Source organism: Monodelphis domestica, chromosome 4 (genome assembly GCF_027887165.1).
Source record: "Monodelphis domestica isolate mMonDom1 chromosome 4, mMonDom1.pri, whole genome shotgun sequence".
NCBI lineage: Eukaryota > Metazoa > Chordata > Mammalia > Didelphimorphia > Didelphidae > Monodelphis > Monodelphis domestica.
Window position 1 is genome coordinate 195157401 of NC_077230.1, and position 72089 is coordinate 195229489.

The window sequence follows — 72089 nt, forward strand, 5'->3', positions numbered from 1 at the left end:
TCCTTCCTTCCTTCCTTCCTTCCTTCCTTCCTTCCTTCCTTCCTTCCTTCCTTCCTTCCTTCCTTCCTTCCTTCCTTCCTTCCTTCCTTCCTTCCTTCCTTCCTCCCTTCCTCCCTTCCTCCCTTCCTCCCTTCCTTCCTTCCTCCCTTCCTCCCTTCCTTCCTTCCTATCTTCTTTCCTTCCTTCCTTCCTATCTTCTTTCCTTCCTTCTTTCCCTTCTTCCTTCCTTTGGAGGTAGAGCTGGGAAGAAAAGAAGGTCAAATAGTGAGCCATCCAGTCGGTATTTGATGTAGACGCCCAGGTCTAGATTCATCACAGCATGTCGTAATACTTGGGTGAAGTATAGGTTGAATAGCACTGGAGCAAGGACGCAGCCTGGTTTCATGCCATTGGAGATGTTGAAGCGATCAGAAGTCTTTCCACCAGATAGGACTTCCCCTGTCATATCGACATGAAAGAGCTGGATCAGTTTGACGAATTTTGCTGGGCAACCAAGCTTGCTGAGGATCACCCATGATGCATCCCTGTTCACTGTGTCAAACGCCTTAGTCAGGTCTATGAAGACAATGTAGAGATTCAAGTTCTGCTCAAGGCATTTTTCCTGCATTTGCCTCACCTTGAAGACCATGTCGATGGTGCTACAATCTGGTCGGAAGCCACATTGTGATTCAGGTAGGTTCTGCTCTGAGACAGATGACAGGAGTCTGTTGAGTATAACACGGATGAGGATCTTTCCAGTAGTGGAGAGTAGTGAGATGCCTCTGTAGTTGTCACAGGCTGCTTGTGCACATTTGTTCTTGTATAGGACTACAATAGAGGCATCTCTGAGTTCTGGGGGCATGTCTTCCTCTTCCCATATGCTGGTCAGCACTATATGGAATGCCTGAAGCACCTTTCCCTTTAAGGCCTTGTACACCTCGGTTGGGATCCTGTCTTTACCGGGTGCTTTGCCTGCACTCATTTGTTTAATGGATTTTGGGTCTTCTTCTAATGAAGGAGGGACGTCAAGTTGCTCCATGATGCAGTTTTCGGGGATCTGGTCAAGGGCCCTTTGGTCGACTGAGGAGGGTAGGTTGAAGAGCTGGCTGAAGTGTTCTTTCCACCTGTTGCTGATGCCTTTTTTATCTTTTATGAGAGTGTCACCATCAGAGGATAGCAAGTGGCAGACTTTAATGGCCCATAGACAGTCTTGAGGGCACTGAAAAATTGTTTATAGTTTTTCGTGTCAGCAAAGTGTTGTATTTCTTTTGCCTTTTTTCCCCACCTTCGGTCTTGCATTTTCCTGATCTCACACTGTGCCGTGGCTTGGAGGGACTTGAATCTGTCATTTTTAGGATCAGAGTTTGGGTTATTTTGCCACTCCATAAAGGCTTTGTTCTTTTTGTTCAACAGGTCTTCAATAGCACTGTTGTTCTCGTTGAACCAGTCCTAGTGGTTGCATTGTTTGGGGCCTAGGACTGCCTTTGATGTTTCCATCACCACGTCTCTGAACTGGTTCCATTTCTCAGTTGGGCTTCCGATGAGTGGTCCCTTGGCAGACAGCTTGTCGTCCAGACAGGACTGGAATGTTTGCAGATAGAATGGATCTCTGAGATGACTCACGTTGCAAGATGCGTGAACTGTCTGGGCACGTTTTGGATGGCGAGGCACAATGTGTATTTGAAGAGTCGCTCTAACTAATCAGTGGCCTGTCCAGCATTCAGATCCTCTCATGGCTCTGGTGATCTGTACATCCTGGAAGTCTCACCAGTGTACAATGATGTAGTCAATGAGATGCCACTGTTTTGATTGTGGATGCATCCACGTTGTTTTATATTTGTTCGCCATTCTGAACACAGTGTTCATGATGGTGAGTTCGGACTCTGAGCATTTGCTAAGTAACAGTAGGCCGTTGTTGTTCATTTTGCTCACGCCGTGTTTGCCGAGCACTTCTTTCCATCTTTCATGGTCCTGGCCAACACGGGCGTTAAAGTCTCCCAGTAGTATCAGCTTGTCATTGGTGGGCATGAGTGCAGGACGGCACTCAGGTCAGAGTAGAACTGCTCGATGGTCTCCTCTGTGCTGGTCAGTGTTGGGGCATATGCACTGATGATTGTGGCATACTGGTCTTTGCTGAGAGGTAGGCGGATCTTCATGAGCCTCTCGTTGATGCCCACAGGTAAGTCTGGCAGCTGTTTAAGCAAGTTGGTCTTGATGGCCAGTCCAACACTGTGGATTTTTTCTTCACTTGTAGCTCTACCTTTCCAGAAGAAGGTGTATCCAGTGGTGGGTTCGCTGAGTGATCCCTCTTCTGGTAAGCATGTTTCGTTTAAGGCTGCGATGTCGATGTTATATCGCACCAGTTCTTTACCGATCAAAGCTGCTCTTCTCTCAGGTCTTGGGGTATTCTCTCTGTCAAGTAATGTTCTGATGTTCCATGATCCTAGTAGGAGTTTCTTTGTGTTTTGTTTTCTTTGGTTTAGACCGCTTAAAGGGATGATCCACCAGCCGCGGTATGCTGACTGGGTGTTTGTAGGGCAGGCAATGTTTGAGACACCTTTTCTAGTCCCCTCCATTGATTAGGGTGAGCAGTGCTGTCCTAAGGAGGCCTGCTCAGTCGCCCAGGATGCTGCCGAATGTCTCTGCTGCCTGGGTACAGGGCCGAACGACCACTGGTCCGTGGGCCGCCTACATGCAGGATTGTGACTACAACTGCCAGTGGTCACCTCCACCTGTTGTGTCACCACTCCCCCATCGTCGCAGGTCTTGAAAAGGGTAGGCAGGGTTGGAATAGATGAGCGTGCACAAAGATGCTTGTGCGTGAAAGAAACTTAAGTGGAAAAATCAATGCACAGACAGTCCCACTCCCTCGGTGTTGGAAGCCTGGGTCCAGTGGCACAAAAAATTGTTACACCTGGAGACTTCCTCAGCTGCATTGGATGGCCATGTTGTCTTTTGTGCTCCAACATGCCCTGAGCACTCCACAGTGCCTTGCTGCATCGCCATCTCAGCCGTTGAACCTTCTTGTTGGTTTCTTCTGCCTGTTCCACCATAGCAGTCTTCACATGCTGGGTGAGGAAAGCCTACTTCACCAGAGGCAGTGGCAGAGGTCACACCCCGGGCAACGGCTTTGACAGGCCGGCCAAACCTTGTGAAGTTACCCATTGGGTTGTAGACCCCTGGTGAAGAAGGGCATTGCTCACCCAGCATGTGAAGACTTCTACAGCAAAACAGGTGGAAGAAAACAACAAGGAGGTTAAAAGGCTGAGATGGCGATGCAACAAGGCACTGTGGAGTACTCAGGGCATGTTGGAGCACAAAAGAGAAGGAAATAGTGAAAGAAGAAAAGGCAGGAACAGGAATAGAAATCAGAATGCTGGGTAATACAGAGCTAGTAATCATAACTCTGAATATGAATGGAATGATCTCACCCATAAAATGCAAGCGAATAGCAGAGTGGATTAAAATCCAAAACCCTGACATATGCTGTCTACAAGAAACACACACGAGGAAGGTAGATACACATAGGGTGAAAGTAAGAGGATGGAGTCAAATCTATTGGGCATCAACTGATAAAAAAGAAGGCAGGAGTTGCAATCATGATATCTGACAAAGCCAAAGTAAAAATAAATCTAGTTAAAAGAGATAGGGAAGGTAATTACATCCTGATAAAAGGCAGTATAAACAATGAGGAAATATCTGTACTCAACATGTGTGCACCAAATGGCATAGCATCCAAATTTCTAAAGGATAAACTAGAGGAGATCAAGGTTGAAATAGATAGAAGAACTATACTAATGGGAGACCTGAACCTTCCTCTATCCAAACTAGATAAATCAAACCAAAAAGTAAATAATAAAGTGGTAAGAGAAATGAAAGAAATCTTAGAAAAATTAGAGTTAGTAGATGGAGAAAAATAAATAGGGACAAAAAGGAATACATGTTCTTTTCAGCAGCACATGGTGCATTCACAAAAATTGACCATGTTTTAGGGTATAAAAACATTACAGAATGCAAAAGAGCAGAAATAATAAATGCAACCTTCTCAGATCACAATGCAATGAGAATAATAATTAGCAAGGGTACAAGGAGAGGTAAATAAATAATTAATTGAAAATTAAAGAATACAATTCTCTAAAACCTGTCAGTCAAAGAAGAAACCATAAAAACAATTAATAATTTCATTGAAGAAAATGACAATGATGAGACATCCTTTCAAAACCTATGGTAGGCAGCTAAAGCAGCACTTCGGGGGAAATTTATATCCTTGAGTTCATATATTAACTAATTCGGGAGAGCAGAGGTCAATGAATTGGGCATGCAAATTTAAAAAACTAAAAAGTAAACAAATTAAAAATCATCAGATGAAGACGAAATTAGAGATCCTAAAAAACAAAGGAGAAATTAATAAAATCGAAAGTCAAAGAACTATTGATTTACTGAATAAGACTAAAAGCTGGTACTTTGAAAAAACAAATAAACTAGACAATGTACTGGTCAGTTTAATTAAAAAAAGGAAAGAAGAAAAACAAATTGACAGTATCCAAGATGAAAAGGGAAACCTCATCTCTAATGAAGAGGAAATTAAGGCAATCATTAAAAACTACTGTCCAATTATATGGCAAAAAATATGGCAATCTAAGTAATATGGATGAATACTTACAAAAATATAATTTGCCTAGACTAACAGAGGAAGAAATAGATTACCTAAGCAACCCCATATCAGAAAAAGAAATCGAACAAGCCATCAAAGAACTCCCTAAGAAAAAATCCCCAGGTCCAGATGTATTCACAAATGAATTCTATCAAACATTCAAAGAACAACTAATGCCAATGTTATACAAATTATTTGACAGAATAAGCAAAGAAGGAGTTCTACCAAATTCATTTCACGACACAAATATAGTATTGAAGCCAAAACCAGGCATGTCAAAAACAGAGAAAGAAACTATAGACCAATCTCGCTAATGAATATAGATGCAAAAATATTAAACAGGATACTAGCAAAAAGACTCCAGCAAGTCATTACAAGGGTTATTCACTATGACCAGGTAGGATTCATACTAGGAATATAAGGATGGTTTAATATTAGGAAAACCATCCACATAATTGACCATATTAACAAGCAAACCGACAAAAATCACATGATTATCTCAATAGATGCAGAAAAATCCTTTGATAAAATATAATATCCATTCCTATTGAAAACACTAGAAAGCATAGGAATAGAAGGGCCTTTCCTAAAAATAATAAACAGTATATATCTAAAACCATCAGCAAACATCATCTGCAATGGGGATAAACTAGAAGCCTTCCCAATAAAATCAGGATTGAAACAAGGATACCCATTATCACCTCTATTGTTTAACATTGTACTAGAATCAGTAGCAGTAGCAATTAGAAAAGAAAAAGAAATTGATGCTATTAAAATTGGCAATGAGGAGACCAAGCTATCACTCTTTGCAGATGATATGATGATATACTTAAAGAATCCTAGAGAATCAACCAAAAAGCTAGTCAAAATAATCAACAACTTTAGCAAAGTTGCAGGATACAAAATAAACACGCATAAGTTGTCAACAATTCTAAAAATCTCCATCCCATTTCAGCAGCAAGAATTAGAAAGAGAAATTCCATTTAAAATCACCCTAAACAATATAAAATACTTAGGAATCTATCTTCCAAGACAAACACAGGAACTAAATGAACTACAAAACACTCTCCACACAATTAAAACTAGATCTAAACAATTGGAGGAACATTGATTGCTTATGGGTAGGGTAAGCTAACATAATAAAAATGACAATCCTGCCCAAATTAATTTACTTATTTAGTGCCATACCCACTGAACTACCAAAAACTTTTTTACTGAATTAGAAAAAATCATAACAAATTTCATTTGGAAGAACAAAAGATCAAGGGTATCCAGGGAAATCATGGGAAAAAAATGCAAAGGAAGGTGGACTTGCAGTCCCAGATCTCAAACTATACTATAAAGTAGTGGTCATCAAAACCATTTGGTACTGGGTAAGAGACAGAAAGGAGAATCAGTGGAATAGACTAGGGGTAAATGTCCTCGGCAAGATAGTCTATGATGAGTTGAAAGATCCCAGTTTTGGGGACCAAAACCCACTATTTGATAAAAACTGCTGGGAAAATTGGAAGACAGTATGGGAGAAATTAGGTTTGGATCAACATCTTACACCCTACACCAAGATAAACTCAAAATTGGTGAATGACCTGAATATAAAGAAGGAAACTATAAGCAAATTAGGTGAACACAGAATAGTATACTTGTCAGATCTTTGGGAAAGGAAAGACTTTAAAACCAAGCAGAAGTTAGAAAAAAATCACAAAATATAAAATCAATAATTTTGATTACATCTAATTAAATAGATTTGTACAAACAAAACTAATGCATCCAAAATTAGAAGGAAAGCTGCAATTTTGGAAATGATCTTCATTACAAAAACCTCTGACAAAGGTCTAATTACTCAAATTCATAAAGAAATAAACCAATTGTACCAAAAAATCAAACCATTCTCCAACTGATAAATGGAAAAGGGACATGACTAGGCAATTTTCAGTTAATGAAATCAAAACTATTAATAAGCACATGAAAAATTGCTCTAAATCTCTAATCATCAGAGACATGCAAATCAAAACAACTCTGAGGTATCACCTCACACCTAGCAGATTGACTAACATGACAGCATAAGAAAGTAATGAATGCTGGAGGGGGTGTGGTAAAGTTGGGACATTAATTCATTGCTGGTGGAGTTGTGAATTGATACAACCATTCTGGAAGGCAATTTGGAACTATGCCCAAAGGGCACTAAAAGTCTGTCTTCCCTTTGACCCAGCCATAGCCCTGCTGGGTTTGTACCCCAAAGGGGAAATAAGAAAAAAGGTCTGTACAAAAATATTCATAGTTGTGCTCTTTGTGGTGGCAAAAAATTGGAAAATGAGGGGATGCTCTTCAATTGGGGAATGGCTGAACAAATTGTGGTATATGTTGGTGATGGAATACTATTGTGCTCAAAGGAATAATAAAGTGGAGGAATTCCATGGGGACTGGAACAACCTCCAGGAATTGATGCAAAGAATAGCAGAACCAGGAGAACCATGTAATGGACTTCTCCATTAGTAGCAATGCAGTGATCCTTAACAACTTGGAGGAACCTACGAGGAAAACCACTATCCACATTCAGAGGAAACACTGTGGGAGTAAAAACACCAAAGAAAAACGACTGCTTGACTACATGGATTGAAGGGATATGGTTGGGGATGTAGACTCTAAATGAACATTCTAATGCAAACATCAACAACATGGAAATAGTTTCTGATCAAGGACACAAGTAATACCCAATGAAATTGTGCTTTGGCTGAGGGAAGGATGGGTGGAAGAGAGGGAGGGAAATAAAGTGTGTATTTTAACCCCCCCAAAATAAAATTAAATAAAAATTTTAAAAAAGAAAGTAAAAAAAATTCTGAATTTAGTCTCTCAGTACCAAAAGCAAAGAACAAGTTTTGAACAAAAATTAGACATCTCGTCCATAATTTCAGGGAACTTCCTTTTTTTGCAACTCATATATTCCATTTTCTTCAGACTCCCAAAGGAACAGCTGCATATTTTCTAAGCAAAAATAAATGGGTTGACACATGAGACTGAAAGCAGCACCAGGCTCCTACTTCTGGCTTCATCAATAAAAGTCTGTACCAGTGAAGAGAAAAATGGAAAACTGGACCTCTGCACAATTTCCAAGTTACTTATTGATGATGCAAAAGAGAGGATTTTAGAATCTGTCTCTACCCCTCCCACCTAGATATGTCCCATGTTGTTTTTCAACATTTTTCTGAAGTATAAACCCAAATAAGTAAATAATGCGTTGGTTTTAAAAATTATTTATCTTTTGTTTTATGTCATCCACATTTGTCAAGACATTTTTCCCTGTTTCTTTCAGAGGAACAGCCTTTTTAATAAAGATTTTTTTAAAAGCTTATTCCTTTGACTTTCTATTGATGTTTTTGCTCCTTTTAAGTTCCCTTATTTTGACTCGGTATGGTTGTATTGGATAGGGTTTTGTCCAAAGTAGCTTTGTAGCCAAAAAGGCCTGGCACATTAAAATTTGGGTCATCTCTTTTCTGCTTATTAATTCTGACACATCAGAGGTGTCTCCTAAAATTACAGACTTTCAGGACTCATATGTGTAAGGAAGCCAGAAGTTAAAGCATTTTATAATAATAGAATGATGTTGGATTCATTAAGGAGTTACTATGAGACCAATTCTTTCTTTTTCCTTCCTAATTTAACACCTTGTGTTTTAACACATATGGGTTTCTTTTCTTGTGGTGTCTAGCATTATTTTGCATAGAGGATTGTACTTTCAGGAATGTTTTATCACATGTGAGTAAGTTTAAAGTTACAATTATAATGGTGCTGAAGCACAATCATGCAGTAATTATGAAGAGATGAAATAACTGGTGGCAGATGAAATATGTGGAACCAGCTGACCCACAAAAGGTCTTTATTTAAACACTCATCTTTATAAAACTCAACTGGGAATCTTCTAAATTAGGGCATATTCATTAGATGTGGGGTGAGCATTCTTTCAGATTGAACAAGGAATATTTAGCTTTCTTTATAGTTTAGTACAACTATTTTGCCTTAACTGGAGTTCTAATTTGAAGAAGAAAAAAAAAAGAGAAAGGAAAATTCAACCGAAACTTTAAATTCTCTCCTTAGATGAAAGCCCATTTAAAATTAAGGGAATAATTCTTGCCTTTTCTAATCCAATGAGTCATAGAATGTTACAGTTTGAAGGGTCATCGAGTCTGACCCTTTCATTTTATAGATGGAAATGATTTCATCCATCGTTTTAGGATTATCCTAGTCACTAATGAGTTTTATTTTTTACTTAACAGGTGTGTGGTTGTGGGTTTACAAATATTCTTTAGCTGTATTTTGAGAATAAAAATAGCAAGATTTAAAAATATCAGTCTTTGGAGCTTTTGTTGGGGGGAGGGACGGTGAAACATGTGCTGAACAGATGTTCCCCTCAAATGCATGCCAGAACAAATTAAAAATCAGACCCCAGCTTACTAGTGATTTAGATGATAAACTCATCTCTATAGTTATATGAAGGCTTGGTGGGGGGTGGGGAAATGATGCTTCTCCATGGGAAGCTCAGAGTTTTGTAAATTATGAGAATCAGCTTTCCAAATTAAACCCAGGCTCAATTACTTAAGCAGAAATGTCTTCCTTGGTTAGAAGCTGTCTAAAATCAGGAAACCCTGATATGAAACCAGCAGTACCTGGAAACTTGGGAATGAAATAAAGGCAAGCTATGGACACCAAACTGAAAGTTATGAGTAGCAGTTTTGAGAAAAATTCTTCAAAAGTATGATGAATTATCCAAATAACACTCAGGCTGAGGCTGTGGAGATCTGTTTAAGAAGTGACACATGGGCTTTTCTGGAGATATTTTGCTATCACTTTCATGCAAAAATCCATTTTAGTCCCTGTGAGCTTTGCAGGCAATCTTGTAAGCATCTCTCTTTTTAGGAAATGTCAACTGCAATGGCCCCTTTGCAGTATCATCTGGGCAACATTTAAAACAGATATTTCCTCTGACAGTAGGAGACAGACCCTTCATCTTATAAGTTAAGTAAACTGTGAGACCCACTAACACACAACAAATGTCCAGAAGGAAAAACAAAGGAAGTGTAACACTGATATTTCCAAACAGAGGTAATGCAACCAGTTGGGTAGCATAAAATGTTTTTTCACCTCCCTCAATTGAAAATAAAGACTATTCCAGAGCCATTCGTTCATGAAATCCATTTTAGAAAAATCTGAACAATGTAAGGGGCCGTGGGAAAGATCCCAGTAATGCTCCATCTTGTATATGATGGGATGGGAAGCAGAAATAAAGAGTAACCATTTAGTTCCATATGATGATTTAATAGGTAGTGAAGAAAATTACCCACTGGGCTAGAATTGAGAGACTCAGGTTTGAATTCAGGGTAGAAGAGGAGAAAGCCAAAATTAGGGAATCAATTGTATAATCACTTTTCACTTCCTTTGATCCTGAGACCTAGTTAAATCAGGGTGGTCCTGATTTGGGCTCCTGAGATTAAGAAAAGTGTTAGGGAGTAACGAAAGCAATAAAATTTGAGTGAGAGAAGATTTTTAATCTAGTGGGGTTATTTTATGAGGCAAAAACATTGGATTTTGAGTTTCAAAATCTATGTAGCTTAATTTTTCTGTACAATAATAAACCAAATTACAAGACAAAATAATGTGTATGTGAGTGCTTGTGCTTATATAAATTAATAGATCATTTGAACTGAAAATGACTTTATAGATAATCTAGTTTAAGCTCCTCATTATACTGATGAGAAAATGGAGACTAAAAGGGGCTATGTGACTTGCTTAGCATTACACAGTAAGACAGATTGGGTTTGAATCCAAGTCTTAAGACTTAGATGCCGGTGCTCTTTACACTATGAAAGACAAAACTCTCTTGTGCCAATTGCACTTGTCAATGGTTTTGGACCCTCATTCATAATGTATACTTTATACCAATGTCTGTCAAGAGAAAATGAATGAAGTTTATTCAGACTTTAGGAAGAGTACTAAAAAGTCATGGCTTGATATGCTTTTATTCCCCAAAGGTACCTGGGTTCCTTTTTCCAAAGAAATTCTAGCTGCTGAAATATGGTTGATTCAGCATTATTTAAAAGACTGGATATGGATAACTTTCTTAATAGAGAGCTCCATTGTGCTCTCTAGTTAGCAAAGATAAGTAGGAGTTTTAGATAGATACCAGATGGGTTATGTTAAAAGGACTTCTAAAGAAGAGGATGCTCTATATTGGGCTAATGTAAGCAATACTGATTGCTGAAAAGCAACCTAATTTAATGAGTACTAGTAAAGTAGTGGTCCAGAAATTGATCAAATCACAAAAATAAAGTTTACTACAATCTTATGGGGTAGGTAGGGCACATATTGTTATCCTCATTTTACAAATGAAGAACTTATGACTAGAGAAATGCTGAACTAGGTAATAGTTTAAGAAAATGAAAATTCTGCTTCTCATCTCATCATTCCTAGTTGCCCCCACTAAATATCTAAATTTTATTGTCAAGCCAGGAAATAACTGGTTCAATAAGAAAATCTTAGGTTGAGGCTGAGAGGGAAATCACTAAGTTTATTTCATTATTTTTGCCCAAAATGTTATATTTATTTTTAACTATTAAATTTAGAATTAGTTTTTAAAAATTTGAAGTAAATTACCAATTTTGTATGTTTGTATGGATTACCAAGTTTATATGGAAAATTTATCACATTTAAAATTCTAATAATAGCACAGTGATGCGTGTTCAAAATTTTACAAATGTATACATCATTTTTGGTCATCACAAGAGTCCTGTGAGCTAACAAATGAAATATAATGACTATCAACAATCATATGAAGAAATTAAGGCTCAGATAAGTTAATTGATTTTCTCAAGGACACAAAAATTAAGATGCTTAAATTTTTTCAGAAGCAAGGCTGACAGTCATTGATTTTAAGGCATCTGCAAAGAGATTTGAAAGAATGATTTTGATCTCTGTTTCCTCAATTTACTGGCATTGAAGGCTATAATCAAGAGCATTTAAGATCCTATAATAAGCCAAACTTGGAAGTCTAAGCTACTTTGGGATGGTAAGGATTTAAGAATACTGTCAGAGAAAAATGTTGATTTGAACTTGAAAGAGAAAATACTGTCCATGTGTGTTTATGTGTGTGTGTGTGTGTATGTATGAGAGAGAGAGAGAGAGAGAGAGAGAAAGAGAGAAACAGTAAAATATGATAGGCCTAAGCATAAGAACAATATAAGATGTTGTATTTGACTTTGATTCCTCCAAAAATTCTAGAATGGATCCTAGAATTTGATCATGATTGTTGAATCATCAGCATTTCTATATATTACCAATGATGTCTACAGGAATAGAACTTTTCTCCCAGAAATACCACTTTAGGTTTACTTCCCAAGGTGAACAAGGAAAAAGGAAAAGAACCTCTATGTCCTAAAATATTGATAGTAGCTCTTACTCTGGTGGCAAAGAACTGGAAATTGAAGGGATGTCCTTCAATTGGAGAATGGCTGAAAAAGTTGAGGTTTCTGTTTGTAATGGAATACAATTGTGTCATGAGAAATGACAAATAGGAACCTCCCCAACTGGAAAGACTTACATGAAATGATGCAAAGGGAAGAGTTGACCCTTAACTGGGCAATGGCTAAACAAGTTGTAGCATATGAGTATGATGGAATACTATTGCACCATAAAAAGAGATGAGAAAATTGAAGCTGGTGGAGATGAAAGTCACATGGGTCAAATAGGTATTCAGTATTAGAAAAGGCATTTGAACCCAGGTCCCCTCATTTCAGAGCAAGTACTCTTTCTACTGTTACAGCATAGACTATTTTCTTATTAGAAACTTTAAAAATATTCAAGAGAAAGGTTTATGTGTATTTTTATGACCTACTGCTTTCATTTCGTTGATTTTATGATTTATTCAATGCCATGCCATATCCTATGAGAGCCTGACTATATAAATAAAACTAGTTTAAAATTTGTTTTTGTTGTGATTTAGAGAATGAAAAATTATCAATGACAAGAAGGATCGTGGTAAGGGCAGCACTCTGTGTGGTACCCAAACATTGCTCTAAGGACTCACTTGAAAGGGAGTCATTAGACTAAAATCTCCTAGTCTGAAAGCTGATTTGACATAACTCCCATGAATAAAGCTGTTCCTAGTTAATAGTCAGCCAAATTGTAGAAAGGAATATATGATGACTAGGAACTCAGACAAATCACTACCTTATTCTCCTCCTGCTTTCACTTGTGATTTTACAGGGGCCAGGAACTCTCAATTTGCAAATTACTTCCATGAAAGCAAATTGGAAGTTCATATAACTTTTTTTTTCACCAGACTATTGATTTAATCAGGGTAAGGAGCTCTAGGTAAAGAACTTCTCCCAATATACGCTGACTTCTTCTTTGTAACTTTCATTTTTAAAAAAAATATCTTGGCACTAAAAAGTTAAGTAACTTGCTAAGGTTAGAGAAACATCATGTATCAGAAGTAGAACTCGAACCAAAATTTTCCCAATTTCCAAGCCAGCTCTCTAGCTACCATGTCATGGCTGTTTCTCACAATTTCTAAAGCTGATTTAATACTGTTCAGTGCATTTACTGACATGCCCCTCCACATAGATGTCAAGATGGAAATCCACTTTTCTCTATATATGGACATGGCAGAGAGGGCACTATCAAAGCACTTGAGGTCAGAGATAGTATAAATGATGAGGTAATTTGTGTAGGAAGAGGAGTGGGAGTCAAATTGGTAGAAAGTTGTCTCATCACTTGACAATTCATTCCTCTCTATATATAGTCAATTGTCCATTAAGATCAACTGTAGTTAAGTTTTAGAACTTTTGATGTCACCTAATTTCTCATATATATGAATAGCATTTCTTAAATTTATAATTGTATTGCATTAACATGGTGGAGTCTTCAAGAGCAATAAAAAACTTTGCAAACCAGGTACTTCTATGCCAGATGTGTCAGTACATGTGATTCAGAGAACTGAACCATTTGGGTCTGGATCCTGAACACCATAATTTGAGTCTATAGTTTGTAGGAAAGAAGTGATTCTGGGACATGATGTCACTTTTCTATGTTTTTCCCTGGAGAAGTGGAGGTATCTGATGAGTTAATATAATTTGATTCTTGAGTATATTAATAAAGAGTATATTTTACTCTTTTCTGACAGCCCAAAGGATGTTTGTTTATGTGGGTTATCTCTATCAATATTGATCATATTAGAAATTAAAATTCATAAAATTCAAACATTAATTTGAAATAACAAAATCTATTATGTCAATATGAATGGCATCTTAAATTAAGAATAAATATATTTTCTGACATGAAAATATTAGTGAGAAGAGTGCCATTGTTTTGTATAGTTTTACACATCCCTTTACTATTTGGCTTAATAGAAGGCAGATGAATTCTCATCTCTGTTTCTGTATTTAATCTATTGTGATATGTTGTTTTGTCTGATGTGTATAAAAAAATCTGGCTACTCACAGATATGTAGCTAAAAAAGAAAGGAAAATTTTAATAGGCAAATAACATCTTGGGATAATTATGAAAATACTTTTGCTCTTGCAGATCCCTTGAAAGGTTTTCTGGGTAGACCACAATTTTTGAGAACTGCTATCCTACACTAATCAAATTGTGGGTCTGGATAAAAAAGTTTAAAGTGTTTTGTATACACAGAGGGAAAAGAGTTCTTAACTATTTAAGTATATAGCTTTCATACAAAGGTTCATGGTAATGGTTTATTGGAGCTGGGACTTGAGAAATGAATAGAATTATGATAATTAGAGTTCAAAGGTAGAAGAAGGGATAGTCTAAGCAAAGAACTGGCTAGGGAACCATTAAGTACTTGGTATAACATAACTAGTTAACTAATTAATAAGTATTTATTAAGTACTAGGGAAATAAAAACAAAAGAGATTTTGCCTCACACATGTACTACTAGGAAAAGCAAGTATATGGATAAAGGCAAAAATATATAAAAAGTAAACATAAGGTAATTTGGAGTGTAGGAAACATTAGCAGCTAGTGGGGGGGGGCTGTATGAGATACTTGAGTGGAGCTTTAAAGGAAACAACTCTATTTAAAAACATTTTTTTGATAATGCATGTTTTAATTTTTCCCAGATTACATGTAGATTGAATTTTAATAACCATTTTCTGACATTTTACAATCCATGTTCTCTCCCTCACTCTCACCCTTCCCTCCTCTCCAAGATAACAGGTAATATGATATAGGTTGTATATGTGCTATCACACAATACATAATTCCATGTTCATCATGTTGTGAAAAAAGATGCATATAGCTTCTACTAGAGAAAAATTCATGGAAACAATAAAGTGAAATATGGCATACTTCAGCCTGTATTTAGACTCCATCAGTTCATTCTTTGGCAATGGGTAGTCTTTTTTGTCATGAGTCCCTTGGAGTTACCCTGGATGAATCTTCGTATTGCTGAGAATAATTAAGTCATTCACTGTTGATCATCGAACGTTATTACCATCATTGTGTACAGCGTTCTTTTTATTCTGCTCTCTCACTTTACTTTCTAATCACTTCAAATAAGTTTTTGCAGGTTTTTTGTGGTCTTCTTGTTCATCATCTCTTATGGAACAACAGTATTCCATTACAATCGTACCACAACTTCTTCTGAGGAAACTGATCTCTAAGAAGAGATGAAGAGGTTACATATTCTAGGCTGGGAGGAGAGCCTGAACAAAGACTGGAATACTTTACAGTGTGTGAACAGTTTAGAGGAATCATAAAGTGCATGAAGGGGAATAATGCATAATTTCAATTATATTATAATCCCAATAACATTGTTAGAGCAGCTGAAGACATATTGTGAATGACTTTAGATGCTAAATCAAGAAGCTTGTATTTTATCCTAGAAATAATAGGGAACCACCAGAACTTTATGAGTGGAGGAGTTACAGTGTTCAACTTCTTCATTAAGAATACCACTCTGGCAGCACAGCAAAGAGTAGGTTGGAATACAGAAATATATAAATGAAGACAGCCAATTAGGAGTATTTCAAAAGAGTTCAGGCAGGGAAACACGATGGTGATCTGAACTAGCATAGCAGCTATGTGGTGCGAGACCAACAAATATGTTGGAGAGTCATTATAAAGATAGAATAGCTATTGTTTGGATATGGGCAGTGCAGGTCAGTCAAGAACTAAAAAACTCTTGATAGGCTGAATCAAATAAGCTGAAATTCATTAAGGATAAAAGTAAAGTACAAATAAAATTAACTTCAAAAGTACAAGATGGTGGAAGCACAGTTAGACAGGAATTGTTCTGAATAAGAATCAGGGCTTTGGGGGTACTGTAAGTTCAACATATTGCCAACAGGATGATGTAAATGGCCAAAAAACTAATGTGATCTCAGTCTGCATTAAAAGAGGAATAGGTTCCAAGAATAGGGAAGTGATGGCCCCACTATACTTTACTCTTACTGTAAATCTTCTAAAGCAGAAGGATCAAATTTATCTCGCTTCAAATTGTTGGCAAAACTACTGAGTGCAGCCTGAACCATATTAAAATATAATTGATGAATGTTTTACAAAATAAATACAATATAGATAGTGCTAATTAGCAATTTTCTAAGTCAATATGTGGCTATGCATATACATGTATGGGTACACATGTTTAATGTACATATTTAATTGAAATGCATATATTTTAGATGTGGATATACATCTATATCTGTTCTATGTATCTATGTGTAAGCACATATTTATATCATCTGTAATATTCTCATTTATAAAAAAATGCAGAGGATGGATAAGATAATGTGCATTCTGATTTCAAATATATGACTATGATAATTGTAGTCATTTTGTTTTGTTCTCATCATTTTACTTAATCACTCTAGACCTATTTTTACAAACTTTTCTATGTTCCTCTGATTTCCTAATGTACCGGGGAAGGAAGAGGGGATTAGGACACCTCCAATCAACTGATTTCTTTCCCAAGACAGTTGACATAATCACAGAAAAATGGCAAGTAACAAGAGACATCAAGGTGATAATATCTTATCAAAGAAGGGCATTCACTTTGTCACTCCTTTACAAAGTATGAATATGTTTTCCTGATGGAACTAAATGGACACTAGCTATTGTTTCCAATGCTTGTGATCCTTTATAGTTTTTCTAGGCAGTAACTCCATTGAAACAGCTTTGAGGAATGCCAACTCCTCCTTCTCTCCTGTCATCTTTTCTGGTGGCAGAAAAAAAAAGCCTACTCTAGAATCAGCAGAGAGCCCTGCCAGTTGGGATTTGAGCTGTAGGGAGCCCAAATGAGCTATCTTCCTTGTAGAGACATTGGGATCAAGCCTCTCCATAATTGTACTCCATTTATTTGCTCTCTCCTTGGATATTCTGTGTTATCATGGAGAAATGTATCTTAGGTTTATGGGCAGAATTTTTTGTGACTGTGGTTTCTACAACTCCATCTCAGCAAAATGCCTTCCCTTTGAGCTAATTATCTACTAGCTAATTGACAAAGGTAAGAACTCTGGTAGAAGGTTTTGTGAATTATTTTTTTAGAATGTAGTGCCATGAACCCGAGAGTAGTTGCTTCACTAGACAACCATTTTGTACCTAGATCTTGCCTAGCACAAATATGCTATGACTATTTGGGCATATGTTGATTGTACCTTTCTTTGTGTCTTTGACTTCCTTAGGACAAACACCTGCATTCCATTGTGACTGTATAAATTTAGTCTCATAGAAAACACTGGACAAGGTTTTATACTTTCTATATCTAAGACAACATAAACTAGTTGATAGACTAAGAAAAGTAGAAATCCAATATTTGACACGAAATTTCAAATTGTTCAGTGTACAATGACTTGATCAAGGTTTAAAATTTGTGTCAAGCACATGACTTACTAGAGCCAATGTTATTCTGTTCTGCCCACTTCACAGAATAGTTTTTTGTCTTTCAGTTTCATTACTTCCTGTTGAAATTGGCAATTTCTACACTGAAGCTTGAGGAAATTAAATCAAAGAGTTATCTGAAAACACTAGATAAACAACCAGTTCAAATTCCTCCAATCCTTAAAGCTAGGAATGCTAAAGAGTAAATCCCTCAACTTTCCCTCCTCTCCAAACATATGGATACTTGAATTAGGCTAATATCTGGAATCTCTAGTCATGCATTTTATGTCATCTATCACTGGAACTTCTCAGCACTTAGAAATGTAGGACTTGAATATAAATGAGCAGGCTGTTCCAAGTGGTAGAGGACCACCTGTCTAAAAATGGCATCAGTCCAGAAACCCAGAGCTTAATTTATGCTTTGCCACTGATGTGAAAACTGTGGAAGCCTTCCCTCAAATGGTCATTCCTAGAACTATTTGTCAAAAAAACAGCATTGTGGAGAAAAAAAAGAAAAACAACTTGCCTTCATGATAAGTCTAAAATGGCAAAACCCACTTCCTGCACTTGGCAATTTAGAAGTAGGTGTTAGCATCTGAGGAAGCAGTTGGGGAAGCAGTTAAATTTGTCTCATAATTTGCAAATTTTGACAACCCCTCCAGCCTTTTGACATTAATTTCTAAGCCAGAATCTACTTGTTTAAGAAAATTTAATTTGATTATTTAAGTCTTACTATTTGCATGTCACTGCACCTTTCCTGATCCCTTTTGATGTCTATATGACTACCCTTGAAATTTGCTTTTATTTTAACCTGTTTTAATTTTATTTGTACATCATTGCATATTAATTTTCCCCATTAGACTAGGCACTCCTTGAAAGTAGGAACTGCCTTTGTATTCCTAGCATGTAGAATAGTAAGGGCTAAATAAATATTAGTTGATTAACTGTTGACTGGCTGTCATTGCTAGGTACTGGGGATGCAGAAATGAAAACCCAATCTCTAACAAGAAGGAACAGTCCAGTAAGGCAGTGAGATATATAAATAAATAACTGTAATACAAGTTAGAAAATGATTAAATACAAAGGAGAGGCTAATGGGAATGGCCTGAAAGCCTGGTGTGAGGTGGAGGTTGCTTCTAATTAATTAGGGAGATCAGAGAAGGTATCATGAAGGAATTGACATCTAAACTGGATCTCAAAGGAGGGGAAATGTTGATAGACAGAGATACAGCGTAATAATCCACTCCAAGTTTGGAAGTGCCAAAGACTCAGAGGGGAAGGGACAGGATGAAAACAGAAAACAGTAGATGAGTTTGGCTAGAGTGCAGCATGTGTGAAGGAGAGTACTGTGAAATAAAGTGGAATCATTATATTCGTGTCTTAAATTCCAAGTTAAGAAGGTTTTTATTCTGTGGACAATAGGGAGTCAGGGAAACATTTAATTTTTTTTAAAGGGGACTCATATGGTCAAGCCCAGTAAGAGCATTCTGCAATAATTCAGTAGATTTGGAACTCTAGACTTTATTCTATAGGCATACCACTGCTAATAGAAATAACTGACATTTATACAGTTATTTAAGATTTGCAAAGTGCTTTAGCTTCATTATTCATTTAAATCTCACAACTCTGCAAGTTTTACACATGTAAAATCTGAGGCTCAGTGATTTGGCCAAGGTGACATAACTAAGAAGTATTAGAGGCAGGATTCAAACTCATTTCTCAACTGGTTCCAAGTCTACTGTTCTTCCTACTACAGCTTGCTACTAGCAAAGAGATTTGAAACAGTACTCATCATCTTTCAAATACTGAACCCACCCCTAAGAGTTAGGACTTAAAATATTTGTATATTTGCTTCTCTATTCTTTTATTTTGTCTCATAACATATATGAATGTATGGGTATGCATATACACAGATATTTATATATGTATACATGCATATTTATAAATATATGCATACACACATGTATCAATTGGACCCTGTCTCTTTAATAATAATTATAATAGTAGGTAACTTTATATAGTACCGATAAAATGCCAGACATTGTGTTAAGTGCTTCATAAATAGCATAATATTTGATCTCATAACAACCCTGAGAAATAGTTGCTATTTATTATCTCCATTTTTAAAATGAGGAAACGGAGGAAAAAACAGTTTTGTGACTTGCCCAGGGTCACACATAAAGTTAAATAGCTAAATTTGAATTCTGATCTTCTTGACTCCAGGGCAAGCACTGATTATCAATTTCACTATTGCACATTCATGGTACCATCTAGCTATAAATTATTGGGTTCAACTTAGTAGTCTTTCAATAATCATTTCTATTGCTCTTTTTGCCTCTGTCCAGGATTTTCCTGAAACATCAGAATTTGATTTGTACCCGTCCCAAAATGCCTGTCTCTAAAAAAAACTCTCAACATTCTTAAAAATATTCAGGCTAACAAGATATTGGATTGAGGACAGAATTTATACAATCCAAGAAAATGCAAGCCCCATTACATTTTGGAAGATTCTTCCTTTTCTGGAATGTTTTAAGTCACTGCCACCTCTGGTGGCCCACTTTCCCTTGGCCCAATACAGTATATATGACCTATGCACTGATGAAGGGATTGTACCAGTTTGATTTTCTCTATATGTGTTCTCTGCTGGGCACTTTGTCTTGGTAGAGTTTGCCCAAATCAAATCGATGCATTATTCCAAAGCATTAGACCAATAGCCCCATCACAAAATCTAAAAATTTGACAATTTGGAGTGATTTCAAGGACTATTTAGACTAATCTGTCCCTGGCCAAGAATTCCTTCTACATTATTTATAATTATTTAGTTGGGCAGCCTTTGTTTAAAGACCTCCAATGAGAGGGAATCCACATCTTTGGAAGCAACTCATTTAATCTATTTCTCCTCCTTTTTCCTTTTGGAGAAGGGTAAATGAACCCTAATCTTCCAAAGCAGTTCAATCCTTCAAACATTTAAAGACAGCTACTATAATTCCTCTGTTCCTTCTCTTTCATACTTGTCATGTTTCTTCAGTTATATGACACACTCCCCAATGCTCTCATCATCCAGGGAACCCTCTCCTGCAAAGGTCATTTCTAAAATGTAAGATCTCAACCTGAACACAGGATTCCATATGTAGCCTAACAAAAGCAGAATAAGATGAATGAATGGAAGAATGAAAAAGCATTTATTAAGCACTTACAAAGAACTATGTTAAGTGCAGGGAATACTATTATTTTCAGTATAGTGCAGGAGAGTTTTAAGTCTTTTTTGCTGCCCTATCAAGCTATTAATTTGTATTGAGAATTTGTTCCACTAAAATCACCATATTCTTTTGTTTTCACTATTGTATAACAAATATTTATTCACAGAATCACAGTCTCAGGAATCTAAGAGACCTAAGAATTAATCTACTCCCACCTATCAATTAAAAAATAATTCCCTCTACACTGTTAGAAAGAAATGGCTATCAAGGTACCTCTGGAAGATATCCAATGAAAGAGAAGTCCAATATCTCCCATGGCATCTCATTTCATATTTTGATTTATCTGATTGCTAGGATATTTTTCCTAGGTTTTACTTTTTTAATTAAAAATTTTTACAATTGATACAATTTTTAGTAACCATTTTCTAACATTTTCCAATTCATTTTCTCTCCCTCCCTTCTACCCTACCCCATCCCCAAAATAGCAAGTAATATGATATGTTTTACATGTTATCATACAAGACATATTTTCCTGAGTATAATGACCAAATTATTTTTACAAGAATTTTGTTTAGCTATACCTTTCCCTTTGTGAATTAAAAATCTGAATATAAATCTTTATCTTAAATTCTATATGATTGAACAACATACAGTTCAGAACATTATTCTAGACTATTAAGATCCTTTTAGACCCAGACTATCATTTATTGTATTAACTATTCCTCAAAATTTTAGCCCAACATCAAATTTGATAAGCATTCCACTTAGACTTTAATTCATCTTTGATAAAAATATTGTACAATACAGGGCTAAGGATAAATGTTCAGGGAATTCTAGCATTTATATTAACTACTTTGGGAGTCTGATTTTTCAACCTGTTCCAAATTCATTTGCCTTTATTATCATCTTTCCCATATAATTTCATAAGCATTGTGTGAGACTGTCAAACACTTTTCTTAAGTCTAAATATACTATATCTACAAAAATCCCCTGGTTAACTAGTCTAGATACCCTATGAAAAAAGGAAATGAAATTAGTTTCACAAAGATCTGCTCTTAGTACTCTCATTCAGTAATCATTGTTTCCCTTTCTAAGAGCTCAGAAACCATCTCTTTAATAGCATGTACTAGAATTCTATCCAATAAAAAGTCAAGCCCACTTGTCTATTGTTTGAAGACTCATTTTAATTATCTTTAAAAATATAGGGATTTTTGTTCTTTTCCAGTCTGGCAGCATCTTTCCTGCTTCCATTATATTTCAAAGGTCATTGACAAGAGCTCATTAATCATCACCTTTCTTCTTTCAGTTTCCTAAGATATAAGTTGTCTGGGCTTGGTAATTTGAACTCATTGAGGGCAACTAGATGCTATCTGTCATAGTCCATAGAGCGTGGGTTTCTTTACTGCCTAAGCATTTTCTTTCTATCCTCTTTAGTCCAGAGATTATGTACTTTAGTTAGGAAAACAGAAATAAAATAATAATTAAGTGGCCTAGCCTTCTTGCCATCATTTGTGATGATTATTCCACATACTCCACATAAGGATTTTAGCCCTATCTTGATCCTCTTTTTGCCCCCAACTTAACTAGCATTACACATTTGAGTATTCACTTCTTATTCTGGATTTGTGTACTCTTGGCAGAGTTCTTGTAGGACTAAGCTAATTTTTCACAATCATAATGCTTTTATGAATCTGAGCTGGGCAATAAGTTCTTCATTCGTCTATTTTTTCTCATCAGAATCTTTTCTGCTTTAATCTTTAAAAAACTTTACTATATCATATTCTATTAATTACTTTATAATTAATAGAATATATTATATTATATATAATTATAAATATATAAATATAAACATAAATATATATTTATATACATAAATATATATGAATATAAATATATATTATATATAATATATTATATTGTAATTATTATAATAATTCTATTAATCATTTATTCTTTCCTAGTCCTCTCTTTTAAAAAGAAAAGAAACTCATATAACAAGTATGCAGAGCTATGCAAAACAAATCCCCACATTGACCATGTAAAAATGTATATTTCCTTCTTCATCTTTAGAAATTCATTATTGAGCATTTCATATTCTTTTTATGTTGACTTCCCTATAAAGCCACTTGATCTTACCACTTTCTCCCATAGGATGTTTGTTAAGTTTTGTAGATCTTTTTTTTTAATTTTAATTAATGATATACATGATTTTGGAGTGACCCCTTGCAACCAAGGTTTTTGCCATTTCTTTTTCAGTAAATAGTACTGATTCTGGTCAGAACTGGTTCAGAATTACAATTCCCTTTGTGGTCATTAAAGTACATCATCACAAACTATCAGTTGCTTTGCTTTTGGCAGAGAAAGAAGGCACCAACAGAAATCATAGCCCATCATTACTATATCATTCTCCAGCCGATGTTTTTTCTTGATCTCTTCTCTCTTTTGACCACGTGTCTATTTGTTGTTGGAAGGCAGTATGGTGTAATGGAGATAGTCCTGGCCTAAGAATCAAGAGATCTTGATGCTTCTGCTAACAAGGTGTTAGAAGAACAAATCAAGCAAATTTGTCCACATTTAAAACAAAGGAGTTGAGCCAGATGATCCCTCTGGCCCTTTCTGTACATCTATTAATCTATAAGTCTATGCATTTCCAGAATTGTGTAACCTAAAATCATAAAATATCAGCACTGCAAGGTACCTAAGACCAACCACCTTATTTTATAAGAGTATAAACTGAAGTCTAAAGATTTTGTTCCAAGAGAGGCCCATAAAGTCTTAAACCAGTGATTTCATTAATTTAGAGAACATTCTGATGAGGAATCTCTCTTTAATGATGTCATTTATATGACATAATCACTGTCATTTAGTTTTGGAATTTTGCTTAGAGTAAGGAGAGGTTCAATGACTTTCTCTGCACTACATAGTCAATATATGCCAGAGGGAGGATTTGACCTCAGCTATTTCTGAATCCAAGGCCAGCTCTCTGGCTACTATACCAGTACTAGAAAATCTTCTATAAATTTACAGAACAAAATCCATTGATTTGAGTGACTTGTAAAGAACATGCACGGCAAAGACATAGGGCCATTTTTAGCTTCTTTAGGTTCCATGACATTATTTGATAGACTTGTTACTGTCAGCAGTAGTCCTGATTAGCATCATGTTTATATGTCAATAGTTGACATTACACTCTTTAATATTCACCATTAACATTTCACTACTTGTGATTTTGGCCATTTATTCATTGCATGCTTTGCAGAGCTCATATACCCATTGACTGTAAAAGCTATAACTCATTGTTTATATTACAGAAACTTGTCTACAGAACTCCATTTATCTTTCTTTGCTTTCTCAATGTTTATAGTGCTTGGCACACAGTCAGTATTTAATAAATGCTTTTTGATTTATTAATAAAATGATTGCCATAGTATTTTTCTGTGCTATCTCTTCTCCCACTGTGGTGGGCAGCTGATGCACTACAATGACGGTTTAACTCATTTTTGGAAGTTCAAGAGACAAAGCTCACTCAGTATTAATGTTTCAAAATGCTAGTGCCAGAGGATAAGTAGATTGATTTCACAGACTTACATTTCTACCCTATAACAACCTCTTCTCATGCCTTAAAGTGTATCCAGAAACTGAAGGTTTTTCTTCCACTGCATTAGAAGTAAAAATCAGTCTTTCTCTTCAGGTTTCTAGAGCAATTTAGTGTTGCCCCAAGCATGAAAACTGCCACCACACTCATTGAGACACTTGAGAAACCTTTTTTTTTAGCAGTATGAAGTTAGTTTTTATCGTGGTAACCCACCAGTATTTAATGATAAAGGCTTCTTCCATTTCATGTGATTTCCCCCTCTCTTAATAGAACTCATTTTCTGAACACACATGAACTCAGGCCCATTCTTAGGCATTTTTAGTGGCTCCATTTAGGACTTGAATTAGAGACTCTTCTTTCTGTGAACTTATAACCTTTATGGGAAAAACAACGTGAATGGTCTTTGCAAGCCTAAATCTCCAAACAGTGGGATTCCACCCACTTTACAGCCTCTTTTTAGGTTGTGAAATTACATTGAAAACAACATGATGACCTGATCATAAGTATACACAATTTAATATTACATGATTATTATCTTTGCCCTAAATGGCTTCCCATGCCTCTAAGCTACAATGTGAAATCTTCAAGCTAGCATTTCCCACCCTAGGTATTTTTATAGCCCAGAACTATAACTTTTTTAATCTTTTTTTTAAATTTTATAATATTTTATTTGATCATTTCCATGCATTATTCATTAAAGACAAAGATCATTTTCTTTTCCTCCCCCCCACCCCCCATAGCCGACGCGTGATTCCACTGGGTATTACATGTGTTCTTGATTCGAACCCATTTCCATGTTGTTAATATTTGCATTAGGGTTTCCTTTAGAGTCTCTCCTCTGTCATGTCCCCTCAACCGCTGTAGTCAGGCAGTTGCTTTTCCTCGGTGTTTCTACTACCACAGTTTATCCTCTGCTTATGAATAGTGTTTTTTCTCCTAGATCCCTGCAGATTGTTCAGGGACATTACACCGCCCCTAATGGAGAAGTCCATTACATTCGATTATACCACAGTGTGTTTGTCTCTGTGTACAATGTTCTTCTGGTTCTGCTCCTCTCGCTCTGCATCACTTCCTGGAGGTCGTTCCAGTCTCCATGGAATTCCTCCACTTTATTATTCCTTTTAGCACAGTAGTATTCCATCACCAACATATACCACAATTTGTTCAGCCATTCCCCAATTAATGGGCATCCTCTCGTTTTCCAGTTTTTGACCACCACAAAGAGCACAGCTATGAATATTTTTGTACAAGTCTTTTTGTCCATTATCTCTTTGGGGTACAGACCCAGCAGTGCTATGGCTGGATCAAAGGGTAGATATTCTTTCGTCGCCCTTTGGGCATAGTTCCAAATTGCCCTCCAGAATGGTTGCATCAGTTCACAACTCCACCAGCAATGAATTAATGTCTCAGCTATGCCACATCCTACATTATTCATTCATTCTTTCCTTGGTTATCATGCTAGCCAGTCAGCTTGGTGTGAGGTGATACCTCAGAGTTGTTTTGATTTGCATCTCTCTGATTATAAGAGATTTAGAACACTTCTTCATGTGCTTATTAATATTTTGATTTCTTTATCTGAGAACTGCCTATCCATGTCCCTTGCCCATTTATTAATTGGAGAATGGCTTGATTTTTTGTACAATTGATTTAGCTCTTTATAAATTTGAGTAATTAAACCTTTGTCAGAGGTTTCTATGAAGATTTTTTCCCAATTTGTTGTTTTCCTTCTGATTTTAGTTACATTGGTTTTGTTTGTACTAAATCTTTTTAATTTGATGTAGTCAAAATTATTTATTTTACATTTTGTGATTCTTTCTATGTCTTGCTTGGTTTTAAAGTCTTTGCCCTCCCAAAGGTCTGACATGTATACTATTCTGTGTTTACCCAATTTACTTATGGTTTCCTTCTTTATGTTTAAGTCATTCACCCATTTTGAATTTATCTTGGTGTAGGGTGTGAGGGGTTGATCCAAATCTAATCTCTCCCACACTGTCTTCCAATTTTTCCAGCAGTTTTTATCGAATAGTGGATTTTTGTCCCAAAAGCTGGGATCTTTGGGTTTATTGTATACTGTCTTGCTGAGGTGGCTTGCCCCCAGTCTATTCCACTGATCTTCCATTCTGTCTCTTTACCAGTACCAAACTGTTTTGATGACTGCTGCTTTGTAATATAGTTTAAGGTCTGGGACTGCAAGGCCCCCATCATATGTGTTTTTTTTTTCATTATTTCCCTGGATATCCTTGATCTTTTGTTATTCCAGATGAATTTTGTTATTTTTTTTCTAAATCAGTAAAGAAATATTTTGGGAGTTCAATGGATATGGTACTAAATAGATAAATAAGTTTGGGTAGGATGGTAATTTTCATTATATTGGCTCGTCCTATCCATGAGCAGTTAATGTTTTTCCAATTGCTCAAGTCTAGTTTTAGTTCTGTGGAGAGTGTTTTGTAGTTGTGTTCATATAGTTCCTGTGTTTGTCTCGGGAGATAGATTCCTAGGTATTTTATTTTGTCTAAGGTGATTTTGAATGGGATTTCTCTTTCTAGTTCTTGCTGCTGAGTTGTGTTGGAGATATATAGAAATGCTGATGACTTATGTGGGTTTATTTTGTATCCTGCAACTTTGCTAAAGTTGTTGATTATTTCAATTAGCTTTTTGGTTGAATCTCTAGGATTCTTTAAGTAGACCATCATGTCATCTGCAAAGAGTGATAACTTGGTCTCCTCCTTGCCTATTTTGATTCCTTCAATTTCTTTTTCTTCTCTAATTGCTACTGCTAGTGTTTCTAGTACAATGTCAAATAGTAGAGGTGATAATGGGCATCCTTGTTTCACTCCTGATCTTATTGGAAATGCATATAGTTTATCCCCATTGCAGATGATATTAGCTGATGGTTTTAGATATATACTGTTTATTATTTTTAGGAATGACCCTTCTATTCCTATGCTTTCTAGTGTTTTTAATAGGAATGGGAGTTGTATTTTATCAAAGGCTTTTTCTGCGTCTATTGAGATAATCATGTGGGGTTCTTGTTTGTTTGCTTGTTGATGTGGTCAATTATGTGGATGGTTTTCCTAATATTGAACCATCCCTGCATCCCTGGTATAAATCCTACTTGATCATGGTGGATGATCCTTCTGATCACTTGCTGGAGTCTTTTTGCTAGTATCCTATTTAAGATTTTTGCATTTATATTCATTAGGGAGATTGGTCTATAGTTTTCTTTCTCTGTTTTTGACCTGCCTGGTTTTGGAATCAGTACCATATTTGTGTCGAAAAATGAGTTTGGTAGAACTCCCTCTTTGCTTATTATGTCAAATAGTTTGTATAGTATTGGGATTAACTGTTCTCTGAATGTTTGATAGAATTCACTGGTGAATCCATCAGGCCCTGGGGATTTTTTCTTAGGAAGTTCTTTGATGGCTTGTTGGATTTCATTTTCTGATATGGGATTATTTAAGAATTCTATTTCTTCTTCTGTTAGTCTAGGCAGTTTGTATTTTTGTATATATTCATCCATGTCACCTAAATTGGTGTATTTATTGCCATATAATTGGGCAAAGTAATTTCTAATGATTGCCTTAATTTCCTCTTCATTGGAGGTGCTGCCCCCCTTTTCATCTTTGATGCTGTTAATTTGCTTTTCTTCCTTCCTTTTTTTAATTAGATTGACCAGTACTTTGTCTATTTTGTTTGTTTTTTCAAAGTACCAGCTTCTTGTCTTATTTATTAAATCAATAGTTCTATCACTTTCGATTTTATTAATTTCTCCCTTAATTTTTAGGATTTCTAGTTTGGTTTTCTGCTGGGGGTTTTTAATTTGATTGCTTTCGAGTTTTTTCATTTGCATTTCCAATTGATTGATCTCTGCTCTCCCTAGTTTGTTAATATAAGCATTCAGGGATATGAATTTACCTCTGATTACAGCTTTGGCGGCATCCCAAAAGGTTTGAAAGGATGTCTCGTCATTGTCTTTTTCCTCGATGAACTTATTAATTATTTCTATGATTTCTTCTTTAACTACATTATTTTGGAGTATCATATTGTTTAATTTCCAATTAGTTTTTGATTTGGTTTTCCATGTACCATTACTGATCATTATTTTTATTGCCTTGTGATCTGAGAAGGCTGCATTCATTATTTCTGCTTTTCTGCATTTGTGTGCTATGTTTCTGTGACCTAATGTATGGTCAGTTTTTGTGAATGTGCCATGTGGTGCTGAGAAGAAGGTGTATTCCTTTTTATCCCTATTTATTTTTCTCCATATGTCTATTAATTCTAATTTTTCTAAGATTTCATTCACTTCTTTTACCTCTTTCTTATTTATTTTTTGATTTGATTTATCTAAATTTGATAATGGTTGGTTTAAGTCTCCCACTAATATGGTTTTACTGTCTATTTCTTCCTTCAATTCTCCTAGTTTCTCCATTAGAAATTTGGGTGCTATATTATTTGGTGCATACATGTTGATTAATGATATTTCCTCATTGTCTAGAGTCCCTTTTAACAAAATATAATTACCTTCCCTATCCCTTTTGATCAGGTCTATTTTGCTTTGGCTTTATCAGATATCATGATTACCACTCCTGCCTTCTTTCTATCATTTGAGGCCCAGAAGGTCTTACTCCATCCTTTAATTCTGACCTTGTGGGTGTCAACCCGCCTCATGTGTGTTTCTTGAAGACAACATATGGTAGGGTTTTGGATTCTAATCCATTCTGTTATTCGTCTACGTTTTATGGGTGAGTTCATCCCATTCACCTTCAAAGTTATGATTGTCATTTGTGGACTCCCTGGCATTTTGATAGCCTTCCCTAATTCTAACCTTTTCTTCTTTGGCTCTACCTTTTAGTCCAGTGATTTACTTTGAATCAGTCCCCCTTGTCCCCTCACTTGATGTTTCCCTTTTTAATCCCTCCATTTTTGTTCCCTCCATCTCCCCCCTTTTTTCCCTCCCTTTTTGTTTTCCCTCTCCCCACCCCCTTGGTTTTCCCTTCTCCCTACCCTTGTTGGGTAAGATAGAATTCAAGATCCCAATGGATCTGGATGTTTTTCCCTCTCAGAGTTGATTTCCCTGAGATTAAGGTTTAAGTAAAAACCCTCTCTTCCTCTCCTTCTTATAGGAGTTTTCTTCCCCTCCCATTCCCATGTGAATCTTTGTGTGAGAAAGATTATTCTATTTGGTCTTTCTTTACCCCCTATTTATACATTACATTTTCCCACATGTTAGTATACATAGATTGATAGAAATGTAGTCCTTATAGAAGAGTTTGAATAAAAGAAAAAGGTAACGTTTTTCTCCTTTCCCCTTTCCTTAATATTTACCTTTTCAGGTATTCCTTGCTCTTTGTTTTTTGGTATCAAACTTTCCACAGAGCTCTGGTCTTTTCTTTGCAAAAAGTTGGAAATCATCTATTTTGTTGAATGCCCATACTTTCCCTTGGAAGTATATAGTCAGTTTTGCTGGGTAGCTGATTCTTGGTTGAAGACCCAGCTCTCTTGCCTTTCTGAAGATCATGTTCCTTGCCTTACAATCATTCAGAGTAGAACTTGCAAGGTCTTGTGTGACCCTGATTGGCATTCCTTTATATCTAAATTGTCTTTTTGGCTTCCTGTAGGATTTTTTCTTTTGTTTGAGAACTTTGGAATTTGGCAATTACATTCCTGGGAGTTGTCTTTTGGGGGCTTAGTGTAAAAAGTGTTCTGTGAGCTCTGTCAGTGGCTGTATTACCCCCTTGTTCTAGAATCTCTGGGCAATTTTCTTTGATTATATCTTGTATCACGATGTCGAGTTTGGTGTTTATTTCTGGCTTTTCTGGAAGTCCAATTATTCTTAAATGATCTCTTCTCCCTCTGTTTTCCAGATCTGTCACCTTGTCGGTGAGATATTTTATGTTCTCTTCTAATTTCTTGGTATTTTGGCTTTGCTTTATTAATTCTTGCTCTTTTACACGATCATTGTCTTCCAGTTGCCTGATTCTGACCTTTAAAGTCTGGTTTTCCTTTTCAGTTTGGTCACACTGGTTTTGTAGATGCGTAAATTTCTTTTGCATTATTTCCCACTTTTCCTCCCAGAAGGCTTCCATCTTTTTGGTCATTTCTGATTCAAATCCACAAATGGGTTTGTGGAGAGTTTCCATTTCCTTTGGAAGGTTTTGGAGCATTTTCTTGTGTATCGTCTTCTATCTCCTATGTATTTTGTATTTTGGCTCCATAGAATGTGTCCAAAGTCACCCCTTTCTTCTTATTTTTCTTGGGATTTTGGGGCTTCTGTGTTTCTGTGGAGTTTGCCATCTCTGAATGGGGAGGATTAGCTTTTCTTATCTCTGGTGTTCAGAGGTTTTAGTCCTGGGCAGATTGTCCGTTCTATGAGCTTTCCCTGAGTTGAACTGAGTATGCCTTAAGGCAGTGACTTTCACTGGAACTGGAATGGAAGGATCTGGCCATGGGGTTACACTTGCCCCCGGCTCTCTCTGTTTACCTGCTGTTTGAGTGCCCCCTCGACTGGGTCGGGTTGCTTTCCGGAAGTTGCCTTCAGAATAGCTGGCCGTGAGGCTGTCTTGCTGGCCCTGAGGGTTACTGTTGTTTCAGACGACCCTGCTCTCTGAGGGGGGAGGGGACATGGCTTACTGGAGCTCCGAGGGCAGTGACTTTCACTGAGACTTGGATAGAAGGATCTGGCCCGTGAGGCTGTCTTGCCGGCCCTGAGGGTTACTGTTGTTTCAGACGACCCTGCTCTCTGAGGGGGGAGGGGACATGGCTTCCTGGAGCCTTGGACTCTGTGCTCCTACCCCTTAGGTCTGAGTGATCTCTGGTTCTGGCTTTTGAGGGGGGCCTTACCTTTTGATCCAGGTCCAGGTCCAGGAGGAGGATTCCCAGGGTCTATGCTGTTGATCGTTTTGAATTTCGGCGCCCTAGGAGCATATAGTTTGAGATCGGTAGGGAAGGGTTTCTGGAGATCTGAACTTTAGCTTTCTCTAAGCCGTCAAATTGACCGGAAGTCTCCCACATAAATAATTTCTTAACATTGAAATTAAATCTATCTTAAAATTCCCCTCAATACTTTTCTAGGGTTTCTGATAAAAACAACCATGGTTGATTTAATGATGGAATGGATTAATATTATCAATAAAGTGACCCATGTTCTAATCTCTGATCCTAGCAGTTGATAGAATCATTGAAACATTTTGTGCCTCAGTTTTTCCAGCTGTTAAATGGGAGCAATAATCTCTACCTCACCAGATTTTGTTGTGAGAATAAAATGAGATAATATCTATGGAGTCACTTCCGAAATTTTGCAGTAAGCCAATCAGTCAACAAACATTTATTAAGCACTTACTGTGTTCCAGGCACTATGCTATGTGCTAGAGATACAAAGAAACACAAAAGACAATCTCTGCTTTCAGGAAACTCAAAATCTAATGGAGGAGGCAAAATGTAGACTATTATATAGACATAAATTGTAGACAGGAAAAAATGGGCATAATCAACATGGGAGGGGCACTAGAATTAAGGGGGAAATCAGAAAAGACTTGTTCTAGAATGCAGGACTCCAGCCGAGACTTCAAAGAAACTACAGAATCTAGAAGGTGGAGTTGAGGAGGGAGAATATTTCAGGCATAGAAATTGCCAGAGAAAATATCAGAACCTGAGGGGTGGAATATCTTGTTCCAGGAAGAGCAAAAAGACTAGTGTCACAGGATCAAAGAGAGAGAGGACAAGGGGGAAAATATAAGTTATAAGAATACTAGAAAGTTAATGTGAAGGTCATGAAGGACTTTGAATGTCAAATAGATGTTGTTGTGCTTGATCCTAGAGGTAATGAGTCCACTGAAATGTATTGAGTGGAGAAGAATATGGTCCTTTAGGAAGATCACTTTGATATTTTGCATGGAGAATGGACTTGAGGGGAGAAGCTTGAGGTTGGCAGAATCACCAATGGGCTATTGAAATAACCTAGGCAAGAGGAGATGATGATATATATCATTGAGGTGGTACTATCAGAACTAGGGGTTTTATTTGAGAGATATTGAAAAGGTAAAATCAATAAGCTTTGACAAAAGAATGGATATGGGGCTTGAGAGATAGGAGTCAAGGATGACACAGAGGTTGTATCCTGGTTTCCTGGGAAGCTGGTGGTGCCCTAGACAGTAACAGGGACATTAGGAAATTAGGAGGGTCTAGAGGTAAAGATGAGGAGTTGAGTTTAAGATGTCTACTAGATCCCAGTTTGAGATGTCTGAAAGATGATTAGACTTGAGATGTAACCTCTCAGCAGAGTGGTTAAAGTTGGATAAGGAAATTTGAGAATCATAGAGATGACATTTGAGTCCATGAGAACCAATAAGATCACCAAATGAGACAGTATACAGAAAGAAGAAAAGACAGCCCAGGACAGTTAATGGTTGTGACTTGAATGAGAATCCAGACAAAGAGACTGAGGAATTATCACATATGTAGGAAGGGAAAGTATTGGTATGCCCCACACCTAGAGAAAACAAGAACATCAAGGAGAAGAGAGTGATTGACAATGTCAAAGACTGTAGAAAAGTCAAGAAGGGTGACAATTGAGAAAAAGTCACTGGATTAAGCAAGTTTTTTTTTTTTTTTTGTCTAAAGAAAATATCCCAGAGGTTACATTAGAAGGAGTGGGTAGTATTTAGTTGAGACTTTGGGATAGATAGGTTGAAGGGATAAGAATCAGAAATCAGGCATTTTTTCATTCTATTTTTCAGTTCCTTTGGGGAATGAGAGTTGGACAATGACCTACAGTGGTTCAGCATCACTTGGATATAGGGGGTATTATGAGATTGTAATTTGTTGATTATTAACTGAAAAATATAAAGAGATTTTCAGTCAATAGTATCCATGACCCAAAGGAGAAGCTTTCAGTTCCTTGTACTGATAAGGCAAAAGGGCAAGAACGGAAGAAGGAGTGTTATTTTCCCTTTCCAGGGCAGGAGACCAGGAGAAGCAAACAGTAAAATATAGAACTATTCCAAAGCTGTGAACACAGTAATGTTCAAAGCAAAGAAGAATTCTAAATTTCTATCTCATCCCAGAAGGAGGTCTATGGTAGCAACTAGATTGAAGGTCACAGGTCATCTGAGGTCCTTTTACTCTAGATGGTAAGCTATTCCAGATGTTCCTGTTTATTGGTGATACTATGCTAATTTCACTAAACTCTCAAATACTATAGGACTTGTTCAGTGAGATCCATAATTATCAAAAGGCAGTTGACCTAATTATTCATAAAGGAAAAATTAAATTAATGAAAAATGTTATCCAGACTATAATGGGTTGTTGGAAGACTATTTCATTAATTGGTCAGTGTATTGATCTGGTGTTCCAAGAAATGCAGATAAACAATGATTTGGGCCCAGAAATTAAAGGGAGAAAAGTAGTATGGAGTGCATTTGGGATAATGTGGAGCGGTTTCAGGGATATCAAACTGCTCCTTGGCACACAAAGAATCATTTTCACACAAATGTTCCTTTGACCATTTTGTACGGTTATGAGTCTTGGAACACACTAATATAGACTCTAAAGGGTCTGAGTTTTTAGGTGACCCAGAAGGTATCAGATATATTATGGGAGCAAATAGACTACAGCATATTTTCAATGACATACTATGTGCAAGAAGTATTGTAAGAGATATCATTGAGGAAATGCATGATTAAGGGAAATATATAAAGTATATAAAGCGATTTTCATAAAGCTCAGGTCAAACCATGTCACTCCCTATGCAATAAACTCTAGTATTTCTCTGTCATCTTCATGATCAAATACAAAGTCTTCTGCTTGTTATTCAATGCCCTTCATAATCTATCCTACCTTTCCAGTCTTCTTATGCCTTCCTCACCTCCATTCATTTCACAACATACTTTTCAGTGACACTGGTCTCTTGACTTCACAAAAAAAAAAAAACAAAAAAACAAAAAAAAACCTCAAAACACTCCTCTCTTGGTTTCCATTATTTATTCTGACTGTGCCCCAAGCCAAGAATGCTCTTCCTCCTCATCTCTCCCTCCTAGTTTCCCTAGCTTTCTTTAAACTCATCTCCTACAGGAAACCTTTTTTTAACCCTTCTTCATTCCAGTGTCTTCTTTCTTCTTATTATTTCCTATTTAATTCAATTAAATAAACATTCATTAAGCAAAAATATTTCATGACCTCAAGGAGTTCAGAATCTAAAGGGGGAGATATTATAAATATGTACAAATAAACTATATAGAGGATAAGTAGGGGGCTAGATGATAGAGCACTAAACCCCTCCAAAAACTTTCATTTATAGACAGCAGGACCCAGACTTTAGCAAGCTCACCACTTTCCAACAACAGGTCTTCTTGCATTGAAGATTTGAACTCCAACAAATATGGCAACTCCTTGTGACTGCCCCACTTCACAGTTTCCTCCCCAGTTAGATTGTAAGCTCCCTGAGGGCAGGGACTCTTTTTCTCATTTGTATTCTTAGTGCTTAGCACAGTATAGATATTCATTCATTCATTCATCCATGGACCCTTCTTTAGACAGTCAAGTGTTCCCATGCTCCTAGGGATTCACTATGTTTCCACTGGATTTAATGTGGTCACCAACTTGGCTTATCTCACTGCAGTTTGGAATCCCCAAGTTCAAGTGATCTGCCAGCCTCTCAGCTTCCTTGGTAGCTGGGAAATTCCAGGGATGTATCACCATGCCCAGGTCCTCTTGGAAATTTCTTTCACAGAACACACACCAGGTTTGTACAGAAAGGCACGGATGGATTGTAATTTATACCAAAAGAGGGAATGTTCAAATGAATGATAACAGATCCATTGAAATATTAAATTATAATTGTCAACTCATTATTATTATTATTATTATTATTGCTCCAATAATCCAAATTATCTCTGACTTTTAATACTGCATCTATTCACTTTACCAGTTCAGATCACAATGCTTTTATGCTTTAGTTGATGGTCTGATTAGTCTTCAAGACACAAAGACATATCCTAGTTAATTGGTAATGAGTCTCTCTGACCTTAGGTTGAACTGTAGATGACAAAAACATTGTACATTGTGAATGAAGCTTGGACTCAAAGTGTTACCAACTAGTAGAGAGCTTTCAGAGTTTCTGCACTACTGATATAGCTTCAAACCCCCATAGCTACCTCTACAGGTATGCACAGACCATAGACTGCCACACTGTGGTAAAACTGGCCCGTGCTCTCTGCATTCCTATGGTCACTTGCGTTCCACAATGAGACTTCAGAATTAAAATTTAATAAAGGATGGCTAACTCCTGGAAGCCTTTATATCTATGAGACTTATGATTTGATTACAGAACGTTGATTAGACAAATTCCCTGATCAATTGTAAAATGAAATTATAGGAAAGTGAAAATTTCCAGAGAGTGTATGAATATGTTCACAGACAAATTGTTGAGAGGAGTACAGACATCTCTTTAAGTCTCCTCAATTGGGGAGGAATTGATTTCTACTGCTGTGGATGCATTTGGAGGTGATTTGTTGGCTTAGGTTCTTATAGGTCATAACTACCTCAGATAAGGGAACAAGTTGGCAGACTTATGGGTGCCATTTTTGTTTTTTTGGAGATCCAGAAAGCACTGAGACTCAAAAACAGACTTTGCTACTTGGTTGAGGCAGATGCATCATTCTGATGTATTAGCATATCCTCATCATCTCCATTCCAGAAATCTGCTCATCATCCTTCCTCCTGCCTCCAATACTAGAGATAGTAGCAATAGGAGATAGTGACTGTTATCATGCCTGTGACTGAATCTTAAATATGGATCATTTTTTAAAAATATTAACTTAAACCTAAGAGGACATTTTCCTTTTAAAATACTAAATGAATTGCAGATCTGCTGATATTCTTTTTCAAATAGGCTCAATAATGAAATTGGGAAAATACATACAAGTTCTGGAATCATCTTAAAATAGTATTAATTTCCTTTTTAGGTTAAATAATTATGATAATTAATTAATATGGATGATGTGACTGCTTAAGCTTTCAGCAATTAGCCAGTTTCCAGATAGCTGACATACACTGCATTGATCCCTCCTATTCTTAAAGCTTTTTTATATGATAAGACCTGTTGGAGTTTGTGCTCTAACATCACTGTCTTAGAGAACCTAAGATCACATTCACACACATTTTTAGACATCAAACTAGAACTTTATGGATGACTCTGTAACCATCAATCATTATCTACATTTAAATCAGTATTATTGCCATTGTTATTTTTTGTTACTCGAATGTTGTCAACTATTTTGGACAACTATTTATCGTGCAGGAAATTTAGGGAATATTTAGCTATATGAATGCTTTAAAATGCCATTTTATGGATTATCTTTCTTCACCATTTGAAAAATGCACATGTACCAACCTCACATCTAATGGTTGACCTGAAAGCAAAGACAAAGTTTTGCTTTCAAAGTTGATTTTATGCAAAATGCAATGCCCTTATTCTAGAGGTTAATGGCATTTTCCAGTGACTCCACCTTTCAGAATGACTCAATCACTTATGCAATGAAACAAAAATTGGTCACTATCTCAAGAGAAATGAAAGCAGTATATGAATTAGGAACTCTTTGCTTCTCTTTTCCTTGTTTACTTCACAGGGGAATAACTATACAAATCTCATGTCACCACATGCTGAAGGGGAAAATAGCATTGAGTTATCTACTTCTTTTCATAAAAGAAGTTGGCTTCTAAGTATATTCACTTATGTTTTAAATTGTATGCATTTCTTAGAAGTCAATATAGAATTCTCTATTGTTTCCATCACAGTACAAGTGATTCTGTGGTTAAAACTGATTCATACAAAAAATACAGTTTTGAAAATGAGAACTGCCGAAAAGAGGAATTGAATGAAATGTTAACTGGCTCAGGAGTATTATGGAAAATTGTTGTACACCAATGAAAACTAAATTATTTCCAATTTTTTTCTTTTTTTCCCTTAATGTATGACTATCATAGCATTAGATACACAATCCCCAAGTTATTTCAGTTTCTTTTATAAGTGAAATATCATAGTGGGGTTTTCATTTAAAGAAGTAAAAGTTGGTTAGTGTTAGGTACAAATATCTGAGTCCATGAATGGAATCATTACTTGCTGGATCCCAGAAATGACTCTTGAAAAAGTAAAATTCAGGATTAGAGAACTTCTTGAAGGGATTATAGCAGAACATTCCTCTTCATACTCTCTGTGCTTCTCCCTCCTGGTCTCTACTCTTTTTTATCAGCTGCTCATCAAACAGGCAGATCAGGCTACATTCTAGGATATGTGGAATTCCTTTATTTAAAACAAAATTTAATGTTACTCTCAGTGTCCACTGGCAGATGTTATAAGTCCTTTAGTTGGTGTTTAGGGAATCTTTACAATGGCAATTAATCTTAATACCTTACATTTTTCCAGGGCTTTCATGTCTATAATTTCTTTATTCTTACAATAATCATACCCTCTCCGTCCTCATTTAAAAAGGGAAACATCATGTCATTGAGAAGTAAGTAATTTGTCTAATTTGCGTAAGTAGCTAGCAGTGCTGAGACTAGATTCCATAACACAGTGCTAGGGTTCTTCTATTAGACCATGGTATCTTTCAATTATTTAATGGATTATACAGTGATGTGCTTCACACTAAAATCTGATCATAGAAAAATATCTTTCTAGATAAACAGGTATAAAGATAATTTCTATATGAAGAATCAAAAGATGAGAACTGGTAAAATATCAATCAATACAAAAAATTAAATATGAAAATATAAGCAACAAAGACAAATTAAATATATGGGGAAATGACAGATGATAAAAATAGATATGTCAATATAATATGTGCAGAGAGAAAAAGCCAGACAAATATTAGAAGTTGTAAAAAATCTAAGGTAGGAATGTCTTAGAGAAAGGGAGATATGATTGGTCTTAAAGTCAGGAAGACTTGGGTTCATATTTTACCTCTGCTATACAGTAGCTGTGTGATCATGGATTAGTTACTTGGAGAGATGGTGGTCAAGGCAGTGGTAATGATCATAGTTGTGGTAGTTTGACTTTCTTGGATTATGTTGTATCTTGTTCCTCCCTTACTGTTCTTTGTAGTCGCACTTACCTATCTTGTGTTTGGTAGTTAATAGGAATTGTTGGACTCTTTTCTGTAGGATTTGATTCCCTGGATGATTATGAGAACTGGGCTAGAAGTAGGAATGGTGCTCGGAGCAGGAAGGAGGGGGTTTAATACCACTCCTTACATTATTATTGTTGGCAATTGTTCAGAAGTCATAATGATGTAGATCAATTTCCTCTCCACAATGATTTCCCTCCCCAATAATGATTCTGGGCAGAGGATGGAAGCAAGCCTAGTGGTCTGGGGGACACTGCTCTTCCCAAGATTCTTGGCTTCATGTCATGTTATTTCTATTAAGCTCTGAGGAGACATCATCTTTCAGGTGGCTGTGTTGGTTTGACTTGCCTGTCATATGATTCTCCTTTCTCCTTTTTTTTTTTGCATCCATCTATCTATCCATCTACTTGCCTATTTATTTTCCTTCATATCTGCCTACATACCCTGGCCAGTCTTCTTTATAATCTCCGCCATGGTCACTATCACTACTACCCTTCATACATCTTATAAAAAATTGGCATTAGGAAGTAAGAAAATTCAGGATGTCATTACAATTCAGGAATGTATTTTCAAGTTACAAAAGTGTGATATATTCACTGGAAAATATTTTTAATAGTTAATAGACAAAAGATCTATTAAATCCTGTATATTTTAATCAAGTTAGCTTAGAGAATGTATCATTTCTTGGATGAAATTTTACTGATTTTCCTTGAGTTTAAATCTTTTGGAATTACAGGAGAAAGTTTCTCTTCTCCTCCTCCCTCCACCAAGGGAAAATTCTTTTCTCTTATGATATTTCAAGACCCAGTACTTTTGCACTGGAAATTTTTCAAGCCAAGTCAGTTAAATTATAGGATTATTATTTGAAGGGGCTCAAATATGTGCTAAGAGCCTTGGAGTAATGGAGAAAAGAAATTAGCAATCATTTTATTTGGGATTGTACTTAAGAAATATAAATACAAGAAATGAGAAATGTAAATTGTGGATCTACCACAAACCAATACTCATCATCAATGTTAATAGCTTCTTTGTGGAAATAAAAATGAAAGCTGTATCAGGTTCTTGGTTGATTCTATAGATCAGAAGTGACATATTAATTCATAAAAATCACTTCTTGTACACTTTAATTGTTGCTTACTATTGAAGACAAAGTAGGCATAACACCATATATTTGATAAACTTTTAAAAACAGAAGTTTTGTTTCTTTTTTTCTGTTGGCATGAGGTTGGTAAAATAACAGTAGTAACTTAGTGTTCAGTACATTTTTATAAAATTGATGTATAATATAACAACTACAAGAAGATATATACCATCGCTTTCTTTGCCCTGAAAATGTAATCCTTTGAATAAACACAAAAGGGACTTCAAAAAGCAAAAGGGGGCATTATGGTGGACTTAGAAATCAATAAGAAAATTCCCTTAGCAACCAATTATTATAGAACCTGAGATTGTAATGTAAATGAACACAAATTATATATAAGTTATTAGAAGAAATTGAAAAGCAAAATAGAGCCCAATATGAACATGCATGATAGGGAATTCCAGAATATTATTAAGGAATGAGTATAATATTATTGTATTTTTATAAGAAAGAAGCCTATCAATTTCTGAGATTTAAATGAAACATGCATGTAACTAGACATTAAAAACAATTTTGCCAATTGCTTGTATAACTAATCAAGTTTTCTCTGCATCCAATAAAATAAGAAGTTGAGAGGAATGATGGGTAAATAAACATTACTGGAGCATACTGTCATCATTGTTAATTGGATTATAATATATATTATATATATAGGATTATAATATATATTATATATGTTATATATAGGATTTTAATATAGGATTATAATATATATTATATATGTTATATAGTAAAAGAGAAGAAAACATGTCTTTATATATTACACAATAGAAATTATGATGCCACACTAGCATCTTGTCAAATCATTTTGAGAGAATTGGAGTTGTAACTGGATTTGGAGTTAACAGAATTGGGTTTGAATCCAGCTTTTCCATTCAGTATCTATGTGGCCTTAGGTAAAGATCCTTCTATTCTTTTGACCTTAGTTTCCTTTTCTGTAAAACCAAAGGAATTAGACTAGCTGATTTCTAATATTCCTTCTAGTTCTAAACATTATATTACATTTCTATGAAGCCAAAAAACTAAAACTAAACAAAACAAAAATCTATCCTTTTATCATTAGCATTTAATGAGCCAATATTTATTTCATTAAATATCAAAACAAAATATTAAATGTTTTCCCATTTTGTTATAAATACAATGCAATGACAGAATTAGAGGAATCAAATTTCCAATTAACTGTGATATGTCTTCTTAATGCTATAGGAAATGCGATCATGCAAATGCATGGAAAATGTCAGATAGTCATCTTGCTGATTTTTGCTTAAATCTTCGGTTGCCTTAGAACTTCTCAGTCAGCATCTGACAAAGATCCTTAGATTTCATGTCATATTGGTTTTTATCCTAGTCCCAGTGGAAATCTTGAGTATCTTCTTTTTCTAGAAAAACACAAACATAATTCTACTGGTCCCATTACCATGTGCAACCTACCCTCTCTAGTATGTGCCTTTAAAGGCAATCATCCGAACTGCTACAAAAAGGTTTCCAGTCTAAGGAAGTTAATGATACTGTAGCTGACTATAGCTCTTAAGTCAGGGTTCATCTGTTTTATAACAGACACATTTACTATGTAATATACAATAAATGAAAACTTTGCCTCTCCTGTGGGAGTGTCTTTATGCAGTATTATTGGTACAGTTGATGTTTATGCATTACTTCAAGATTTCCAAAGTGTTTCATATACATTGGAACCTAGAGAGTAAGAAAAAGTCAGTAATCAACAAAAAGCTAACTTCTCTGAAATTCTATTTTTGTTCTTAACTTTGCTCTTATTTAGGCTTTTGCTAGATTTATCTAGTTTTTAAAGATTCCTATAATAATCCTTTGAGGCCCCCAAGTATTATAGCTATAAAAATTAAATTTAAATCTCATTAATAAAGATATATTTTAGGAGATTTATTAATGATCATTAGAAATAAAGGGAAAAAAGGGATACAAAAAAACAAGCAAACAAACAAACCATGAGCCCATGGCTAATTAGCCTGTTCAAAAACCCTGCACTTACCACCACCATGCTTGTGACATCAAGCCATTAAAAAGTCTGAGCAGGACTTTCCACTCAATTTATTCCCTGTCTCAGGAAGTACATAATGACAGGAAGTTAGTGGACTCCTGGGAAATGTAGTTCTTTTTTTAGGGAAATAGATTTTCAATTATACTTCCCCCCAGATGATCAATTTGGGAGGCTAGTCTCCCCAATTTGATCATTTAACATAATCAACTTTTAAATTATAGTAATTTGGGGATAAAAGGGAAAAAGAACAAACCCATGATTACTAGGTGCATTGACAAAAAGCCAGTTAGGGGGCAGTCCCCTTTGGCATGAGTATACAAACAAAACAAATGCATTCAACCCCACACAGTTCAAATCACCACATCCCAAATTTCATTCTGGATCTTCTGATACAGTGAGTGGTCTGTGTAGGCATCTTCATGGTGCCTTTTCCAAACAGTTCACTTTTTGGATTTGGAGAGGTAGCATGTTTCTTATCCTAAAATTACTCTCAAAAAGAATTTAAACTTTGCATTTTAGAATAATAATACATTCCCCCCCACCCCCGAAGAGGGTGTTGAAAAACACAGGGATCACTTAGGGATGAATGGCTGATTTATGAAGTATATGAATCAATTGGTAAGATAAATAAAATTTTTTTTTAAATCCAAATAAAAGAGAAAGAGAAAAGATAACTTCTGGATGAAATATAGATTATCAAAGTCTTATTTGTAAAAAATTTAAGTAAAGGAAAAATAAATCTATAATAGGTCCTTGAATCAGGGCCCAATTAAAATGATTTAAGCAATTATGCACTTACCCATTCAGTAGCCAGGACTACTGAAAGTTTGCCACACTATGAAAGACAGGAAAAGGACTAGATATATGGCAGCAAATGGGAGATGGATGGGGCCAGAATAATCAATGTTATGTACTTGATATAGAGTGTGTGTTATAAGGAAGACCTGCATTTCACACATGTTAAATGGCCACAACCTTGAGTCTCACACATGATCAAGTCCTTGCTCTCTTTGCTCAGAATGTCATCAAGCCACTTAGGATTGGTTTGTTCTCTTTGACCTTGTGCTCAATTGGCACTATGAAAGTAGCTTTGGGCTTCTTTGGCACTGAGCAATGGCTCTTTTTGTATTCCCTTCTCCTGGAATCAGACAGAATCATTAAGCAATGTCCCATAATATTTTTTAAACAATCAATGGCATCATTTTTATAGTCTAAAGATTTTTGGGTATGCATTGACATTAGGGAAAATGTATTTTAAACTTATATTACTGAAAAATCAAAATAGTTAAAGAAAATCTTCTCAATATTGGTGATGAGCTTCAAATACAAAAGGGAGAGAAAAAATAAAACTGAAATAATATATTGCATATGCAAGAAAAAACAATAATAAAAAAGTTTTAAAAAGAAAAAAATATATAGTTTACAATCATTGACATACTGTGTCTGCTAGGGAGAGGTAGAAAACAAAGGTTCCTCACCCAATTCATTTCCTCCTTCAAACTTGACCATGATCTACTGTGTGAGTACAAATGATTATTTTACAAAGTAGGTTTTTCTTTTCATAAAGAACAGTAGTATAACAGGTAATGCACATTCACAAAGTATCAAAATCTTCAAAGTTATAATAGCTCATTTAATGACAATAGCAAACAAACCCACTATCATTAGGATTTACATGAGTCTGCTGTATGACATTTAAAGCTAATGGATACTTGTCAAAAGTTTTTCAGGTGTAGCAATCTTTCAACCTTGGCTGAGATTTTTTTTTAAATCTATTACTGCCATCATTACAAATGTGGCAGGAGAGTCTAGAAAAAAAAAATCTCTGTACTTTTGACGTTGGGTCTAAAAAAATGTCACTAGGAATCTAGATCATTCTTGTGGAAGGGTAGAGTAAACTGATGAGTTACAAATGAGAGATGTTCCCTCTTGGGAGCCATCTAGAGGTACCATCCCCTAGGAACAACTTCCTAGCTCCAATGGAATGAGACTGTTATGTCTCATCCATTCACATTTTTATAATTGTGGAGGTGAGAATATAATTGCACTTCACTCTAATTACAAAAATGGACCCTTAACAAATTATACAAGCTTTGTTGCTTATTTTCCCCGAGAAATGGCAAGCTTCCTTTAAATATTTAGAAAGGTTATCATTTGATATATTTTATATTTTTCTTTCTTTTAAAAAAAATAAAATTGTTTGTGATTACATTAAAATTCTCAGATATGTCTCTCCTTTTCTCTCCTCCACACACTAGAGAAGGCATTACTGGACAGAATCTATGCATGTACTAATTATGTCTTTTATGTTTCTTAATAGTATTTCTTTCTCTGGAGGTGGATTTTCACAAGTTATTCTTCAAATATTAATTCTTTATCTGTGTGCTCTTGGTTCTACTCATTTTGCTTTTCATAATTTGATGTAGGTCTTTCCATGTTTCTCTTTTAAATTAGCCTGCTCATCATTTCTTAGCAGGTAGAAGTATTCCCTCACAATCATATGCTACAACTTATTCAGCCATTGCCCTACTGATTTTCAGTTCTTTCTCACCACAAAGAATTCTGCTATAAATATTCTAGAACCTATAAGTTCTTTTCCTTTTTCTCTGATCTCCTTGAGAAATTGGCTTAATAGTGGTTTGGTCTAAGGTTATACACAGTTTTATAACACTCTGGACATAAATTCAGATTGATCTTTAAAATGGTTGGATCAGCTCACAGTTCCACCAATAGTGCATTGTTGTTTCCATTTTCTGCATTCCTCCATCACTTGCCATTTTGATCTTTTGTCATTTTATCCAATCTGATAGTTTTGAGATATCTCAGAATTTTTTTGATTTGCATTTCTCTAATCAGTAATGACTTAGAGCATGTTTCCTATGCCTATATATGGTTTTGATTCCTTTATCCAAAAACTGTTCATATCTTTTGACCATTTATCAATTGAGGAATGGCTAATGTTCTTATAGAGTTGATAAAGTACTTTATATATTTTAGATATGAAACCTCTGCCTGAGAAACTGTCTATAAAATTTAAAATTTCCCCTAATTTTCTGCTTTCTTTCTTTCTTTTTTTTGAAAACCTTTACCTTATGTCTTGGAATGTCTAAGTATCATTTCTAAGGCAGAAGAATGTAAGGGCTAGGCAATTGGGGTTTTTGCTTTCTTTCTAATCTTGGCTATGTTAGTTTTATTTCTACAATTTTTTTGTTTAATGTCATCAAAATTATCCATATTAATTTCACAGTGCTCTCTATCTCTTGTTTATTCATAAAATTTCTCCTAATCATAAATCTGAAAGGCAATATATTCCCTATTCTAATAGGCTTTATGACATTGCCTTTTGTAATTAGGTAATGTATCAGTTTTTTTCTTATCTTAGTAAAAGGTGTAAGGTATTGGTCTATATCAATTGGTCTATACTACTTTCCAATTTTCCCAGCAATTTTTACCAAATAGTGACCCAAATTTGCTCCAAATTTGGACCTACACTTTTATCAAATAGGTTACTTTAATCTTTCACTACTGTTTGTTGTTTTTCTGTTCTATTCCACTGATCTACTTTTCTAATTTCTTAACCCGTACCAGATAGTTTAGATAATTACTGCTCTATAATACAATTTAAAATCTGGTACTACTAGACTTCCCTTCTTTACATTATTGTCATCAATTCTTTTGATATACTTAACTTTTCTTCTTCAAATGAATCTCATTTTTTCTAGCTCATTAATTTTTTTGTAATTTAATTGTAATTATATTGAATAAGAAATTTTGTTATATAATATTGTTATTTTAATCATATTGGCTTTGCCATCCATGAGCAATGAATATTTCTCCAAATATTTAAATATTACTTTATTTGTATAAAAATGTTTTACAATGACATTTAGGTAGTTCCAGGATTTTTTTTGGCAGGTATATTTTCTATCTATGGTTATTTTAAATAGTATAACTCTTTCTACCTTTTCTTGCAAGTCTTTGTTATGTAAAAATGGAAATTAATGAATGATAATTAAAATATCATATTTTAAGAGACTGACTAATGGTCATTAGAATTAAAGGAATAAAAAGGTAAAAAAATTAAAAACCACATGCCCATGACTAATCTACCTGTTTAAAAACCCCGTTTACCACCACAGTCTCAACCCAGGAAGCAAAGAGCTGTGTAATATTTATTGGGAAAGGAAATGGGATTGGAAAACAGGGGGATAATGGGAGGTTTGTATAGGGTATGGAAGAGTTAAGGGGAGAGAGGCTATATTGCTTGGTGATGCAAGGGAGGGAGATGCTCCCTGCTGAGAGGAAGCAGCAGGGGTCCGATAAGGACTCTTTGTCTTGGAATGATTGAACTGAAGTTCAGCTCCCTCTATGACCAGAAAGATAGTCCACGTATCTGACTGCGAATTCAAATAATATAAATTTTAATAACCAGTTGGGATTGGAATTTTTTCTCAGCTTCAGACCTGAGGCCAGGCCCCAGAGGCTGGCAGAGGATTCTCCCACTCCCGTCTACTCTATATCAATCCAGTTTTGTCTTTCTAAAGTCTTAGCAGTAGACTTAAAGCAAACAAGAACAGATCTGACCTTCAGAAGCCTGTGTCTTCTGGCTGAACCAAGAAGAGCATGCCACTCCAATCTGGGCTAACCAAGCTCCTCCCTCCTCCAACACCAGCAAGCAAGACCCAATCCGCAGGAAAGAAGTGCTAATCATAAGACCCAACTGCCACTCCCAGTTGGCACCTTCCCCCACAAACTGTAGGTCTTGTTTCCTTTCCACAATCGTTCCCTTTTTTTGTTGTGACCTTCCCAAGGTCATATATTTATATTATAGTTTCCAATTTACTAAATCTACTCTAAGGAAATTTTAGCAGGAAAGTTTGGGCAAGGGTAGTTTTGGGGTTTTACAATAAATTCAGTACAATATGTGTTTAAACAAAACTATTACAAGAAATTTGAATCTTAATGCTAATACTACTTACTCTACATTAATTAAAATGAATACATTATTTACAGAAATTATTTACATATAATACAACAATATACATTGTTCCATATCATGATGTCAATCAAATATAAATAACTATTGATCTTTCTATTTGCCTAAAACCTTATGGAACTAACTATATACATATTTACATTTTGCATTAATACAATTTCAGACACTTGTTTATATAAACAAGGTCTCTCAATATGTCAGTTTGTGATTTTGTGTTTTGTGTCTAATAGTGTTGTGTTGAATTAATACTTATCAAGTTTCTTCAGATTTCCACTTCTCATGGTGACTAATGGATCTCTTCTTTCTTCCATGTTATGTAGTGATGCATGCTATTTCCCTAATATGTGAAATTACTTTTGTTTTATTATTTTAACAAACTCAGTTTTACATATAAGTCTCATTTTCAATCTGTCCTCTTCTTATATAAACAAATTTACAAAGTTCAAAGTCTTAGCTGTCCATTTCAGCTTTTCCTCTTTGTTTCTTGTCTCTAGCATCTTTTCTTGATGCTTTTCCTCCTGGCTGGACCAGGAATCCCACTAAATTTATCCCTCTGTCTACAGGAAGTATGTAATGACTGGAAGTCTGCAGGCTCCTGGGAAATGTGTTTTTTAGGGTAACAGATTTCTAATCACACAGTTAAAGATATATAGACAATCTGCAGGGATCTAGGAGAAAAAACACTATCCTCAAGCAGAGGACAAACTGTGGGAGTAAAATCACAGAGGAAAAGAAACTGCTTGACTACAGGGGTTGAGGGGATATGACTGAGGAGAGACTCTAAATGAACACCCTAATGCAAATACCAACAACATGGAAATGGGTTCGAATCAAGGACACATGTGATACCCAGTGGAATTGCATATTGGCTATGGGTGGGGTGATGGGAGGGGGAGAGGAAAAGAAAATGATCTTTATTTCCAATGAATAATGTATGAAAATGACCAAATAAAATAATGTTTAAAAAAAGATATATAGAAATGCTAATGATTTTCGTGGCTTTATTTTATATCTTGCTACTTTGCTAAAATTATTGATAGTTTCAAATAACTTTTAATTTGAATCACTAGGATTTTCTATATATACCATCATATCATTCAGAAAAAGAGACTTTATTACCTCTTTGCCCATTCTGAGTCCTTCAATTTATTTTTCTTTTCTTATTGCTATTGCTACCATTTCTAATATATTATTATACAATACTAGTGATTACATGCTTCCTTTTTTTTTCCTTGATCTTATTGGGAAGGTTTCTAGCTTATTCCCATTATAGATAACACTTGCTGATAATTTTAGGTAAATTCTACTAACCATTTTAAGAATAAATCTTTTTAACCCTAGTTTTCCAGTATTTTTAATAGAAATAGCTGCAGTATTTTGTCATCTTTTTTCACATCTATTGAAATAATCATATGATTTTTGTTACTTTTGTTATTGATATCATCAATTATATTGATAGTTTTCATTATATTAAACTATCCCTGAATTTATGGCATAAATTCCGTTTGGTCACAATGTATATCTTTGTAATATATTATATTCTCCTAGCTTGTACTTTATTTGAGATTTTTACTTTCATATTCATTCATGAAACTGGTCTATGATTTTCTTTTTCTGTTTTTGCTCTTCCTGGTTTAGGTATCAATGTACCATATTTATTTGGTGCATTTTTCACTGGTATTATTACATTATTTATAGGGCCTTTCGTTTCCATGTTTCTTTTAACTATGTCTATTTTTACTTATGCCTTGTCTGAGGTCATGATGACTGTTTGCTCGTATAATAAATTCATTTTTATTATAATAAATTTCAGTTTTAGTCCTTAAGGTTAGTTCTGTGTGATTCAAACTTCTAATAATGAGATTTAAACAGTTGCTCTAATTTAAGAACAATTAATATTACCAGAGAGATATATAACTGGAAAAAGTGAACCAGGATACCCACATTAGTGTCCATGTAATGCCAAGAGTCCAAGAGGAAGGCCTTCCAAGTGCTGGGTGACCCCTGTAGAGAATTTACAGGACATAGTCAAGGGTCAGCCTGGATGGGTAGGCATATATGGCTGTGATCTTTTTCCTTGGAGGGAATTACTGAACTATTTCTTCTTCTTGCCCTTCATACTGGTCTATATCTAGCCAATGTGGGTGCCCAAGAATGCTATCCCATCTTTAGCATTTAGATAATTAACATCAAGAATAGAGGTGTCTAAAGGTCAAGGGATATGAATAGGCAGTTCTCAGATGAAGAAATCAAAACTATCAATATTCACATGAAAAAGTGTTCTAAATCCCTCCTGATTAGAGAAATGCAAATCAAAACAACTCTGAAGTACTACGTCACATCAAGCTTATTGGTCAATATGACAGGAAAGAAAAATAATAAATGTTGGAGGGGATGCAGCAAAATTGGGACACTAATGCATTGCTAGTGGAGCTATGAATTGATCTAGGTATTCTGGAAGGCAATTTGGAATTATGCCCAAAGGGCTTTAAAAGAATGCATGCCCTTTGATACACCTGTACCATTGCTGAGTTTATACCCCAAAGAGACAAAAAAAAAAAATTGTACAAAAACATTTACTATAGCTGCACTTTTTGTGTTAAAAAATTGGAAAATGAGAGGGTGTCTGTCAATTGGTGAATGGCTGAATAAATTGTGGTATATGATGGTGATAGAATATTATTGTGCTATAAGAAATGATGAACTGCTTGCTTTCTATAAAAACTGGAAAGATCTACATGAACTGATGCAGAGTAAAAGAAGCAGAACCAGGAGAACACTGTACACAGTAAAGGAAAGACTGTGGGAAAATCAAATGTGATTGACTTTGCTAATAACAGCAAACAATGATCCAAGGCAACTCGGAGGGACTTATGAGGAAGAATTCCATCCACATCTAGAGAGAGAACTGTGGGAGTGGAAATCTAGAAGAAAACATATGATTTATCAGTTGTTTATATGTGTATGTGATTAGGGGTTTTGGTTTTAAAAGATTACTCTGTTATGAAAATGAGTAATATGGAAATAGGATTTGAGTGATAATATATGTATAACCCAGTGAAATTGATTGTCAGCTCTTGGAAGGGGGAGGAGAGAAAAGAGGGAGACAACAAGAATCATGTAACCATGGAAAAAATTTCAGAATAAAATAAAATAAAATACTCTTGTTTTTAGACTTAATTTCACATTTTCTGCCATTACTCTGAATACAGATTCATCATCTAAAATGAGTTTTCCTCTCATTATCTTTTAACATTTTATTTTATTAGATCTTGATTTAAAAACTGGAACATAATGTATTTATTTCCAGAAAGAAGTAACAAATGATAGAACTTATCATTCCCCACCTCCACTGAACAAACTACTTTGACTCTAGAATTTTCTTTACTTAGCTAGATTTCTGCCTGTTCTTAAGGACACATTTTAATGAGAAGCTTCTTTAGGGAGAACCTTTTTTCTTTTTCCAGAGGCATAGCATGGGCAATCAAAGGAAATGTATATTAATTACAACTGGTTTTGTCAGACACTTTAGTGCAAACTGTGGACAGTTCTCTCTCGCATGAAATCGCTTTAGTTAAAGTCAAAAACCTAAAAAACTCCCAGATTTTTGGAGAAATGAAAATCAAGTGTGGCCTCCTATGGTCTTGGAGGTCATTCACCATTTGTTAATCTTTTGTAGAAAGCATAGACAAATATGTCCATCAAGTTCAGCGTGTGAAAGAATGCACCTGATGTAGCTATGATAACTGAGAGTGAGGTCTCTGCCTCAAGTCCATTAGAGGACTTGAGAGGGCTGTTAACAGAAGAGAAACTACTCCGGAGGAAGAATAAGCCCCAGAGATCTCAGTTGCTCTCCTTGAATGGTGGAGTGGTCATTTGTGGCTTGTAAGAAGCTGCTACAAAAATGTTCAAAGCTTTTGCGGAAATTCTGTATATGTTTTACAGATGGGGTGACTTTTTTCCCCCTTAAGTCTTCAAGGATAAACATTAAAGCAGTTGAAGTTTGCTGATTAAAATGCAAACTGTAATAAGGAACCCCAAATCTTAACATTTCCTCCCTCTTGTGGCTTTTACTCAGCTGGCACCTGTGAATTCTGATTAAGTGCAGCATAAATACCTCCCACAAAATAGTGAGCTACCAAGGCAAACTAGACCCCGCAGAGATTTGATTTCTAGTTTTCTCCTGCTCTCAGCAGCCACAAGAGAGGAGGGCTAGGTTTCTCAGGAAATCAAGTAAACTTGATGGCTTTTTAGGAAAACTCAATACAAAAGCAATTTCCCCTTGCAAAGAGATTTAATGAAAAAAAAAAGATCAAAGTTGGTATATATATATATATATATATATATATATATAAGTGGTGTATATTGATCCATATTGAAATAAAGGGTTTGGGGGCAAAGCTCTTAGATAAGTCTCACTTTCCATCTGAGGAAGAGTAGGATCAAGCAGTGTGGCTTTTTTACTCCTTTTTTTTTAAAGTAGTGATCATTTAAAGATCCTCAAGCATCAGCTACTATGGGAAGGCCAGCCATGCCACCTCCTACCTGTAAGACTTGGGGCAAATGACTTAAACTCTCTGGGCCTCCATTTCCTCATCTATAAAATAAGGATTTTAACTAGAACACATCTGAAATCAGCTCCAAATCTTTACATATGAAAATTACAAGGTTATCTACTTTATCAGTGAACGTTCATTTTCCCCTTCCAGAAAGAAAAGCAAGAATACACTATGTGTGGTGTATGTTTTTCAGAATTAGCAAAAATATACTCACATTGTCCTGTGGTTGAGAAATCAACAATGAATAGTTTTCTTTGACTAAAAGGGAAGGAAATGGCTTACTTGTTACTCAATATGGGATATTATCATCAATTTCCTCAGTTCTGTTGAATTTTACTTTGACAGCAAAGTTACTGTATGTATGAATTTCCCATATAGCTGTCATTCCTTGCTTCAGTTACCCTTGACAGATAGCACTGGGCATGTGAGCAAAGCAGTTAGATGGTTTCCACAGGGAAAGCATGGGAGCCCTAAGATATTTGCCATGTGGAGCAAAGACTGGACCAAGACTTGTATAGAGGTTTGAAGAAACCCCATGATTCCTTGGAGTGTCTCAGTGAACCTTAAAAGAGATATTCCAAGACATTGTGATAGATTTCATCCAAACCTCAGAATAATAAGATATGGGAAGGCAGTAATCAAAAAATAGTCTTTTAGAAGAATTTGGAATTAGTGAAGTATGTTTGAGAGAGGAACAATGAGAATTTGAGGAGTAGCTTTGCCTTCACATACTGTAACTACCTGTTAGTAATCTTGGGCACGTTGCACATTTTAATCATGTTGAAAATTGTGCTATGATCAAGTTGAAGGTGTTTTTTTTTTTGCTTGAACAAATAAAATGTATTAATAAATTAGCTAGCTTGAAAAAATTGGAATGTGATTTGTGATTTAGTACAAAATGAAGAAGCATATCAATTAAATTAAATTAAAATTTTATTTGCCTTAAAAGTAATTTAATAGCTTGATTTACTTCTATAGTTTTGCTTTGTTCCAAATCTTATGATACTGCTCCAATTATAGTACAAATAATGCTGAATATAAATGTGGAAAGATGATGCAAATGATGCAACAACAGTAACAACAAAGCAAGAAATGGTATTGTTTTGTTTAATATTTCCTAATTGGGGAAATTTTTTTTCCACTTTGCTTTGTATTTTTATACTGTATTTTAAAGGGTGGTTTTCAGGAATGGTGGAAGTAGGAATGTAATGGAAAAGGTAAAATAGATTATATAAAAGTAAAAAGATATTAACAATTTAAAAATAAAATCCACTAATATAAAAAGAACAGAGGAATACTTGGTTTCATAAATTCCACTCTTTGTGGAGACAAAAAACTAGAAATCAAAGAGATGCTCACCAGCTGAGGAATCTTTGCTGAATAAGAGGATATAATGAAGTATTATTGTGCTGTAAGAAATGAAAAATGGTTTTGTGGCATGGGAAAATTATAAAAATGAGGAATTTGAAGATTTTGATAAGCTAATAAAGAATAAAATGAATAGGAGAAACTGGGTATCCATAAAATATACAATTTAAAATTTTTGTTTCTAATAGTGTTTTAGGCTCTCTAGATGAAAGACTCTTAACTTGAGTACTGTGAACTTAAAACTATTTTGATATCTATATTTTGATATAATTTGTTTCTTTTATAATTCCATGTATTTCATTTATGCCTTTAAAAACAGTCTTCTGTCCAATTTTCCCCTATGTATATGAGAATATAAGCACTTTGAAGGTAGAATTGTATTTCCTTTTCTGTTTGTATTTTCAATTATTTGTATAATTCTCAGAACTTTTACTTTTTAAAAATTCATTCACCAATAGTCAATAAAAACCTAAATTGAAGGGGAAAGAAAAAAAGATAAAAACGGAAAGAAAGGTGACTGGAAAAAATGGTTACGGGCATCCATGAAAGGATTGAAAATCTTTTCTAGCATTTCTTAAGTCTCAAAAATCTCTTGGTTACAATTTTGCTCTCTTGAGGCAGGATGTACATTTATAGCCTGTTTACTAAGTAACTGAAACTTTTATTCTTTTCCTCTTAGAACAAAGTGTGAAGTGCTAAGTGTATTAGGAAGAACTTTATCTCTGGGCACTTTAAAAGGAAAACTTAAAAAACAAACAAACCCCCACACCTTCATATGGTATCAGTTGTGGTATTTCACATCACCTTAGTGATGCTAAATAACTTCAAAACAATTACATACAGCCCTTTAGTGCAAAGATCTCTTAGATTGTCATCTAGAAGATAGTATTTTGAGCTTCAGCAACTTTTCAGGGCCAAATATTTTAATATTACCCGATCTAGATATGAAATGTCACATCATAAACAAATTAGAGAAACATGGGGGGAAATTGCCTATCTGATCTGATTACACAGTGATAGAGATCAAAGAAGATAAAACTGAAAAATTAAAAATATTTTGCACAAATCCAAAAAAACTAAGATGAAAAGGGAAACAATGAACTGTGACAACAATTTCTTTGATATAGGTCTGATTTCCATGGTATATAAAGAACTTATTCAAATTTATAATAATGTAAGAGCCTTTCCCCCAACTGATTAATGATCTAAAGATATGAACAGACAGTTCTCAAGGAAAGAAACCCAGGTGATTTATAGTCATGTGAAAAATGTGCTCCAAATTACTATAAATTATAGAAAAAAATTAAAACAACTCTCAGATTCTGTCATACCTATAAAAGTGGCAAGATAACAAAAATAATAATAAATATTAGAGAGGATATGGAAATGCAAGAGCATTAATGCACTATGATGGGCCTGTGAATGGGTACCAAAACTCTGGAAAGCAATTAGAATTATACATAAATAATTAGTGAACAGTGCAAGCCATATATATCCACCTATATAACTTTTATGTCTATACACAAAAAAATCAGAGATGAAAAAACCTTATATGCACAAAATATTTATAGTAGCTCTTTTTGAGGAGACAAAAAACTAGAAATTAAGGTATTCTCAATCAGTTGTGGCATAGCTGAATAAGGGAATGTTATAGAGCACTATTGTCCTATAAAAATGAAAAAAAAATAGATGATTTCTAAAAATATATGGAAAGACTTGAATGAATTGATTCAGAATGAAGTAAAAAGAAACAAGAGAATAATTTATGGTATAACATCAATTTGTAAAAATGAACAACTTTGAGGACTTTCATAAACTGATAAAAAATTAAATGTGCTGAACAAGGAGAACAGTTTATAAAATAACACCAGAAAAACCAACAGTTCTGAAAGCTACAAGAAGTATGATTAATGCAATGACCATACATGATTCCACAGGACCAATGATGAGATATGCTATTCATGACAAAGAAGTGATGGACTTGGAGTGCAGAATGAAATGTGTGTGTGTGTGTGTATGTGAATATATCCATAAGTATGCACACACATTTTCAGATGAGATCTCTGTATTATTATTTGCTGTTCAGTCATTTCAATCATGTCCAATTCTCCATGACCCCTTTAGGGGTTTACTGAGCAAAGATACAAGAGTGTATTGTCACTTCCTTCTCTGGCTCATTTTACAGATGAGGAAACTGAGACAAACAGGGTAAATGACTTGACCAGTGCTATGCAGCTGGTGAGTGTCTGATATCAGATTTTAAATCAGATTTTCTTGTCTCCAGGCCATGAGCTCTATCCACTATGGCACCAAACTGTCTTATGCCACCTAGCTGTCCTAGTTTTGTTTAATTGTTTTGCTTTGTTATAAGAAACCTCTCATGGTATAGGGTGAGGGCTTTCAATTTTAAAACAAAACTTGTCAATAAGGTTTTTTAAAAAATACAAATGTTAGTGGCAACTAGGTAGCATAGAGGATAGCTTGGAGTTGAAAGGACCGGGGTTTAATTAGTCTCAACCACTTCCTAGCTGCGGGATCCTTGATATTGACATCACCCTATTTGCTAATCCCTTACCACTCTTCTGCCTGAGAACTGATGAAGACAAAAGGGAAGAGTTTTTAGAAATTTAAAAATAAATAAATGTTAACATTTTGTATCATCATCACTCTAGAAATGGTTATTTCCAGTAGCCATTAGGCATCAGAGACAACTAATCAATAAGTCAAAATGAGATAGAATAAAGCTATTGTAGAACACAAATTTCACTTGTATAAACTACTCAAACTAAGGCCAGGAGTAGAAATGTAGGTCAAAAGCATGTCATGAGCACTGATAATGTATGTACTCAGTAGTGGAAGAGGTACTATGGGGACATCAAAGAAATAGAAGGCAAAACTTTTCCCTCAGGGAATTCACAATATGAATGAATCAGAGACTCATGTATGGCAGATCTCCAAAGCCTTAGAGCACTTTTAATCTTTAATAAATTAAATTTTGAGGGAACCCCTCTTTACGAGGGGATAATGGGATTGACAATCACTGTCTTCAGAGTGGCAAGGAGACTTTATCAAGGACAGCAGTCACTGAGCACTCACCCTTCAGCTGAGGAAAGCTCTGGACTGACAAAGAGGAATAAGAGAAACACAGACTCTCAAATGAAAGGGGGCAGAGACCAATTAACCCCAGGCATATCTGAAGAGAAATATCTTCTACCATGTCTCTGACAAGTGGCCATCCATGGAGACAAACCCACTATCTTCTGGGCCAGCTCATTTCACAGACAGCTCTAATTATTTCCTTATAGTATATTTAGTTCTATCTCTTGGCACCTTCTACATTGCTTCTCAGTCTGTCCATTGGGACCAAGCAGAGTATATCTAATACCTTTTCTGCATGAGAGACCTTCAAATACTTGAAGACAATTATCATGCCACCACCTAAATCTTTTTTTTCCTCAGCTAAATATCTCTGATTCCTTTAATTGTTACGCAATTGTCTGACCATTCTGGGTTTACTTTTCTAGAAGAATCCTGATTTATCTGTATCATTCATGAAATGTCACACCCAAACCTCAATATTTTTCCAGATTTTATCTGACCATGTCAAATTACATCAAATATTTTCTCTCTCTTTCTGAGCATTCCCTCTCAATATAACCTGGGGAAGGAAGATCATTCTAGATATAGGTGCAGTATAAATGAGAAAAAGACAGATCATGTTCAAAGAGCAGTGAGGAAATTAGTGCAACTGGAATGGCACTTTCTTATTGCAGAACATTGGGAAAGCAGTTATAAATGGAAGCTGAGTCCTAAAGACCATTGGTATGGGTCTTTCTTCTCATTGATGGAGATGAATGCCCTGTGACTATTTGAGGATGAGAGTACATTTGGTGAGAGTGAGATAGAGGAGAACTTCAGTCTCTTTGAGTCTCATTAAGTCCTTTCAAGTATTATAGTAGTTTTAGCTACCACTGACTTCCAGCTTTGAGAGATGCCAACACCAATTCACATTGTCAATGAAATGACTCTGGGAAGAAATTAGCATGAGAGGACCTGGCAGTCTCCATTATGTCCCCATACTCAGCTTATTACACTTTGAGGAACTTCACTTTGGATGAGATCTAGGACTCTGTCTCGGTTGAATGAGTTACCCCACAACAGATGAGAAGATTTCTTCAATCTGTATTATCTGGTATATATTCTCTCCTTTATACTTTTTCCAATGTCCACTTAGGGGGACTTATGCTATCTAATTTGTATAAATGGATTTCTTACATACTTAATATGTAGCTTCTTTATGGAACTGGTATCTGATGGGAAGGGGTCAATCCTTAGATAGAAGGTCCTAGTAATTTTCCAATTGATGAAAGAGAAATCAGAAGTTAGCTTGGATCTGAAAATCATATTCCCTGTACTAACAATATTTAAGTCAACAGTGACATATATTTCTAATCTGAGGAGAGCAGAGTGACTAAATTTTGGCTTCTACCTTTCACTTCTCTTCCTAGAAAGAATTAAAATCTTCCTTGGAGGAGGGTGGGGGGAGAATAGGTTAAAATTGTCTATTGTGTCTCCATCCAAATTTCCCTGCTACACATTGGGATCTGAGACTTGAATGCAGGACCTTGGAGGACAACCCTGACAACATATAGTCACAGTGGAACCAGATTATGGACAAGGATACCGTGGCACTCAGGATGTGTCCTTCCTCATCTCCATATGGAAATTACTTTGGTCATCAGTGGAGGGTATGATGAAGAACATAGAGATTTATGAAATATTCAGACATCCACCAAGTCTAGACTACATGAGAGTGACACTTGTCATGACTTTGGGTGACCAGGAGGCTGTGGTTGTAACAAGTCAATCAGGTCCTGAGCATCCTTTGTCTACTTTTAGGAAAACTAATCCTTGTGACAGGAGGGAAGGAAAAGGGGTGGACCAAACAATATTGTGGGGAAATGCTGGAGGATATGAAACCTACTACAGACATCTAGTCTAGATGGAATTACCACATTTCCTTTCTTCTTTTATTTTCTTAGCCTCCCTCTTGAGGCTTCTGAGCTATTATAATAATAGGACTATTAATTCCATTCCTAAAAGAGTCATTTAGGATCCTTCATGGGCTTTTGTAACATCTATTTATGAATTTTAAAAAATGTGTATCAATAGTTTTTCTTAACTGAACTTGAAAATTGATTGGTGTAGGAAAATCTTAAAAAAAATCCCTTTACCAATTAATTTCCACCAATTTCCAGAAAACAGTATAATTTTATTTCTCCTCTTCCAGGTTACTCCATCTACTTCCTTCTCTCCTTTCTCTCTTGGAATCTGTTTGCCACATGTCTCTGTGAAATCGGAGATGTGCAATCCAGGTTCGGTAAAATAAGAAATGCCCCTTAAAAAAGTTCATTTTGTATTTCAAGTTTTCATATTGGAAACAGAAGTACTTGGGTCCCATGAGAACGGGCATAAAGGGAAGTAGGAAATGCTGCAAATGAAATGAAACCGCATGCACATTGTGTCAGAATTCTCCATTCCAAAATTCTCTTTATAGACTTTTTTCTCATTAAAAATAATGAAGTTGAACTGAAGCTCTAATCCCTTCTGCTGAGCATTAACTGTATGGCATCGAACATGCTAGGACTATTTTTGAACATAAGAAATTTTGCTATTTAGAGACCTGGATGAACCCAGTTTCAATGCATCATTTTTGCTAGTGGCTTATCCCTGGGAAAGTGGGATTGGCTAGTGAGTAAACAAAGGGCTGACAGTCAATCTAAATCCCAATTCAGGCTCTGCCATTGATTTGCTCTTTCCTTTTTTCCAATAGTTTTCATTAGTCAATGGCCTGAAGAATTACATTTTTATTAATATACACTTTTATTTTTCCTTATAACATCCTTGCATTGATCCTGCAAGGGTCTGCAGTATATTTTACTATCCTTATATTATGCCTGTGGAAAGTGAATCAAAGAGAATTTAAGATCAGGGAACTAGTTATTGGCAGAGCTTGGATCCACATTTCCTGACCTCCATTTGGTACTGTTTTCTAATAAAGTGCGAAATTCATTCCTTAGCCATTGGTCTCCCTTAGTCCCATTTGGCAAATACTAATCCAACTTCTTTTTGTTAGTTTTTCCTTAACCACTAGACCAAGATATACTAAGTGATCACTTATAAATATACTCACTGCAGTGATCTTTTATCAATTAATTATTTATTAATTAAAATATTTTTAAATGCCTACTATGTGCAAAGTGACATGGTATAGTGGAAGGAACACTGCTTTTTGAGTCTAAAAACAGGTTTACATCTTGGTTACTAAGAAAAATATTTTAAAATTTATTTTTAACATTCTTTTTTTTAAATTTTGAGTTCTAGATTTTCTTCCCTCTAGCCCCTCTTTCACCCACTGAGAAGGCAAGCAATATGATACTAATTATAACTGTAAAACCATGCAAAACACTTTTCCATAGTATTTGCTACTAATCTTATTAGTTACATGATGCTTAAACTTTATAATCCTCAGTTTCCATGAATATAAAGTAGTAAAATAATACTTGTACACCTCCCTTACCTGGTTATAAGTCCTTTACATTTTGAATTAATCATAATTACAACTAGTTTTTTTTTTAAAACCCTTACCTTCTGTCTTAGAATCAATACTATATATTGGTTCCAAGGCAGAAGAGTGGTAAGGGCTAGGCAATGGGGGTCAAGTGACTTGCCCAGGGTCACACCGCTGGGAAGTGTCTGAGGCCAGATTTGAACCTAAGACATCCCATCTCTAGGCCTGGCTCTCAATCCACTGAGCCACCCAGCTGCCCCCAATTACAACTAATATTTATATAGCACTTAAATTATATGCTTGACCCTGAACTAAGCACTTTACAATTATTATTTCATTTGATCCTCAATTCCACAATTCTGGAAGAGAGGTATTATTATTATTCTCATTTTACAGATGATGAAACTGAGGTAAATAGGGATTAAATTTCTTGTCAAGGATCATTCAATTAGTTAAGTATTTTTGACTCTAGGTCCAATACCACTATTGCTAACCAGCTGCCCTTAAAGTATTAGATAAACAAAAACAATTATTTTTTTTACATTTTTTAAATTTATTTTTAATTTTTTAGTCAATTTAGAACATTATTTCTTGGTTACAAGAATCCCCCCTCCCATTACCCCTCCATTCTTGTAGCCATGTGTCCTTGATCAGAACCCATTTACATGTTGTTGATGTTTATACTAGGATGTTCATTTAGAGTCTACATTCCCAATCATATCCCACTTGACCCATGTAATCAAGCAGTTGTTTTTCTTCGGTGTTTCTGCTCCCACAGTTTTTCCTCTGAATGTGGACATTGTTTTTTTCTCATAAATCCCTCCAAGTTGTTCATGATCACTGCATTGCCACTAATGGAGAAGTCCATTAAACTCGATTGTACCAAAGTGTATCAGTTTCTGTGTACAATGGTTCTGTTCCTTTCACTGCATCAATTACTGGAAGTTATTCTAGTTCCCATGGAATTCCTCCAGTTCATTATTCCTTTGAGCACAATAGTATTCCATCACCAACATATACCACAATTTGTTCAGACATTCCCCAATTGAAGAGCATCCCCTCATTTTCCATTTTTTTTTGCCACCACAAAGAGAGTAGCTATGAATATTCTTGTACAGGTCTTTTTACTTATTATCTCTTTGGGGTACAAACCCAGCAGTGCTATGGCTGGATCAAAGGACAGACAATCTTTTATCACCCTTTGGGCATAGTTCCAAATTGCCCTTCAGAATGGTTGGATCAATTCATAACTTCACCAGCAATGTATTAATGTCCCGACTTTGCCACATCCCCTCCAGCATTCATTATTTTCCTTTGCTGTCATGTTAGCCAATCTGCTAGGTGTGAGGTATACCTCACACCTGTTTTGTTTTTATTTGCATCTCACTGATTATAAGAGATTTAGAACACTTTCTCATGTGTTTATTAATAGTTATGATTTCTTTAATGAAAAACTGCCTATTCATGTCCCTTGTCCATTTATCAATTGGAGAATGGCTTGATTTTTTGTACAATCTATTTAGCTCTTTATGAATTTGAGTAATTAGACATTTGTCAGAGGTTTTATTTATGAAGATTCTTTCCAAATTTGTTGCTTCCCTTCTAATTTTGGTTGCATTGGTTTTGTTTATACAAAAACTTTTCAATTTGATGTAATCAAAAGTATTTATTTTACATTTTGTGGTTTTTTTTTCTAGCTCTTGCTTGGTTTTAAAATCTTTCCTTTCCCAAAGATCTGACATGTATACTGTTCTGTCTTCACCTTATTTACTTATAGTTTCCTTCTTTATATTCAAGTCATTCACCCATTCTGAGTTTATCTTGGTGTAGGATGTGAGGTGTTGATCCAAACCTAAATTCTCCCATACTGTCTTCCAATTTTCCCAGCAGTTTCTATCAAATAGTGGATTTTGGTCCCAAAAGCTGGGATCTTTGGGCTTATCATAGACTGTCTCACTGAGGTCATTTACCCCAAGTCTATTCCACTGGTCCTCCTCTCTGTCTCTTAGCAAGTACCAAATTGTTTTGATGACCACTGCTTTATAGTATAGCTTGAGATCTGGGACTGCAAGGCCTCCTTCCTTTACATTTTTTTTTTCATGATATCCCTGGATATCCTTGATCTTTTGTTCTTCCAAATGAACTTTGTTATGGTTTTTTCCTAATTTAGTAAAAAAAAAGTTTTTTGATAGTTCAATGGTATGGTTCAGGTTATGGCACTAAATAAGTAAATTAATTTGGGTAGGATTGTCATTTTCATTATATTAGCTCATCCTACTCACAAGCAATCAATGTTTTTCCAATTGTTTAGATGTAGTTTTAATTGTGTGGAGAGTGTTTTGTAGTTGTGTTCATATAGGTCCTGTGTTTGTCTTGGCAGATAGATTCCTAAAAATTTTATATTGTCTAGGGTGTTTTTTAATGGAATTTCTCTTTCTAATTCTTGCTGCTGAGATATGTTGGAGATATATAAAAATGCTGATGACTTATGTGGGTTTATTTTGTATCCTGCAACTTTTCTAAAGTTGGTGATTATTTCCAGTAGCTTTTTAGTTGATTCTCTAGGATTCTTTAAGTAGACCATCATGTCATCTGCAAAGAGTGATAGTTTGGTCTCCTCATTGCCATTTTAATGCCTTCAATTTCTTTTTCTTCTCTAATTGTGACAGCTAGTGTTTCTAGTGCAATGTTAAATAATAGAGGTGATAATGGGCATCCTTGTATCACTCCTGATCTTACTGGGAAGGCTTCTAGTTTATCCCCATTGCAGATGATGTTTGCTGATGGTTTTAGACATATATTGTTTATTATTTTTAGGAAAGGCCCTTCTATTCCTATGTTTTCTAGTGTTTTCAATAGGAATGGCTGTTGTATTTTGTCAAAGGCTTTTTCTGCATCTATTGAGATAATCATGTGATTTTTGTCAGTTTGCTTGCTAATATCATCAATTATGTGGATGGCTTTCCTAATATTGAACAATCCTTGCATTCCTGGTGTGAATCCTACCGGTCATAGTGAATAATCCCTGTGATGACTTGTTGGAGTCTTTTTGCTAGTATCCTATTTAAGATTTTTGTATTTATATTCATTAAGGAGATTGGTCTGTAGTTTTCTTTCTCTGTTTCTGACCTGCCTGGCTTTGGAATCAGTACCATATTTGTGTCATAAAAGTAATTTGATAGAACTTGTTCTTTTGCTTATTATGTCAAATAGTTTGTATAATATTGGGATTGGTTGTTCTTTGAATGTTTGAGAGAATTCATTTATGAACCAATCTGGACCTGGGGATTTTTTCTTAGGTAGTTCTTTCATGGCTTGTTCAATTTCTTTTTGTGATATGGGGTTGTTTAGGTAATCTATTTCTTCCTCTGTTAATCTAGGAAATTTATATTTTTGTAAGTATTCATCCATATCACCTAGATTGCCATATTAATTGCCATATAATTGGGCACAATAGTTTTTAACGATTGCCTTAATTTCTTCTTCATTAGAGGTGAGGTCTCCCTTTTCATCTTGGATACTGTCAATTTGTTTATTTCTTTCCTTTTTTTAATTAGATTGACCAGTATTTTGTCTATTTTATTTGTTTTTTCAAAGTACCAGCTTCTTGTCTTATTTATTAAATCAATAGTTCTTTGACTTTCAATTTTATTAATTTCTCCTTTGATTTTTATGATCTCTAATTTCGTCTTCATCTGAGGATTTTTAATTTGTTCACTTTCTAGTTTTTTGATTTGCCTGCCCAATACATTGACCTCTGCCCTCCCTAATTTGTTAATATATGAACTCAAGTATATAAATTTCCCTCTGAGTACTGCTTTAACTACATCCCATATATTCTGAAAGGATGTCTCATCATTGTCATTTTCTTCAATGAAATTATTAATTGTTTCTATGATTTGGTCTTTAACCAATTTTAGAGAATCGTATTGTTTAATTTCCAATTAATTTTTGATTCACCTCTGCATGTACCATTACTAGTTGTTATTTTCATTGCATTGTCATCTGCAAAGGTTGCATTTATTATTTCTGCTCTTTTACACTTGTTTACAATGTATTTATGCCCTAGTACATGATCAGTCTTGGTAATGTACCACATGTTGCTGAAAAGAAGGTTTATTTCTTTTTATCCCTATTTATTTTTCTCCACATGTCTATTTACTCTAATTTTTATAAGATTTCATTCACTTCTCTTACCTCTTTCTTATTTATTTTTTGGTTTGATTTATCTAGTTCTGATAGAGGAAGGTTCAGGTCTCCCACTTGTATAGTTTTTCTATAGTGCATCCTTGAGCTCCCCTAGTTTCTCCTTTAGAAATTTGGATCCAATGCCATTTGGTGCATACATGTTGAGTACAGATATTTCCTCATTATCTATACTGCCTTTTATCAGGATGTAATTACCTTCCCTATCTCTGTTAACTTGATCTATTTTTACTTTGACTTTGTCAGATATCATGATTGAGATTCCTGCCTTCTTTTTATCAGTTGATGCCCAAGAGATTTGGCTCCATCTTTTTACTTTCACCCTATGTGTATCTACCTTCCTCGTGTGTGTTTCTTGTAGACAACATATGGTAGGGTTTTGGTTTCTAATTCACTCTGCTATTCTCTTGCATTTTATGGGTGAGTTCATTCCATTCAAATTCAGAGTTATAATTACCAGCTGTGTATTTTCCAGCATTTTAATTTCTACTTCTAGTCCTGCCCTTTCTTCTTTCGCCATTTCCTTTTATATCAGTGTTTTGTTTTTAAAAAACAAGTATTTTTGAAAGACTGTATTACGATAGTCTTCTATGTTGAGATGTTTTTAAAAACAGAATATCTGCTTATGAACAGAAGTATATAATATATTTTAACACCTATTCCACTCTCCATGTTCTAGGTAAGATTTTTTTTTATAGGTAAGATTAATATTAATAATAAAACATTATATTTTATGTATTATATTATTCACCAAGAATAATACTTATTTACATATGTAGAAATACATAAACATATATTTACATAAATATAAATATAAAAAGGTAAGACTAATAATATAATATAAAATAACATAAAACTAATAATTATTCCCATTTTATAGATGTGGAAGTTGAAGTCCATAGAGGTGGTGACTTGTTGGTGACCCCAGGCTGGTGTCAGAAAGACTCATTTTCCTGAGTTCAGATCTGACTTCACATACTTACTGTCCTGGACAAGTCACTTAATTCTGTTTGACTCAATTTCCCTCCACATTTCCTGATATCCATTAAGTACTATTTTCAAATAGACTACAAATTTCATACAAAATGAGCTGGAAAAAGAAAAGGCAAGCCAATTCAGTATCTTTGACAAGAAAATTCCAAATGGGGACACAAAGAGTTTAATACTACTGAAAAATGACTGAACAAGAGCAAATAAAAGATTCAGGCCTTAAACCCAACTCTTCTGAGTCCTATTCTAATTCTCTTCCACTACCATTTAGGGAATCAGTTTCCTCAGCTACAAAATCAAGTAGTTGGGCTACCAATAATGGCTAAGATGTTTTCTGGTCCCTGAATTTTTTGCTCTCCCTGACCACATGACTCCACTGACATTGAAACTCCTAATTTTACAAACCTGGTCTTGATTTCTGTGCTGCTAACCCTGCTTGGCCTTTGTATCTTGATCTTGCAGATTAGGATAATAGATTTAAATCTATAAGGGACTCAAAAGGCCATATTAGTCCCACTCTGGTTCAGGGGTCATGTCCTATCAACTCTCCCTGCCTAGCTTATCTTCCACCCATTGTCTTTGTTTCCACCCACCCAGAAACAACTTAAGTTCAGTCCTTGATTGTTTCCTACCTGGACTGCTCTACCCATTCCATCTCCATGCTTCTAAGACTCTCCCCTCTACAATCCATCCTCCATGAAGTTGCTAAATAGATAATCCAAAAGGATGGGGATGACCTTATCACTGCTCTACTCAAGATACATACTCTTTTATTTATCATCTAAAGTCATAATCTTCCCATTCATCTATCCTCCTAAAGTAATTTCACATTATTACCCTCATGTACCCTATACTCCGGTCAAAATGGCCTTCTTCCTATGACCCATATATGGAAACTGGAAGCAAGATGGTGCCATGGATGGAATATTGGGCCTGAAGTGGAAAGACTTATCTTTGTGAGTTCAAATCTGGCCTTAGACACTTAGTAGCTATGTGACTCCTCTGGGCTAGTCACTTAACCCTGTTTGCCTATGTTTCCTCATCAGTAAGATGAGCTTCTGAAGGAAATTGCAAACATCTCCAATATCTTTGCTAAGAGAACCCCAATGGGGTCACAAAAAATCAAACATGCCTGAAATGACTGAAGAACAACATGTATGTGGAACCCAATCTCCCATCTCCCTGCCTTTGCATAGACTATTCCATACATCTGGAATGTTCCTCATTACTCCCAACCTTGCTGTTACCTTTTGAAATATGAGTAGGTTTCAAGACACCTGTCAAATGCCACTTATCACATCAGGCCTTTCTTGATCCCCACCTCCTCAAAAGTTGCTAAGGAGTTCTCTTCTCCTGAAATACTTCTTGGCAAATTTTACATATTTCATTTGCACACCCCCAACAGAATATAAATAATGCCCCTTGAAGGAAGAATTCTTTGTTTTCTTTGAACCTCTAGTTCTTAGCACAGTGCTTCCCACATATAGTTTAATATGAGTTTACTTAATTAATACTTGTTGGATTGAACTGATAGCATAGTTTAGAGAGGAACAAAAATAACAGACTTGGGAAGGAAGAGATCCTTTTGAGTCTTGCTTCTACCTTTAATTCATGTATTTGGTTAAGCAATTTCCCTGCTCTGCTCTACCCATTCTAATCCTCAAGTTGGAGAATGGTGGAGGGAGAAGTTTAGATTTCAATGATTTCTTTCATCCATAACATGCTATGGCTCAGTCTCAGTCTCAGTCAACAAGAGTCCCACAATCCCAATCAACGGTTAACAGAAATATAATGGAAAATGGAAAGAAAACTATCCAAAACACTTTCCCCCCCATTGGTGCTTCCCCTTTCCCTCAGCAGTCTCCTCAGTCCTCATTAGCATCATACACAGTTAAAAGTGCCTCACAATGTGTGTCTCACAGTACAAACCCTAAAAAGTCGTGTGTGCCTGCTAAAAGGAAACGCTAAGCGTGGCCAGGACCTCACTGAGTCTCACTGAGGTTGAGGGGTGAGGGTCGGAGTGAGGTGTGGGTTAGAGGAGGTGACAAGAGCTTTAAATAAATGCTTCCTCGGAGGCTGAACCACAAAAGGTTTGGTAGGAGCAGGCTGAGAAAATTAGAGCCCAAGAAATGAATGACTTATAATGTGTCTTTTGAGAACAAATCTTCTAGGGGAAGCACACAGCAGTACAGCTGTGGGAAAGCAAAAGAGGCACAAGAGGGGCAGTGGTAAAAGTGCTCCCAGCTCTATAAGACTAAATGGAAATGGGTGGCAGCTGTGCACAGAATTGAGGTTATATGGCAATCTCACCCACCTGCTCCACACTCACATCTGGAAGCCACCCAGATGCCCTCCTTTACACCACCCCACTTATTATTCCTCCCTCCTGAAAATGCAGCAGAGAACTTGAAGAAGGCCTTTCTCCTGAACTACTCACATTCCAGATATTGGTTTTGTAAAACCCCCTTACTTTCTGTCTTAGAATCAGTACTGGGTATTGATTCCCAAGCAGAAGAATGGTAAAAGACAAGCTCTGGGGGGGTTAAGTGATGTGTCCAGGGCCATACAGCTAGGAAATGTCTGAGGCCATATTTGAACCCAGGACCTCCAGTCTTCAGGCCTGGCTCTCAATACACTGAGTCATCTAACTGGCCCCAAGATGTCTGGTTTTCAAGGAGAAATGAGAAAAGGAGAGGAAGGTGGGGCGGAAGGAAGGGTGTGAGATGGGGGAGAGAGACACAGACAAACAAAAAAAAAGAGAGAGTAGGAGGAGAGTGAGAAACAGAGAGAAGAGAGGGAAAGCGAAACAGAGCAGGGAGAGAGGAAGAGAGAAAGGAGAGAGAGGGAGAAGAAGAGAGAGAAAAGAGACAGAAGGAGAGACACACAGAGACAGAGGTAGAGCGAGAGACATAGCAAGAGACAAAGAAAGAGACATACATACAGAGACAGAGACAGACAGATAGACAGACAGAGCATTAGAGAGAGAGAGAGAGAGAGAGAGAGAGAGAGAGAGAGAGAGAGAGAGAGAGAGAGAGAGAGAGAGAGAGAGAGAGAGAGAGAGAGAGAGAGAAAATAACCATAAGAATTTTCAGTGTTTACTTTCTTTGGCTTTAAAGAAATGATAGGGTGGTCTCTAGTAGCACATATGGTAATGACAATTAATGGATAAAATGGAGTTGTTGTTTTTTTTTTAAAGTAATGGTTCCTAGCAGCTTCTCTAAAGGGAAATAAAACCCCTTTTAGCAACACCAGAAAAGAGCTGCAGTGTTTTATCTCACAATCTGTAAATGGAATATTGATATGCAGATGATTTGACCCACAGTAAAAGTCTCCTTGGTGTGAGTGTTGGTAGATTTTTTTTTCTTCCCTGGGATATGGATATTCCTTCTATTTACAACTAAAACAACCAGTCTCTTGTCAACCCATTTTGTTTATTCCTTTATTCAGTGAGACAGATGCAGAACTTGGGTATGGGAAAAGGTTGTTTCTTATTCAGGATTTCCTGAGATTAGCTCCATTTTAAGTCTCTAAGGAATTACTCCTGATAGTTTCAATAGATAAAACCAGGTTAAAGAAAAAATTTCAAAGAGAGAATTGATCTTCAAAAATAATTCTATTTTTTTACATATATTTAGTAAGCACCTACTATGTGCCAGGCATTGTGCTACATGCTAAGGAGACAAAAAGAGATAAAAAAAGATAGTCCCTGTTCTAATGGAATTTGTAGTAGATGTTCTTTTGATGAAAAATTCTATTATTTAAAAGCTAATTTATCTTAAATATAATATTAAGGGAACACAGTGCTATGAATTTGTAGACTGAAGACCTTGGTTCAAATTTCCACTCTGCTTTTTATTTACTAGTTGTGTGATCTTGGGCTAGTCCCTTAATATCTCTATGCCTCATTTTCCTTGCTGAGTAAAGTGTGGAGATTGCATTGGGGGGACCATGAAGGTCTCTTTTGCCTTGAAGCCTATGAGCTACAATCTCTCATCATTATAACACCATTTAAAAACTCTTTCCTCACAAAAATATTGTAGAATAGGTAGTATAAGTGTGCCTCCCAACACATATTTTACAAACGAGAAAACTAAAACAGAGAGAAGTGAAGTGATTTATCAAAGTCCTGCAGCTAACCAGCTAAAAGGACAGAACTGAAATCTTGATCTTTTGATAACAAGTCCCAGATACTTGCCACTACATACTAAAGGGAATTTGATAAATTAACACATTGTCAGTCTGAGTGAAATAGATAATATTTTGTTTTTATTTATTTTAACAACCTTAAACAGTAAAACAAAATTCCAAAATATGGTGGAAAGAATATTATAAAAGATATGATTTGCTCCCTTAAATAACATATTTAATATATATTTATTACATATAAATATCTTTATTATTTTTATTAATTACTAACATATTTAATACCAAGAATGAGATTTACTATAAAGAATCTGTCATTTTCACATTCATAAAGTTTGAAGAAACAAGTATTTTTGTAATCAGACTCCTTATCTTGTATTTTGGGCATAAATTATAGCTGAGCAAATATAAAGAGAGTGGGCATGGTTTGAATTTCCCCATAACATTTTCTCTGAAAAATCCACAGAAATCCCAAATGGTACAATATCCCTTGTTTTGACTATAAGAACACAGCAGAATATGGTGGGAAGAATATACTGGGTTCAAATTCCAAGTCTAGAACTCACTTCTTTGGGCACATTGTTTATTCTCATTAGTCCTTCATTTTCTCATGTATAAGGAGAGGTTGGGAGGGGTAACCTTAGAGGTCCTTTTCAGCTCTAAATTTAGGAGCCAAAGACTGGCCCTCCTCTTATACTAAAAAAAAGATGGATAATCTACATCTTCAAACTCAAATAGAAAAACATAACCATCTCTTCAGGCTACCTGTTGACTTAGAAAACCCACATATTAAAATTATCTATATTTCATTGTATTTTTGTTTTCTTAAATATTTCCCAAACATATTTAATCTGGTTCCTCAGGCACTTAACTGTATGTTTGACATTTCTGGTCTACATGATATAATAGGATGCACCAAATGTTTAAAAGTCAGAGAAAATCCTCCAGGGTGTTGGCAAATTTATGGAAAATCGAGAATTTTATAATAGAAGAAGACATAGATAAACTGTGAGCTAGGTGAGGGAGTATCACATTGATGCTATCATAGATCTTTGGATGAATTGAAATTAGGTGTTGCAATGGATAGAGCACTGGGCCTAGAATCAGGAAGACCTGAGTTTAAATCTAACCTCAGAAACTTAATAGTTGTGTGACCCTGTGCAAGTAACGTAATCCCGTTTGCTCAGTTTCCTCATCTGTAAAATGACCTGGAGAAGGAAATGGCAAACCAGTCCAAAATCTCTGCCAAGAGGTCATAAAGAGTCATAACTAAAAAAATATGACTTAACTACAATATTAAATATATAATATATATCTACTTGGAAAGATATTTTATTTCAATACCAAGTAGGATTTTTATTCTTTAAAAAAAAGATCAATGCTATTGTGCAAAAAAAAAAGTAAAAATGAAACCATCACCTGCATCCTCCCATTCCCAATTTACAGCCTGGACTTTAGAATCAGGTCCAGAATCTCTCTTAGGTAATTCCCCTGAGCTATATATGGCCTTAGGATGCTATTGTCTTTCCACCCATCTGGCTCAGTCCAGTGGGTCATATTGACTACATTGAAGCCTGATAGTAGGTAAAGAGTTTTGGCAGCACAGTTCTCTGCAGTGTAAAAGAAAGATGCCATAAGAGGCTCTGGCTTTGGCTGGGGTTAGATTTCCCCCTAGCTCATTCTGGGAATCCCTTCTTGTAATAATTTCTCCCCCACCCCCACCCCAAACCCCTGCCCTGCACCCCTGGCTGCCCTAATGTCATTGAAGTGAAAGAGAGAGTTCTTGACTTTCTCATTCTAACACCTCCAGTACACAAAACCCATCAGGAATTAAGGGGTGCCAGAGAGCTAGACATCTCCTGCTCTCACTAAAGATTTATAGAATGCCTACTAGGTGTAAGGCACTAATGCAAAGCATTAGAGAGACCAAGGTATTCCCTCAGATTATTATGTAAATACTCAACCATTTACACATATTCCTTACAAATCTCAAATAGAATGGATGATCCTAGAGACCTGGAACTCTTTTATCCTTTTGTTTTGGTTTCCCCAATGCCTAAAACAACAAATATTTTTTAAAAGATTGTAAAGTTAGATGCTAATAAACCAAAATAATCCCTCTTCTCGAAAACCTAACATTCCTCCATCATCTTTTTCTAGTACAGTTAGAATTTCCTCTTACTTAAAAGGGCCACTTCCCCTTCTCCCACCATCTTCTGCAACCAGTACCATGATTTTTATCAATTCAAGACACAAAAGACAAAACAATCAACCGTAACCATAAAGGAGGAAAGATAATGCAGGCAGATCTCTATTATTCAGTGCTGGGTTTTTTTTTTTCCTTGGCTAATTTTTTTTTCTTTAAACAAGATGATATTTGGAAAAAATCCAAGATGATCCCTGCCATGCACAGCAGCTCTCTACAAATGAAATTATTTCATAGTTGACTTTCTCCCTTTACAATTTTATCCTTTGGGCATAATGTTTCTGGGTACTTAACCTCTTACTCCTTTTCAACAGGAAATCCCTTTATGTATTGTGAATAACAATGCCAGAAAAGGAAGCAGGTGTTCAAAGCTCCAGCACTCATAATTGGAAGAGTGAGGGGGTCTAGGGGTTGGGGAGAGAAGACAGAGACAGAGACAGAGAGATAGAGAGAGCCAGCCAGAGCCAGCCAGCCAGAGGCAGACACACACATATAGACATTTCTCACATTCTCAATTGTACCGTGATATTTTGCTCTTTTTTTTCTTAATCATGCTTTCTGAAGTGCTTTGTTAATATATTTAGTCTGTCTGTCTTTGTGAACACACTATGGTCTTACAAGTTATTTTTTGAATATCATATGTTCGTTCCCTTGTTATTGCTAATGATAATAAAGCCCTAGGTATAATAATCTTACTGTGAAGAACACATCCTGATTTAGACTCCAAGGACTTCACTTAGGAACAAGGCAAGATGGACTCACAGGAAAGTACACATTGTACTCTGGAATCCATGTTTCCATGGATTTTTGCAAATGATCATCACATACAAATTCTTAATAATTTTGACTCAACATGCAAGCAATGTCTTAAGTCTAGTAAATTTTATTTTTTACTATGAATCAACACTTTCCATTTTATACATTATTTTGCAATATGTGACCTATTTATAAATAACATTGGCATTCATCTGCTCTAGCAGGTCCGTGATCTCATTAATATAGATATTCCCTACAATGGTAGAGACCCTAACCCATCCACACCTGCTCATCCTTTTTGGTTCTTTTTTTTTCTTTTATATACTCTTACCTTCTGTCTTAGAATCAATAGTAAGTATCGGTTCTAAGGCACAGACTGGTAAGGGCCAGGATATGAGGATTAAGTGATTTACCCAGGATCACACAGCTAAGAAGTATCTGAGGCCACATTTGAATCCAGGACCATCCATCTTTGGACCTGGCTCTCTATCCACAGAGCTCCCTACCTATCCCTTCCTGTATGATTCTTATTCATGTCCCTCTATAGGTTTATCACAGAGAGTAGACCCAAAGTGGTGACTATTCATAATTTTGGCAAAAAATAAGAAGTATTATATGCCAGCTATAGTTAGAAAATTTGCTATTTAGGTAGAAGATATGGCCCAAAATATATTATACTAGCAATTTAAAAATGATGAAGTTTAGA